This window comes from Oncorhynchus mykiss, chromosome 25, assembly GCF_057628025.1.
Source record: "Oncorhynchus mykiss isolate SJ-2025 chromosome 25, ASM5762802v1, whole genome shotgun sequence".
In the NCBI taxonomy this organism is placed as follows: domain Eukaryota; kingdom Metazoa; phylum Chordata; class Actinopteri; order Salmoniformes; family Salmonidae; genus Oncorhynchus; species Oncorhynchus mykiss.
The window spans coordinates 13,960,570-14,032,658 of NC_143046.1; the positions used below are offsets into that span (position 1 = coordinate 13,960,570).

The 72,089-nt window shown below is 43.8% G+C and overlaps 2 protein-coding genes across 20 annotated transcripts in view; one reads left to right on the top strand and one right to left on the bottom strand.

Annotated features, from left to right (window-relative positions):
- Positions 1–14,926: 14,926 nt before the first annotated feature.
- Positions 14,927–52,821, bottom strand: LOC110504374 (SH3 domain and tetratricopeptide repeat-containing protein 2). 13 transcript variants are annotated; one of them, XR_016491783.1, is made up of 26 exons: positions 52,475–52,821; positions 45,565–45,723; positions 43,221–43,319; positions 41,320–41,448; positions 40,177–40,304; positions 39,852–39,957; positions 39,398–39,541; positions 38,142–38,340; positions 37,839–37,912; positions 36,317–36,512; positions 32,316–32,452; positions 31,551–31,601; positions 30,657–30,967; positions 30,256–30,450; positions 29,774–30,075; positions 29,320–29,551; positions 28,844–29,170; positions 23,858–24,078; positions 23,243–23,409; positions 22,398–22,575; positions 21,501–21,651; positions 20,689–20,811; positions 20,245–20,395; positions 19,478–19,674; positions 16,289–18,386; positions 14,927–16,205 (listed from the first exon to the last, which is right to left on the bottom strand). XR_016491783.1 is itself a non-coding variant. In XM_036969770.2 (25 exons), exons 2-25 carry the CDS (start codon positions 45,587–45,589, stop codon positions 17,196–17,198), a joined length of 5,034 nt encoding a protein of 1,677 aa, XP_036825665.2. In that variant the 5' UTR covers positions 45,590–45,723; positions 52,475–52,821; the 3' UTR covers positions 14,927–17,195. The 13 variants fall into 13 exon arrangements, 4 of the variants coding, with proteins under 4 accessions (XP_036825665.2, XP_090076274.1, XP_036825663.2 ...); XR_016491784.1 differs by having other exon boundaries at positions 14,927–15,790; positions 15,874–18,386; XR_016491785.1 differs by having other exon boundaries at positions 14,927–15,543; positions 15,708–18,386.
- An 18,421-nt stretch (positions 52,822–71,242) lies between these two features.
- The window catches only part of LOC110504625 (actin-binding LIM protein 3), an 85,496-nt gene continuing 84,649 nt past the window's right edge, over positions 71,243–72,089 (top strand). For 4 of the 7 annotated variants that reach the window (XM_090220149.1, XM_090220151.1, XM_090220153.1 and 1 more), the window contains exon 1: positions 71,342–71,786. In XM_090220149.1, coding sequence (XP_090076275.1) covers positions 71,774–71,786 — 13 coding nt within the window. In that variant the 5' untranslated portion in view covers positions 71,342–71,773. Of the gene's footprint in view, positions 71,787–72,089 lie in introns of all 7 variants that reach the window. The other 3 variants (XM_090220152.1, XM_090220155.1, XM_090220154.1) reach the window with 2 other exon arrangements.

Consider the following 72,089-nt stretch of genomic DNA (forward strand, 5'->3'; position numbering starts at 1 on the left):
GGATGCCGTCTGTGTCAGCAGCCTTGCGAGGGTTAACATGTTTAAATGTTTTACTCATGTCGGCCACGGAGAAGGAGAGCCCACAGTCTTCGGTAGCGGATTGCGTTGGTGGCACTGTATTGTCCTTCAAATACGTTTTTTTTATGATTACACTTCAACTGTGAGAGACGGAATCTAAAATACTTATGTCATGTAATAAAATGCAAATTAATTACTTAAAAATCATACAATGTGATTTTCTGAATATTTGTTTTAGATTCCGTCTCTCACAGTTGAAGTGTACCTATGATAAAAATTACAGACCTCTACATGCTTTGTAAGTAGGAAAACCTGCAAAATTGGCAGTGTATCAAATACTTGTTCTCCCCACTGTAACTAAGTGGCTAAGGGAACAAAACATTTATATTTTGGGTCCATGGCCAGGAAACTCCCCAGACCTTAATCCCATTGAGAACTTGTGGTCAATCCTCAAGTGGCAGGTGGACAAACAAAACCCCACAAATTCTGACAAACTCCAAGCATTGATTATGCAAGAATGGGCTGCCATCAGTCAGAATATGGCCCAGAAGTTAATTGACAGCATGCCAGGGCAGATTGCAGAGGTCTTGAAAAAGAAGGGTCAACACTGCAAATATTGACTCTTTGCATCAACTTCATCTAATTGTCAATAAAAGCCTTTGACACTTATGAAATGCTTATAATTATACTTCAGTATTCCATAGTAACATCTGACAAAATTACCTAAATACACTGAAGTAGCAAACTTTGTTTAATATTTGTGTCATTCTCAAAACTTTTGGCCACAACTGTACACCAGATAGGACAGACTGACCCTAGCCCCCGATAAATAGGCTATTTCAGCGTAGTTACTGGGGACTGAGACAGGGGGATTGGGAAACTGTGGCCCCATTCAAAATGACTCCCAGACAGGGCCAATCAGGCAGGATAAACACCACCCACTTTGCCAAAGCACACCCCCAAACCACTCAAGGGAAATCAACAGACCCCAAACTTACTACCATGAGACAAGCCCAAGCATAGCCTCCGGAATAGGGTCAGAGGCACAGAATCCCAGGGGTGAGTAGAAAGCCGGCCAGGCAGAGACAGCAAGTGCCTTGCCGTTCACATTCACACTATAGAGCCACAATCATAGTACCTATTGAAGAGACTTATAGGTTGAGACCGAGACTACATCTCTCAAATGGATCGGCAGACCATTCCATAAATGAGGTCTATAGGAGAAAGCCCTGCCTCCAGCTGTTTCTTTGAAATTCAAGGGACAATAAGGAGGCCTGTGTCTTGTGACTGTAGCGTACATGTAGGTTACATCATGTATGGCAGTGGGAGCAAGTCCATGCAATGTCTTGTAGGTTAATATTAAAACCTTGAAATCATTAATAGACATATAGGTGTTGTCTGAGTGATGATGTTCCAGGAGTTTCAGGAGTTTCAGAGAAGTGCAGCTGAGCTGAAGGCACTGAAGAAAATGTCCCCAGAGGCCAGGAGTCTAGTGTTGGGGGTGATATGGAAGCCGCAGTCAGATGAGTAGAGTGAGTGACAGGGGATTGAGATGTGCAGCATGTCAGATAGGTAAGAAAGAGCCAGGACATGGAGAGATTTGTAGGTGAGCAGTGAAGTTGGTGGAGAGTGGATGTGATGTATCAAGATGGCGCAGACAGAGATGGTCGGACTCGCTTTGAGTCCTTAGGAATCTGCATTTTTTTTACCCCAGGAAATCTTAAGTCTTATTACATACAGCCAGGAAGAACTATTGGATAAAAGAGCGATGTCCTCTGTTTGGACTACCACCCAGGACAATGGATCTAATCCCAAAAGCCGACCCAAGACAACAGCGCCGCAGAAGGGGCTGATGAAACGGCCTCCTGGTCAGGCTCCGTAGATGTTCACATCGCCCACCGCTCCCCAGTATACTACCCGCCAATGCCCAGTCTCTTGACAACAAGGTAGACGAAATTCGAGCAAGGGTGGCCTTCCAGAGAGACACCAGAGATTGAAACATTTTCTATTTCACAGAAACATGGCTCTCTCGGGATATGTTGTCGGAATCGGTTTAGCCACCGGGCTTCTCCATGCATCACGCCTAAAAAGATAAACACAACTCTTTGGGAAGAGGAATGGCGGGGGTGTATGCTTCGTGATTACCGACTCATGGTGTAATCATAACAACATACAGGAACTCAAGTCCTTCTGCTCACCCGACCTAGAATTCCTCACAATGAAATGCCGGCCGTATTACTTTCCAAGAGAATTCTCGTCAGTTATCGTCACAGCTGTGTACATTCCCCCTCAAGCAGACACCAAGATGGTGTCTTCTTCAACCCCAGGAGGCTGAAGAAATGTGTCTTGTCAACCAAAACCCTGACTAACTTTTACAGATCCACAATCGAGAGCATCTTGTTGGGCTGTATCACAGCCTGGTGTGGCAACTGCTCCGCACTCAACCGCAAGGCTCTCCAGAGGTTGGTGGGATCTGCACAATGCATCACCGGGGGCAAACTACCTGCCCTCCATGACACCTATAGCACCTGATGTAACAGGAAGGCAAAAATATCATCAAAGACAACAACCACCCGAGCCACTGCCTGTTCACACCGCTACCATCTAGAAGGCGAGGTCCGGACAGGTGCATCAAAGCTGGGACCGAGAGAACGAAGAACAGCTTCTACCACAAGGCGATCAGACTGCTAAACAGCAATCAATAACTCAGAGAGGTTGCTGCCTACATGGAGATCTCAGAGAGGTTGCTGCCTACACTGGCCACTTTAACAAATGGATCACTAGTTACTTTAAAACTTCTTAGGGATAGCTTAGGGATAGCTTTTTTAAATGTTCACCTAAAATTACATACCCAAATCTAACTGCCTGTTGCTCAGGCCCTGAAGCAAGGATAAGCATATTCTTGGTACCATTTGAAAGGAAACACTTTGAAATTTGTGGAAATGTGAATTGAATGTAGGAGAATATAACACCAAAGATCTGGTAGAAGAAAAAACAAAGCAAAACAACTTTTTTTTTCTACTACCATATTTAAAATGCAAAAGAACGGTCCCATGACTATGATTGTAATTCCGATGGCGTCCACAAGAGGGCAGCAGTGTGTGTGCAAAGTTTCAGAATGGTAACTTGAAGAATGAGCAAGCTACATGATATTTAGTCTGAAGTCACCGAGGTGTCCTTCACGATTTGCCGAAATGTACCCAAGTGGCCTCCGAGTTGCCGAATTGGTAAATTGAAAGATTTTCAAGACCATAACTATAGAAAACATACAGAAATGCTATGCTAATAAAAAATACAGGTTTACACACTCCAGGGAATATCAAACATTAAACACCTCCTTTAGTCTCTATCCCCCTGTGGTCATTAGCTGTGGGCCGTCCCCTTAGACGGTTCCCCGACTCAACCCGGCTCCCCTTCAGCAGGGCCTCAGTGTTCTGATGAGCCTCCATTGCTTCCAGGGGGTCCTCCGAGGTCTGGGGCTTGCATAGACTCACAGCCCTCTTCATGTTGTGGGGTAGCGCACTTAAGAAGCGATCCATGACCACTTTGTCTACGATGGAGAGGGTAGATCCGTCGGTTAGGAGCCATATCCTGGTGATGTGCAGTAGGTCATCTGGGCTCGGGGAGACCAGTTGGGTCCACCGGGCCTGGCTGTACCCATAGCGGCGGAGTATCTTCCGTTTGAGACAGTCGTGGTTAGCTGCCTGTTGGACGTTGCGTTCATAATACTCCTTCCGGACAGGAACGGGGCCCGAAGACTCGGCCACTTCTCCGTTGGCCACCCTTCCCAGAGCGCTGTCCGTTCAAACGTGCAGAAGGTAGGTTTCCATGTCGACATCCTCCATTAGCTTTATTAAAAACTGGTTTCCATGTCAACATCCTCCGTTAGCTTTATTAAAAACTGGTTTCCTTGTCCTCATCCTCCGTTAGCTTTATTAAAATCTGGTTTCCATGTTGACATCCTCCGTTAGCTTTATTAATGACTGGTTCCCATGTCGACATCCTCCGTTAGCTTTATTAATGACTGGTTTCCATGTCGACATCCTCCGTTAGCTTTTTTAAAAACTGTTTTGGATGCGATTCAGTAGGCGTTCCTCCCCGTTGATTCCTGATTTCCTCAACCAGGCAGACATTTTGCAGGCACTGTTCCTCCAGCATTCATCCTGAACTGCCAGTTGCGGTTGTTGGGCCAGGACAAACTGATGCTGATGCTGCGTAAATGTCAACCCTGATCTGACCACGTTGTCAAATTCCCGCATTCTCCGCCACTTGTTTCAGACCAGATTCCTCCTACTCCTCTGTGAAAAAATTGCCTTTCATCGAACCATCTTTGGCACACATTAAGTCATGAACATTCTATTGTTGTCCGACAACAAACTTGTCCATATTGTTATGAAAATGGTCAAACACAAAAACGACAGTCTGGAGACATCGCAGCAGAGGGAAGGGTGGAACATAGCAAGAGATAATGAAAGTGTCATAATGAAGCGCTGATGTTTAGCCAATTAAGAGGTTGTACGTGTATTTGCCTTGGCTACAGTAAGTTCACAGAGAGAGGTCAGAGCTTTCTTTCCCTCATAGGGGATCCATATTTCGTTGTCAATCTACCCCAAATGAAATTCAGAGCTTGTGTGTGTATGTGTGTGTGTGTGTGTGTGTGTGTGTGTGTGTGTGTGTGCGTGCGTCAGGGGTTGAGGCCTCATTGGCTAGAACTCGAATTGCTAGGGGAAATGGCACTGCACAGCTTCCAGAAAACAGTTGCTTTCAAACTAGGGATTTTGTGGCTAATTGAGGTAAGACAGTAATTTCTGCTCATAGGTTTTGCATGTATGAACTACACATTGACACATCCAGCCCAAAGCGGGAGGTTTGTTTAAAACATAATTACTAGTTGACAAAGTGCTAGAGCATGTCTTTAAGTTGTCACACAATAGCATTCCAAAGTACAGCACATTGTGCACCTTTATAAAATGAAAACTTTACAGCTAAGTAGTGGAAGGTAGGCCTATACCCTTACAGCAGGGGTTTTAAGTGTGTGTGTGTGTGTGTGTGTGTGTGTGTGTGTGTGTGAATGTGTGCGTGTGCGTGTGCGTGTGTGTTGTATGTAGAGAGAAAGAGTGTGGGGGTCAATTCCACCTCTCTCAGCACCAGTCATCACTATTCTGCTAACCACTACAGTGTTTCCAAAACTCCTCCACTCTGCTGTCACTCACACAACCCACTGCCTTCCTGGTATCAGCACAATGAAAAATGAGAGAGCAGGAGAGAGGGGGGAGAATGAGAGAGGGGGGGAGAGAGTGGGGAGCGAGAGAGAGAGAGAGATGAAACAGCACACTCAGTCTGCACCTCATGTGATGTGCTCATGTCCAGCACACATTTCCCACATACTGTTTAGATGCTGTTGTATGGAGTTGTCTGGAGTTGGCAGTTTTGTAAAAAGGGGAGTGTGTAAAATATTTTATTTTCAATGGAACAAAACAGCCCACTGCTAATACCACGCGTCTCCTCACATCTCCTAAGACAGGGAATATGGCAGGCCCAAAGGAACTGTTCTCTGAACATTTTCCTCTGGTGAATGATGACACAAGGTAGCAGTACAACAGTTCTAGGATAGAAAAGAGGGATGTCACTGCAGCCCTGCATGCAAACACTGTTTGACCTGGCTTATAGAGACGCCAGTCAAGTCTGTGCATATAGTAACACAACAATGAGAGTGAGAGTGAGAGAGAGAGAGAGTGAGAGAGAGAGAGAGAGAGAGAGAGAGAGAGAAAGAGAGAGAGAGAGAGAGAGAGAGAGACCACAGTGTGCAGCAATATTTGTGACCCTCTCCAAATATGGTGCTGACTCAATAGTATTGATTTCTTCCTTACAAACATGCACAGTCCTGATCACTAAAGCTCAGACAGTACCTTTAGGTCTCTGCATGCAAAACAGTCTTCAAGTGATTCAAGTCACTATTTTCTATTTAATGAGAACCCCCCCCCCCCCCATCCCTCTGTCTTTTTCCCCTGAAGCTCTTGCCAATAGAGAGGTGCTGGAACCAGAACTCGACATACAGTACATTATAGTATACTGCCATCAGGTGGTGAAACAATAGGTTACATACCGGCCTAGTGAAATCAAGCAGCACAACAACGATCTCTACTGGTTGAAGTACTACACAGTACTACACAACAATGTGTACATTTGATCGTGACAGTGTAGACTCTTCTAGGAGGCTTTTAACACAACATTTTTCCTCGAATGAAGAAATAGATGGAGAAACCAATAACGATAATCACTGGAGAGCACACACTCCTTTCCTGCCTACTCATTTGAAGCCAGACCTCAAATGTTTGTTGATGTTTTTTCATGTTGTAGCGTTTCAAGCGTTGTCAAGCATTGTCCCATAAGCCTGACATGTCGCATATTTGTATATAAAAGATCACACTCGATTAGAAATGGTAACATTGCTCAGTTGCAACCAATATTGAGAACCATATGAAGAGGTGATCTCTCGGTAAACCATCAATACGCGCTAAGATCACACGCACAGCTGATCTCATTGGCAACCACTATTGGCCACTATGGCCTCATATGGGCAAAAATCTGTCCTCCGCCCTCTCTCCTCCGTTTTCTCTCCTCCTTGACCAGAAACCAGTAAGTGGTCGAGGAGCATGTCAATTTGTCAGTAGGAAAATGGAAGACAGTCCTCCCATCCTCGATAGCCTCCTTTTGGTGAGGAAGCACGTTCAAAACAACTGGGAACTCGGAAATCTCCGACTTCCGACTTTAGTGCGTTCAACACAACTGGAACTCTGAAATCTCAGACTTCCGACTTTAGTGCGTTCAACACAACTGGAACTTTGAAATCTCCGACTTCCAACTTTAGTGCGTTCAACACAACTGGGTACTCTGAAAAAAATTCCAAGTCGGACACTGGCATCGTTCTAGAGCTCCGACTTACCGACGTGAAGATCACTGACATCAATTTTGACCCTGTTTTTTTTTCCAGAATTCCCAGTTGTCTTGAAAGCACCATTAGTCCATCATGGAAGAGAAAAGGAGAAAAGCTTGCAAACATTTAAAAAAAATATGCTACTTTTATCTATAAAATGTCTTGCACAACTACCTACATTTGTTGTTATCACTTTATTCATTTGTTCTGGGATTCCATCCTGTAAACGTAACTTGCCTGATGAAGAGCGAATAGAGAAGGAGAGTTTCATTTCATCAAGCACCTTTTTTATCCACTTTCCTTCTCCTCGCCGCCTCTCCTCGATAGCCTTTTAGACCAGAAAGGCCAGAAGATGCAGGAGTTGAGCAAAGCTCATGTTAATCCTCCTTAAAGGCCCTCACCCATCTGAGCAGTTAGCTTGTATGCCCTCACCATCTGAGTGGTTAACTTGTATGCCCTCACCATCTGAGTGGTTAACTTGTATGCCCTCACCCATCTGAGCAGTTAGCTTGTATGCCCTCACCATCTGAGTGGTTAACTTGTATGCCCTCACCAATCTGAGCGGTTAGCTTGTATGCCCTCACCCATCTGAGCAGTTAGCTTGTATGCCCTCACCATCTGAGTGGTTAGCTTGTAAGCCTTCACCCATCTGAGTGGTTAGCTTGTATGTCCTCAACCGTCTGAGCGGTTAGCTTGTATGCCCTCACCCATCTGAGCAGTTAGCTTGTATGCCCTCACTATCTGAGTGGTTAGCTTGTATGCCCTCACCATCTGAGTGGTTAGCTTGTATGCCCTCACCCATCTGAGTGGTTAGCTGCTATGCCCTCACCCATCTGAGCGGTTAGCTTGTATGCCCTCACCCATCTGAGCAGTTAGCTTGTATGCCCTCACCCATCTGAGCGGTTAGCTTGTATGCCCTCACCCATCTGAGCAGTTAGCTTGTATGCCCTCAACCGTCTGAGCGGTTAGCTTGTATGCCCTCACCCATCTGAGCAGTTAGCTTGTATGCCCTCACCCATCTGAGTGGTTAGCTTGTATGCCCTCACCTGTCTGAGCGGTTGTCTGGTATGACCTCACCCGTCTGATCGGTTGGCTGGTATGCCCTCACCCGTCTGAGCGGTTGGCTGGTATGCCCTCACCCGACTGAGTGGTCCTGTCAGAACTTAATGTTGTCTATTACCACAACACACATTAGAAAGTGATTAATGTGTGATACACAGGACTGGAGTTCTACAGGGAAGAAAAATACACATATGACAGTATTAAAATACTTGTAGCACAATGGGATGGAAAGGGGGATACCTAGTCAGTTGTACAACTGAATGCCTTCAACCAAAATGTGTCTTCCACATTTAACCCAACCCCTCTGAATCAGAGAGGTGCGGGGGCTGCCTTAATCAACATCCTCGGCACCTGGGGAACAGTGGGTTAACAGTGGCCTTAATCAGGGACAGAAATACAGATTTGTACCTTGTCAGTTTGGGGATTCAATCCAGCAACCTTTTGGTTACTGTCCCAACACTCTAACCACTAGGCTACCTGCCACCCCATGTGTGAAACTTACTCCTGAACCTGAAGTGTCTGGCTTGCGTTGCCTCTTCAGCTAGCGAAGAAGCTTGAGGGTGGACGGTCTCGTGTGTTTGCGAGGCAGAGGTTTCGAGTTCGCGCCAGGTATGGGCCAAACCGGATCGAAGTGGTAATCTCTAAGCAAGCAGTGTGACGTCGTTTACATCTGCAATAGGAATATATAACAGGAATGAAAAGCATATTCATATACCAGCACATACACATCAACAAAACATATAAACATCTCTCTGGTGAGAAAGAAATGAATAACTCTGACATGCTAGATTCTCTCTCTTGACTGGTGGAGATCTTATCCGATCTGCCCTGGTGCCACAGGGTTGTAAATTACTCTGTGCATGTGCCAGCCTCAAGAACTGTCTCTGAAACATCTATTAGGTTCTAGAACTGTCCATAGTACTAGTGAATGCTGGCACAGACAATTTAAAAACATGCAGATGTTGTATCTGAAATATATTTACAAATGAGCTTTATGTTACACAGTACAGTATGCACAGTACCAACGTAGGGAAGCAACTATTTGGGACTGAGAATTGCTGACAGCATAAAAGCCACCACTGGAAACCTACACCTCACTTTTTGGATGCACACAGAATGTTCCTAGTAAACACACAGATAACATGGTCGTTAGCCAACAACCACAGCCACTCTTACCTGGAGTCGAGGGGTCAGAGACCAAATGTGCATTCGGGCCTTCTGATTGGTGGAAACCAGGAGGCTGTGATATACAGCTGAAAAGGGGATACATCACAATAACAGGATTTTGGGGAAAGTCAAGTGCACAATTCAAGTTGCTTTAGCAATGGCAAATATACAGTACTTCACATAAGTAGGTAACACTCACCAATAAGCCATCCATCCTCAACAGCTCCCACCTGTTGGCTTATTGGCCAACATGGCTGTTCTGCAGACTGAAGGAGTCATGCGTTCCATCTGGCCAACATGGCTCTTCTGCAGACTGAAGGAGTTGTGCGTTCCACCTCGCCAACATGGCTGTTCTGCAGACTGAAGAAGTTGTGCGTTCCATCTGGCCAACATGGCTGTTCTGCAGAATGAAGAAGTTGTGAGTTCCATCTGGCCAACATGGCTGCTCTGCAGAATGAAGAAGTTGTGCGTTCCATCTGGCCAACATGGCTGTTCTGCAGAATGAAGAAGTTGTGAGTTCCATCTGGCCAACATGGCTGCTCTGCAGAATGAAGAAGTTGTGCATTCCATCTGGATAACATGGCTGCTCTGCAGACTGAAGGAGTTGTGCGTTCCACCTCGCCAACATAGCTGTTCTGCAGTGTCATGACGTTGCCCTCTTTGGGTACAGCGAGCACCTCTTTGGGCATAGCGAGCACCATCCCCCCTCTCTCTATACTCCCTACGCCAGGCTCTGTTAGGCAGGTCATAAATTCTCCTCATGGCCAGAGTATAAGAGAAGTGAGTTTACATAGAGAGAACAAAGGAATTTCTTCCCCCTCACATAACTCGAGAACTGAACAGTATTCATGTTCTGGAGAATGTATAAAAGGTTGGTGAAGTAGCTAGCTACGAACTGGTCCGTTTGGTACAATTTTGTGAAACCCATGAGAGACAGTACAGGGACATTACCATAACCCTGTTTATACAAGAGTCTCAGTTGTGAGGCTTGCATTTAATTGTGATATAAAATGAATGAGTAGAGATGAAACTATTGGTGAAATGATGTGATGCTATGTAATGATGTTAATGTGAGAGAACTGTATTTCTGTTTAAAGTTTCACTAAGTCAATGGCACGCCCCCAGGAGCACAGACATGACCTGGCGTCATGGGACAGCCCTTTTCTATGTTACGAATAAAACTTACAACTTGGGAATTTGAGTAGAGACCATGCATTTCTCTAGCTGAATTCTTAACCTCGTGGATAAACTCTTAGACTATCGATACCGACAGAATAAGAACAAGTCTTTGATATTAATTACTAGTCTGGAGCTAGGAATTCGGTATCATTGAACGCGAAGACCGACAACCGCCGAAACATCTACTCTATAACGACATGAATGAATGTTACTCTGAACTGTCCATCCTAACCACAGCAGAGAGAGAGAGAGGACGGACAAACTCTCCAACAGAAACAAACTTTCCAACAGAGATCAGGACGACACACTGAGCGTAAATATATATATTGATTGCAATTATTCCGGAATGAGTGAGCATTCATGTGCAAAGGATTAGCATTTGAATTGGTATAATTATCAACTTTGTGGTGTCTCATCTCAATCCACCCCCACGTCCCTTTTGTCTGTTTATGCATTTCTGTGATTTATTTAGTTAGTAAATAAGTGATTTAAGACAATTGATGTATGGATGACTCATAGTGAAGACTGGGTTCGTGCAGATAACCAGCAATTTACGACGCTTGGAATGAGACTAACGTGAGGTAAAGAATAATAAATTAATTGGAAGACTAATTGATCAGATATTAAAATATCTGAAAGTTATATTAGGAAAATTATAACCTTGTAATCTGAATATTTTCCTTGGTGCCCCGACTTCCTAGTTAATTACAGTTACATGATTAAGTTAGATTAATCACGTAATAATAATTACCGAGAACTTTTGATAAAGATGAATCTTCAGTATAATGATGTGAAAGACACGACAGCAGAATGAAGGAGTGCTGCGTTCCACCTGGCCAACTTGCCACCATCCAGCAGCGTCTTTTACGCATCACAACCTAGCATCTCCACAATAAGAGTGGAAGCCTTTTCTGTTTACATAGTTGAACTTGTTTGGGGACCGTGCTTTTATGGTGATGTGGGTGCCATCTATCCATTCATATTTGGGAACCCATTGATGTCTAATACAGTATGTCATCCATTATTAACTTGTCTTAATACAGTATGTCATCCATTAATAACTAGTGTTATACAATATGTCATCCATTATTAACTAGTCTTAGTACAGTATGTAATCCATCAATAACTAGTTGTAATACAGTATGTCATCCATTAATAACTAGTCGTAATACAGTATTTCATCCATTAATAACTAGTGTTATACAGTATGTCATCCATGAATAACTATTATTAACTAGTCTAATACAGTATGTCATCCATTATTAACTAGTCTAATACAGTATGTCATCCATGAATAACTAGTGTTAATACAGTATGCCATCCATTAATAACTAGTGTTATACAGTATGTCATCCATTAATAACTAGTCTAATACAGTATGTCATCCATTAATAACTAGTCTAATACAGTATGTCACCCATTAATAACTAGTCTAATACAGTATGTCATCCATTAATAACTAGTCTAATACAGTATGTCATCCATTAATAACTAGTGTTATACAGTATGTCATCCATTAATAACTAGTCTAATACAGTATGTCATCCATTAATAACTAGTCTAATACAGTATGTCATCCATTAATAACTAGTCTAATACAGTATGTCATCCATTAATAACTAGTCTAATACAGAATGTCACCCATTAATAACTAGTCTAATACAGTATGTCATCCATTAATAACTAGTCTAATACAGTTTGTCACCCATTAATAACTAGTCTAATACATAATGTCATCCAATTAATAACTAATCTAATACAGAATGTCATCCATTAATAACTAGTAGAAAACAGCATGTCATCCATTAATAACTAGTCTAATACGGCATGTCATCCATTAATAACTAGTCTAATACAGTACGTCATCCATTAATAACTAGTCTAATACAGTATGTCATCCATTAATAACTAGTCTAATACAGTATGTCATCCATTAATAACTAGTCTAATACAGAATGTCATCCATTAATAACTAGTCTAATACAGAATGTCATCCATTAATAACTAGTCTAATACAGTATGTCATCCATTAATAACTAGTCTAATACAGTATGTCATCCATTAATAACTAGTCTAATACAGAATTTCATCCATTAATAACTAGTCTAATACAGTATGCCATCCATGAATAACTAGTGTTAATACAGTATGTCATCCATTAATAACTAGTGTTATACAGTATGTCATCCATTAATAGCTAGTCTAATACAGTATGTCATCCATTAATAACTAGTCTAATACAGTATGTCATCCATTAATAACTAGTCTAATAGAGTTTGTCATCCATTAACAACTATTATTAACTAGTCCAGTACAGTATGTCATCCATTAATAACTAGTCTAATACAGAATGTCATCCATTAATAACTAGTCTTATACAGTATGTCATCCATTAATAACTAATCTAATACATAATGTCATCCATTAATAACTAGTCTAATACAGTATGTCATCCATTAATAACTAGTCTTATACAGTATGTCATCCATTAATAACTAGTCTTATACAGAATGTCATCCATTAATAACTAATCTAATACAGAATGTCATCCATTAATAACTAGTCTAATACAGTATGTCACCCATTAATAACTAGTCACCCATTAATAACTAGTCTAATACAGAATGTCACCCATTAATAACTAGTCTAATACAGTATGTCACCCATTAATAACTAGTCTAATACAGTATGTCACCCATTAATAACTAGTCTAATACAGAATGACCAAGTGGAAAATAAAGTGTTCCTGAACTGTCCACATCTAAAATTAGTAACAAAATCAAGCCAATTATGATTGTTAATCTAAAATGTTTACATTAAATTATAGTGTAATTTGTGTACTGTACTGAACTGAACTATACTCTACCCAAGTTTACTGTTCTCGAGTTCCTTACGATTCACTGGGTCTACATTCTTACAATACATCTTTTTTATTACTTTCCAACCTTGCTAATTTCCATTTTCCTGATAGGTCAAGATTTCAATGTGGGCGGGTGTAGAGAACCTAGACCCAGCTGTGTGGTACAGTATCTAACTCATTGACACGGTAACAACTGGAGATCAACTGATCTGCTGGTTTATTCTTGTGTGTTTTTGAAGCAAGCAAGTTTGTTTTAACACACTGGTGCATGTGATCTCCCGGTAGTATTGTTTTAACACACTGGTGCATGTAATCTCCCGGTAGTATTGTTTTAACACACTGGTGCATGTAATCTCCCGGTAGTATTGTTTTAACACACTGGTGCATGTAATCTCCCGGTAGTATTGTTTTAACACACTGGTGCATGTAATCTCCCGGTAGTATTGTTTTAACACACTGGTGCATGTAATCTCCCGGTAGTATTGTTTTAACACACTGGTGCATGTAATCTCCCGGTAGTATTGTTTTAACACACTGGTGCATGTAATCTCCCGGTAGTATTGTTTTAACACACTGGTGCATGTAATCTCCCAGTAGTATTGTTTTAACACACTGGTGCATGTAATCTCCCAGTAGTATTGTTTTAACACACTGGTGCATGTAATCTCCCGGTAGTATTGTTTTAACACACTGGTGCATGTAATCTCCCGGTAGTATTGTTTTAACACACTGGTGCATGTAATCTCCCGGTAGTATTGTTTTAACACACTGGTGCATGTAATCTCCCAGTAGTATTGTTTTAACACACTGGTGCATGTGATCTCCCGGTAGTATTGTTTTAACACACTGGTGCAAGTAATCTCCCAGTAGTATTGTTTTAACACACTGGTGCATGTAATCTCCCGGTAGTATTGTTTTAACACACTGGTGCATGTCATCTCCCGTTACTATTGTTTTAACACACTGGTGCAAGTAATCTCCCAGTAGTATTGTTTTAACACACTGGTGCATGTAATCTCCCGGTAGTATTGTTTTAACACACTGGTGCATGTGATCTCCCGGTAGTGTTGTTTTAACACACTGGTGCATGTCATCTCCCGTTACTATTGTTTTAACACACTGGTGCATGTAATCTCCCGGTAGTATTGTTTTAACACACTGGTGCATGTCATCTCCCGTTACTATTGTTTTAAGGAATCCCGGTGCTGTCCGTTAAGTCCGCCTGTTGGTTGTAAATGATCCATTGGTTTTTAGATTTCAAATGTCCAAATGATCCATTGGTTTTAGATTTCAAATGTCCAAATGATCCATTGGTTTTAGATTTCAAATGTCCAAATGATCCATTGGTTTTAGATTTAAAATGTCTAAATGATCGCTGCCGGCCTACTCTCCACCACCGTGGATAGTTTGTGGACTTATAAGAGGAGCACTATCCAGCAGGTGTGACCAAACAGTATTTGGAATGTTCCATAAAAAAAATGGAGGATATTTTCCTAATATCTTTATTCATTTAATATTTCTGTGACAATATGGGCTGATATGCTGAAGTGTACTCTGTATTGGCCAGTGAAACACAAACTATTTGGAAATATTGAATAGATGAAATGATCTGTTTGTTATTTTGAGTTTATACAGTATGTTAGTGTTCGTTGCCAAATCCTTACAACTGAATAATATAAAACAAACACTAAGCTCAAGTCATACATAACTTTAATTCAGTTATAAAAACTACATATTTACACAGCTTGATAAACCTCTGTAATATACAGAGCATGTAAACTACAGAAAAGTTACGCATTCATAATTACATACAGACATAATATTAATGTTAAAAAAACACACTGTCATTGCTACAGTAGACCATAGTAAAGATGGCCGACATCTTTGTCTGTGTGATGTCTGTAGGACTGATACTATCTTTATGGAGAGTGTCTGTGAGGGTGTGAACAGATCTATCATCATCCTGCTCAGTCTGTGGCTGAACAGCGTCTGTCTGTCTTTCTAACGTTACTGTTTGCACAATCAACATCAACAACATGTCCGTGTCTGTAGGGCTGTCTTTGTGGGTTACCTTTGTGTCTGTCTTTGAAAGGAGTCTATGTCTGTATCTGTGTCTGTGTGACTGCTGTCTGTAGGGCTGTCTTTGTGGGTTACCTTTGTGTCTGTCTTTGAAAGGAGTCTATGTCTGTATCTGTGTCTGTGTGACTGCTGTCTGTAGGGCTGTCTTTGTGGGTTACCTCTGTGTCTGTCTTTGAGAGGAGTCTATGTCTGTATCTGTGTCTGTGTGACTGCTGTCTGTAGGGCTGTCTTTGTGGGTTACCTATGTGTCTGTCTTTGAGAGGAGTCTATGTATGTATCTGTGTCTGTGTGACTGCTGTCTGTAGGGCTGTCTTTGTGAGTTACCTCTGTGTCTGTCTGAGAGGAGTCTATGTCTGTATCTGTGTCTGTGTAACTGCTGTCTGTAGGGCTGTCTTTGTGGGTTACCTCTGTGTCTGTCTTTGAGAGGAGTCTATGTCTGTATCTGTGTCTGTGTGACTGCTGTCTGTAGGGCTGTCTTTGTGGGTTACCTATGTGTCTGTCTTTGAGAGAAGTCTATGTCTGTATCTGTGTATGTGTGACTGCTGTCTGTAGGGCTGTCTTTGTGGGTTACCTCTGTGTCTGTCTTTGAGAGGAGTCTATGTCTGTATCTGTGTCTGTGTGACTGCTGTCTGTAGGGCTGTCTTTGTGGGTTACCTCTGTGTCTGTCTTTGAAAAGAGTCTATGTCTGTATCTGTGTCTGTGTGACAGCTGTCTGTAGGGCTGTCTTTGTGGGTTACCTCTGTGTCTGTCTTTGAGAGGAGTCTATGTCTGTATCTGTGTCTGTGTGACTGCTGTCTGTAGGGCTGTCTTTGTGGGTTACCTCTGTGTCTGTCTTTGAGAGGAGTCTATGTCTGTATCTGTGTCTGTGTGACTGCTGTCTGTAGGGCTGTCTTTGTGGGTTACCTATGTGTCTGTCTTTGAGAGAAGTCTATGTCTGTATCTGTGTATGTGTGACTGCTGTCTGTAGGGCTGTCTTTGTGGGTTACCTCTGTGTCTGTCTTTGAGAGGAGTCTATGTCTGTATCTGTGTATGTGTGACTGCTGTCTGTAGGGCTGTCTTTGTGGGTTATCTCTGTGTCTGTCTTTGAGAGGAGTCTATGTATGTATCTGTGTCTGTGTGACTGCTGTCTGTAGGGCTGTCTTTGTGAGTTACCTCTGTGTCTGTCTGAGAGGAGTCTATGTCTGTATCTGTGTCTGTGTAACTGCTGTCTGTAGGGCTGTCTTTGTGGGTTACCTCTGTGTCTGTCTTTGAGAGGAGTCTATGTCTGTATCTGTGTCTGTGTGACTGCTGTCTGTAGGGCTGTCTTTGTGGGTTACCTATGTGTCTGTCTTTGAGAGAAGTCTATGTCTGTATCTGTGTATGTGTGACTGCTGTCTGTAGGGCTGTCTTTGTGGGTTACCTCTGTGTCTGTCTTTGAGAGGAGTCTATGTCTGTATCTGTGTCTGTGTGACTGCTGTCTGTAGGGCTGTCTTTGTGGGTTACCTCTGTGTCTGTCTTTGAAAGGAGTCTATGTCTGTATCTGTGTCTGTGTGACAGCTGTCTGTAGGGCTGTCTTTGTGGGTTACCTCTGTGTCTGTCTTTGAGAGGAGTCTATGTCTGTATCTGTGTCTGTGTGACTGCTGTCTGTAGGGCTGTCTTTGTGAGTTACCTCTGTGTCTGTCTTTGAGAGGAGTCTATGTCTGTATCTGTGTATGTGTGACTGCTGTCTGTAGGGCTGTCTTTGTGGGTTATCTCTGTGTCTGTCTTTGAGAGGAGTCTATGTCTGTATCTGTGTATGCGTGACTGCTGTCTGTAGGGCTGTCTTTGTGGGTTACCTCTGTGTCTGTCTTTGAGAGCAGTCTATGTCTGTATCTGTGTTAGTGTGACTGCTGTCTGTAGGGCTGTCTTTGTGGGTTACCTCTGTGTCTGTCTTTGAAAGGAGTCTATGTCTGTATCTGTGTCTGTGTGACTGCTGTCTGTAGGGCTGTCTTTGTAGGGTGTGTCTGTATCTGTGTCTGTGGCCGTTGAGTCGCTATGTTTGATGCATGTTTCTGTTGGCATAGTCTCAGTGTTGTTAGGGTCACAAGGTATTCGGTCTACACTGCCAGTGTCCTCTGTTATTGTAGTGTCTACAAATGCACTGCTTGTTGTTGTATAGTCATTCTGTGTGTGTTCAACGTCTGCTTGACAAGGGCTTGTGTCTGTAGTGTCAGTGTCTTGGTCTATGTGAGTAGCCCATGGGAGGATCTTGTCTGGATTTGAGTTACTGGTGTCTCTGTCTATTTTAAACACATCAGAATCGGCTTCATGGTTATCTGCACTGGTGTGACTGCTGTCCTTACAGTTAGCATCTTTGGAATTTGCTTCTGCAACGATAGAGTCACCACATCCAGTCTCAGTCTCTGCTTCTCTCTTTTTGGTAACTGGATGCTGTTTCTCTGTAGTGTCTGGGTGTCCTATCTCTGTCTCTCCCCTCTCCGTGTCTCCAAGTCCTGTGTGTTGTCCCTCTGTGTCTCCCCTCTCCATGTCTCCAAGTCCTGTGTGTTGTCCCTCTGTGTCTCTCCCCTCCATGTCCTGTAGTCCAGCAGGCTCCAAACTCAGGCTCTGTGCACTGTCCATGTCAATAGCCTCTTTGGGGATAGCATCTGCATGCTCACTGCATCCAGTCTCTGGCTCGGTCTCCTCCATGACTGTGTTTCTCGTCTCCAGGTCTGTATCACATGTTACTACTCCTCTCCCCTCCGTCTCTTCTCTTCCCTCCGTCTCTGTCTCTCCTCTCCCCTCCATCTCTCCTCTGCCCTCCGTCTCTTCTCTTCCCTCTGTCTCTTCTCTTCCCTCTGTCTCTGTCTCTCCTTTGCCCTCCATCTCTCCTCTCCACTCCTCTGTCTCTCCTTCCCTCCCATCTATCTCTTCCAGCCCAGAGAGTTCCCTCCTCAGGCTCTGTGCTCTTTCCCTGTAAGCCTGGCAGAGCAGTGGGTCTGGCATATGGTTGGCATGGATCTCTGCCAGCTTCATGTAGACCACATACAGCGCCTGCGGGTTGGCACGGTCCTCCAGGGCTGCAGCTAGAGCCAGCTGGAAGTAGCCCACCGAGTCATAGGCATCCTGGGGAGAAGGAGGGTGGGGGAGATGGAGGAGAGGAGGGAGGGGGGGTGGAGATATGGGGGGAGAGGAGGAGGACAGAGGTGTTGGGAATAATTGGCCTTTTAGGTAATGTATTCATTAATAGCTTTAAAGGGTTTGTTACTATCTATCAGTGGTGTAAAGTACTCAAGTAAAAATACTTTAAAGTACTACTTTAGTCGTTTTCTGGAATCTGTACTTTTTACTCCATACATTTTCCCTGACACCCAAAAGTACTCGTTATATTTTGAATGCTTAGCTGGACAGGAATATGGTATAATTCAAGTACTTATCAAGAGAACATCCCTGCTTTGTCACGCCCTGATCTGTTTCACCTGTCTTCGTGATTGTCTCCACCCCCTCCAGGTGTCCCTTATATTCCCCAGTGTATTTATCCATGTGTTTCCTGTCTCTCTGTGCCAGTTAGTCTTGTATGTTTCCAAGTCAGCTAGCGGTTTTCCCATTCTCCTGCTTTTTGCATTCTCCTTATTCTAGTCCTCCTGGTTTTGACCCTTGCCTGTTTCTGGACTTTCAGACCATTCTGCCTGCCTTGACCAAGAACGAGCCTGTCTGCCACTCTGTACCTCCTGGACTCTGATCTGGTTTTGACCTTTTTGCCTGTCCACGACCCTTCTCTTGCCTACCCCTTTGGATTAATAAACATTGTAAGACTCCAACCATCTGCCTCCTGTGTCTGCATGTGGTCTCGCCTTGTGCCTTGATATGCTTATCCCTACTGACTCTGATTTGGAGGACTCACTAAACATAAATGCCCCTCCTGACTATCTGTAAATAAAAAAAACAAGAAAATCATTAGAATTTTACTCAAGTAGTATTTTACTGGGTGATTCACTTTTACTTGAGTAATCTTCTGTTAAGGTATCTTTACTTTTACTCCAGAATGACAATTGGGTACTTTTTCCACCACTGCTATCGCTCTCTCCTCGCTCTCTGTCCCCCTCTCTCTCACATGCTGTAGTGATATTCAACTGGAAAGCCTGTACAGGTTAACGAACTACCCGATAGTAAAGACAATCAGTAGTACTTCTGCCCTTCAGAGCCGGGGCCTTCACCTTTAGTTTGTGCAGGGTCAGGTCCCCCAGCCTGCAGTAGAGCTTGGTGTAGTATCTAGCCTCCAGGGGGTGCTGCAGTACAGCAGGGCTGAGAGACAGAGACTTGAGATAGTAGTTCTCTGTCATCTCATACTGCTCCAGACTGTAGTACACTGTAGCCAGACGGTGGTACGCTGCGCGCTCGTTCACACACACACCTGGAGTACAATAACATCGCAGGATGGTTATCTACATGAATGGAATGAACAGATTCAAACCAAGATTAGTAGTCCTGGTTATAGGAAGCAGACCAGTAGCTGGAAGCTAAAGGGTTGTTGCTTCAAATCCCGGTCCAGGTAATATAAGTGCCCCTCCCTCCCTCCCTCCCTCCCTCCCTCCCTCCCTCCCTCCCTCCCTCCCTCCCTCCCTCCCTCCCTCCCTCCCTCCTTCCCCACCTCCCTCCCTACATCCCTCCCTCCTTCCCCACCTCCCTCCCTACATCCCTCCCTTCTTCCCCACCTCCCTCCCTCCTTCCCCACCTCCCTACATCACTCCCTCCTTCCCCACCTCCCTCCCTACATCCCTCCCTCCTTCCCCACCTCCCTCCCTCCCTCCCTCCCTCCCTCCCTCCCTCCCTCCCTCCCTCCCTCCCTCCCTCCCTCCCTCCCTCCCTCCCTCCCTCCCTCCCTCCCTCCTTCCCCACCTCCCTCCCTCCCTCCCTCCATCCCTCCCTCCTTCCCCACCTCCCTCCCTACATCCCTCCCTCCCTCCCTCCCTCCCTACATGACCTGTTTTGGTACTGATCTGTACAGCCAGAATGGCGTACTGTAGAGCCTCTTCATACTCTTCCTGGGTCATCAGTAGTTCAGTCAGTTTACTCAGCAGTCTGAACTCTGAGTGGACGTCATGGATGCTCCGAGCAAACGGGAGACTGCCGTCCTAAAACAAGAGCAGAGAGCCACCGGTGTTATAATGTGTTGCTTTTAACAGGCTCAGGCCATGGTATAAAGCCTGTTATAAATGTGTGTAAAATGGCACACTAGTCCAATTCAAATCTTATGTGTCACTCATTTTCCAATTGAATTGAAACTATTATACAGTAACTTTGAAATACATGTTACCAATAAGTCATAACAATCTATAATCTCATGGAGGAGATGGACCCTCCCAAACCTAATTTCCTCCTCTGGTGATCAATAAAGTTCAATTCAATAACATCCCCTCATCCACACCCTGTAGAAGGGCAGTGACGCCAGTCTGTTCCTGTGGCCTTTGAAGAAGATATCTCCTGCCTCCTCGTAGATACTCATGGTGAAGCGAGGGTCATTCATCCTCAGGGCTGTCTTCACCGCTGCCTGCAAGTCAATCAGAATCAATCCATAATCAATACACCACCATATTAATCCAATGCTCTGAGGGAACATCTCGTATGGTATTTACATTTTGGAAAATGCCAAAGTACCAGTACTCTAACATGTGGCATATACTTCATTAAACTCGTTGTTTGGCATTTGGATCATGCAAGGCAGGATGTTGTAAACAAGGTTTATAGAGAGACAGATATTGTGACATCATATGATAAAACGTGCTATGAAGATGATAAAATCCAGTGTGATTATAGGTCAGGTATGGGGAGAAGATGGTGATCACTGTGGTTGTTGACTGATAAGAGTCCATAATGTTCATGTTCATGCAGACACACATAGAGAGACTAATTTACTTCCCTCTTTATCTCCTCTTCTATCTTTCACTCTCCTCTTTGCCTTCTCTACTTCTTCTCCTCCGTCTCTCCCCCTCTCTCATGGTGGTACAGGTGAACCAGTTAATCTTTGTGGATGAGGTAATAGATCTCTCTCTGTCCCTTTCTCTCTTCTCACTTTCTCTCTTCCCCCTTTCTCTATTCTCCCTTTCTCTCTTCCCCCTTTCTCTATTCTCCCTTTCTCTATTCTCCCTTTCTCTATTCCCCCTTTCTCTATTCCCCCTTTCTCTATTCTCCCTTTCTCTATTCCCCCTTTCTCTATTCCCCCTTTCTCTCTGGACTCACCTGTAGGTACATGTCCGCCAGTTCGTCTTCATGGATGAGGTAGTAGATGCGTCCCACCTGAAGCCACGTCTCTGACTCTTCCTCTCTCTTCCCCAAGTCAATGGAGATACGCAGACTCTGCTTACTGTAGTCCAGAGACTTCCTTGATGATCTGTTTGAAATGAATAACTTTATTAATCCTCAGACTCTGCTTACTGTAGTCCAGAGACTTCCTCGATGATCTGTTTGAAATGAATAACTTTATTAATCCTCAGACTCTGCTTAGTGTAGTCCAGTGACTTCCTCGAAGACCTGAGAATAGCAAAACAGTAATTCACTCCAAATCAGTTATTGATAGGGAGAGAGAGGGAGATAGAGACACAGCGTGAAAGACAGAGAGAGAGATCAGAATTTAGACAGATATATAAACCTACTTCTCAGTATTGAGGGAGAGGTAGAGACAGACAGACAGATATATAAACCTACTTCTCAGTATTAAGGGAGAGGTAGAGACAGACAGGTATATAAACCTACTTCTCAGTTTTGAGGGAGAGGTAGAGACAGACAGATATATAAACCTACTTCTCAGTATTGAGGGAGAGGTAGAGACAGACAGATATATAAACCTACTTCTCAGTATTGAGGGACAGGTAGAGACAGACAGATATATTAACCTACTTCTCAGTATTGAGGGACAGGTAGAGACAGACAGATATATAAACCTACTTCTCAGTATTGAGGGAGAGGTAGAGACAGACAGATATATAAACCTACTTCTCATTATTGAGGGCGAGGTAGAGACAGACAGATATATAAACCTACTTCTCAGTATCGAGGGAGAGGTAGAGACAGACAGAGATATAAACCTACTTCTCAGTATTGAGGGACAGGTAGAGACAGACAGATATATTAACCTACTTCTCAGTATTGAGGGACAGATAGAGGCTACTGAGGATCTCTAGATATTCTCCCTCTAGTCTCTTGTCCTTCAGGTCCCTGGACACAGACACACAGTGCTCATAGTAGAGGATACTCTGTCCATACAGCAGCACGTCGGCATAGTGACGACTCAGGACTTTAGCCACCACCATCTGACCTAGAGAGAGAGAGAGAGGACAGAGGACTGATAGTGGCTACTTTTGATTTACATGCAATAATCGTCATTGGTTGTTGTCTTTCATAGTTTGTTGTTGTGTTGTGGTTGAACTAGCGTTAATGTTAGGTTTTGGATTAGGGTTAGGGTTAGGGTTAGGGTTAGGGTTAGGGTTAGGTTTTGGATTAGGGTTAGGGTTAGGGTTAGGGTTAGGGTTAGGGTTAGGGTTAGGGTTAGGGTTAGGGTTAGGGATAGGGTTAGGGTTAGGGTTAGGGTTAGGGTTAGGGTTAGGGTTAGGGTTAGGGTTAGGGTTAGGGTTAGGGTTAGGTTTTGGATTAGGGTTAGGGTTAGGGTTAGGTTTTGGGTTAGGGTTAGGGTTAGGGTTAGTTTTGACAGTATTATTAAACGTGTCGGTTCCTGGCCTGGAGGGTTAGGGTTAAGGTAACTCACTATGGAGGTTCCTGGCCTGGAGGGTTAGGGTTAAGGTAACTCACTATGGAGGTTCCTGGCCTGGAGGGTTAGGGTTAAGCTAACTCACTATGGAGGTTCCTGGCGTGGAGGGTTAGGGTTAAGGTAACTCACTATGGAGGTTCCTGGCCTGGAGGGTTAGGGTTAAGGTAACTCACTATGGAGGTTCCTGGCGTGGAGGGTTAGGGTTAAGGTAACTCACTATGGAGATTCCTGGCCTGGAGGGATATGAGGAGGCCCATCTCAAAACACAGCCTGACATCCTGGCTCCTCCCCCTGTCCTTGTAGCTCCGCCCCAGCCATAGGTATGTCTGGACGTGCTCCTCGTCAACGGGACTCTCCCAGATCTCCAGGAACAACCACAGAGACCTGAGGGAAATACAGTAGGAAACAGTTCCACTCATTCAACGGTTTACAACCATGTAGATACAGACCAGTCTAACTCAGCAGGTTACAACCATGTAGAGATACAGACCAGTCTAACTCAGCAGGTTACAACCATGTAGATACAGACCAGTCTCACTCAGCAGGTTACAACCATGTAGATACAGACCAGTCTCACTCAGCAGGTTACAACCATGTAGATACAGACCAGTCTCACTCAGCAGGTTACAACCATGTAGATACAGACCAGTCTCACTCATTCAATGGTTTACAACCATGTAGATACAGACACTAACATTCTAACATGAACTGTAAAGAATTAATCATATTTCAAAAGTAACACTCACGGATGTAAGCATCCACCTACTGTTCACACACACACACAACTGACCCACTGCCCCATCCGCCCCAAACACCCTCCCTCCTTGCTGACCTGAATAGGAATCGTTCTGCCAGTGTGGGTGCCCCCACGCCCAGTGCCAGGCAGCCCAGGTTGGCGAGGGCCAGGGCCTGGTTCCTCTGGTTGCCACTCTCCCTGGAGATGGTGAGGGCGTGGTGGAGGTGGCTTCCGGCCTCTGCGATGCGACCCTGTCGCCGCAGACACAGAGCCAGCAGGTTGTGGACCACTCCCCTCTGGGTCGGGCTGTCGGTTCCCTGAAAGAAAGGAGAGGAGATAGAGGTATGATTGATTAATTGATTACAAGAGCTTTACAAGTCCTGTTAAAAACTACTGTAACATGAGCAGGTGGCAAGGCAGAGCTGCTACCTTGTTCCTTACATCTGACCAGTTATTTCAGAGCTAAACAAGTGTGCAGTGGATGAGGACTAGGGGTCAATGTTGACTATGGTAATGATACTCACAATAGTTTAGAGATATCTGTAATGTAGTTAGTTACCTTTAATAGTTACCTGTAGAGAGTAGTTACCTGTAGACACTGTAGTTACCTGTAGAGACTGTAGTTACCAGTAGACACTGTAGTTACCTGTAGAGACTGTAGTTACCTGTAGAGACTGTAGTTACCTGTAGAGACTGTAGTTACCTGTAGACACTGTAGTTATCTGTAGAGACTGTAGTTAACTGAAGAGACCGTAGTTACCTGTAGAGACTGTAGTTACCTGTAGACACTGTAGTTATCTGTAGAGACTGTAGTTACCTGTAGAGACTGTAGTTACCTGTAGACACTGTAGTTATCTGTAGAGACTGTAGTTACCTGTAGACACTGTAGTTACCTGTAGAGACTGTAGTTACCTGTAGAGACTGTAGTTACCAGTAGACACCGTAGTTACCTGTAGAGACTGTAGTTACCTGTAGGGACTGTAGTTTCCTGTAGAGACAGTAGTTACCACTAGACACTGTAGTTACCTGTAGAGACTGTAGTTACCTGTAGACACTGTAGAGACTGTAGTTACCTGTAGAGACTGTAGTTACCAGTAGACACTGTAGTTACCTGTAGAGACTGTAGTTACCTGTAGACACTGTAGACACTGTAGTTATCTGTAGAGACTGTAGTTACCAGTAGACACTGTAGTTACCTGTAGAGACTGTAGTTACCTGTAGACACTGTAGTTATCTGTAGAGACTGTAGTTACCTGTAGACACTGTAGTTACCTGTAGAGACTGTAGTTACCAGTAGACACTGTAGTTACCTGTAGAGACTGTAGTTACCTGTAGGGACTGTAGTTTCCTGTAGAGACAGTAGTTACCACTAGACACTGTAGTTACCTGTAGAGACTGTAGTTACCTGTAGACACTGTAGAGACTGTAGTTACCTGTAGACACTGTAGTTACCTGTAGAGACTGTAGTTCCCAGTAGACACTGTAGTTAAATGTAGAGACTGCAGTTACCCGTAGAGAGTGCATTTACCTGTAGAGACTGTAGTTACCTGTAGAGACTGTAGTTACCTGTAGAGACTGCAGTTAGCTGTAGAGACTGTATTGACCTGTATTGACTGTATTTACCTGTATTGACTGTATTTACCTGTATTGGCTGTATTTACCTGTAGAGACTGCAGTTACCTGTAGAGACTGTAGTTTCCTGTAGAGACTGTAGTTACCTGTAGAGACTGTATTTACCTGTAGAGACTTCAGTTACCTGTAGAGACTGTAGTTACATGTAGAGACCGTAGTTGCATGTAGATACTGTATTTACATGTAGAGGCTGTAGTTACCTGTAGACACTGTAGTTATCTGTAGAGACTGTAGTTACTTGTAGAGACTGTAGTTACCTGTAGAGACTGTAGTTATCTGTAGAGACTGTAGTTACCTGTAGAGACTGTAGTTACAAGTAGAGACTGTAGTTACCTGTAGAGACTGTAGTTACCTGTAGAGGCTGTAGTTACCTGTAGAGACTGTAGTTACCTGTAGAGACTGTAGTTATCTGTAGCGACTGTAGTTATCTGTAGAGAATGTAGTTACCTGTAGAGACTGTAGTTATCTGTAGCGACTGTAGTTATCTGTAGAGACTGTAGTTACCTGTAGAGACTGTAGTTACAAGTAGAGACTGTAGTTACCTGTAGAGACTGTAGTTATCTGTAGAGACTGTAGTTACCTGTAGAGACTGTAGTTACAAGTAGAGACTGTAGTTACCTGTAGAGACTGTAGTTATCTGTAGAGACTGTAGTTACCTGTAGAGACTGTAGTTACAAGTAGAGACTGTAGTTATCTGTAGAGACTGTAGTTACCTGTAGAGACTGTAGTTATCTGTAGAGACTGTAGTTACCTGTAGAGACTGTAGTTACAAGTAGAGACTGTAGTTATCTGTAGAGACTGTAGTTACCTGTAGAGACTGTAGTTACAAGTAGAGACTGTAGTTACCTGTAGAGACTGTAGTTATCTGTAGAGACTGTAGTTACCTGTAGAGACTGTAGTTACAAGTAGAGACTGTAGTTATCTGTAGATACTGTAGTTACCTGTAGAGACTGTAGTTACAAGTAGAGACTGTAGTTACCTGTAGAGACTGTAGTTAGCTGTAGAGACTGTATTGACCTGTATTTACCTGTATTGACTGTATTTACCTGTATTGGCTGTATTTACCTGTAGAGACTGCAGTTACCTGTAGAGACTGTAGTTACCTGTAGAGATTGTAGTTACCGGTAGAGACTGTAGTTACCTGTAGAGACTGCAGTTACCTGTAGAGGCTGCCGTTAGCTGTAGAGACTGTAGTTACCTGAAGAGACCGTAGTTACCTGTAGAGACTGTAGTTACCTGTAGAGACTGTAGTTACCTGTAGAGACTGCAGTTAGCTGTAGAGACTGTAGTTACCTGTAGAGACTGTAGTTACCTGTAGAGACTGCAATTAGCTGTAGAGTGTCGTGGAAGATTCAGAATTTGTTGGTAACATATGTAAGATGTTTTATATTCATCAAATGTGTGTAAGTTACTTCTCATCAGAATGGTATTTTTGTGTAATACTGTGGCGAGGTTGCAGTTATCTGTTCTATGTCAAAACTAAGTTGCATGGGCCGCAGAGAGGGGAGAGGTCAAAGTGTCATCATGTGTAAACATATCTTTTGCTCCACAATGTCTGTGTGCCAGTCAGTGTGTCTGTGTGATCTTGTCCAGGATTGGTTGTATTTAGAATTGGTTGTATCTAAATGACAATTTCATATATGCCTGTTGATATGGAGGATTGGTTTATGGTTCTGAGGTTGAGAGAGGAGAGAGGAGACAAAGCTGAACAATGAATTATGCCGATGCTGTCTTATCCTGTGTATCTTTGCTATAAAGGATCCCATTTTGCCGTTGTGTGGGGACTCTCAACTTTTCATTAGAGATACTAAACTGTTGAAAGTCAAAAGGCTATTGCAATGTGGAAGGGGCTCTCAGAGAATTCATTGAGAGACACTGAGTTACCTGAGAGTCACCGGATTGTGATAGAGCTGATATAATTAAAGATGGACTTTGATAACGAACTCTGACTTGTGTGTGTGGTTTGCTCCCATGATTTGGTAAATAGAGGAAATTTCCACGACAAGAGACTGTAGTTAACTGAAGAGACCGTAGTTACCTGTAGAGACTGTAGTTACCTGTAGAGACTGTAGTTACCCGAAGAGACCGTAGTTACCTGTAGAGACTGTAGTTACCTGTAGAGACTGTAGTTACCTGTAGAGACTGTAGTTACCTGTAGAGACTGCAGTTAGCTGTAGAGACTGTAGTTACCTGTAGAGACCGTAGTTACCTGTAGAGACTGTAGTTACCTGTAGAGACTGTAGTTACCTGTAGACACTGTAGTTAGCTGTGGAGACTGTAGTTACCTGTAGAGACTGTAGTTACCTGTAGAGACTGCAGTTAGCTGTAGAGACTGTAGTTACCTGTAGAGACCGTAGTTACCTGTAGAGACTGTAGTTACCTGTAGAGACTGTAGTTACCTGTAGAGACCGTAGTTACCTGTAGACACTGTAGTTAGCTGTAGAGACTGTAGTTACCTGTAGAGACTGTAGAGACTGTAGTTACCTGTAGAGACCGTAGTTATCTGTAGAGACTGTAGTTACCTGTAGAGACTGTAGTTACCTGTAGAGACTGTAGTTACCTGTAGAGACTGTAGTTACCTGTAGACACTGTAGTTAGCTGTAGAGACTGTAGTTACCTGTAGAGACTGTAGTTACCTGTAGAGACTGTAGTTACCTGTAGACACTGTAGTTAGCTGTAGAGACTGTAGTTACCTGTAGAGACTGCAGTTAGCTGTAGAGACTGTAGTTACCTGTAGAGACTGTAGTTACCTGTAGAGACTGTAGTTACCTGTAGAGACCGTAGTTACCTGTAGACACTGTAGTTAGCTGTAGAGACTGTAGTTACCTGTAGAGACTGTAGAGACTGTAGTTACCTGTAGAGACTGTAGTTACCTGTAGAGACTGTAGTTACCTGTAGAGACCGTAGTTACCTGTAGACACTGTAGTTAGCTGTAGAGACTGTAGTTACCTGTAGAGACTGTAGAGACTGTAGTTACCTGTAGAGACTGTAGTTACCTGTAGAGACTGTAGTTACCTGTAGAGACTGTAGAGACTGTAGTTACCTGTAGAGACTGTAGTTACCTGTAGAGACTGTAGTTACCTGTAGAGACTGTATAGACTGTAGTTACCTGTAGAGACTGTAGTTACCTGTAGAGACTGTAGTTACCTGTAGAGACTGCAGTTACCTGTAGAGACTGTAGTTACCTGTAGAGACTGTAGTTACCTGTAGAGACTGTAGTTACCTGTAGAGACCGTAGTTACCTGTAGACACTGTAGTTAGCTGTAGAGACTGTAGTTACCTGTAGAGACTGTAGAGACTGTAGTTACCTGTAGAGACTGTAGTTACCTGTAGAGACTGTAGTTACCTGTAGAGACTGTAGTTACCTGTAGAGACTGTAGTTACCTGTAGAGACTGTAGAGACTGTAGTTACCTGTAGAGACTGTAGTTACCTGTAGAGACTGTAGTTACCTGTAGAGACTGCAGTAGTGGCTGCAGGGTGTGCTGTCCCCTCTCAGGCTCTCCCGTCAGGACTAACAACCATCCCAGCAGTACTGAAGCCTCGAACCCCTCCTCCTCGTTGATACCTCCCCCCGTCTGTACAGCCTGCTGGGCACAGGGCAGGGCCTTCACCAGGGCGCCGTGTTGCTGGTACACACAGGCCAAGCCCAGACACAGGTCCCTCTGGGTCTTAAGGTCCTCACCCCGCTCCGCAATGGCCAGAGCCTGCTGAAGATACACCACGATCTGGGCGGGGAGAAGAGACGTCCCTTCTTTCCATCGCGGATTCAGACGCACCTATGGAAAATGTACATGTTAAACATTTAAAGAACGATATGTTATTTTGAATTTTTTGGTTTGTGTGTCAGATATTTCCAATGTGTCTGTTGTATACTTTGTATCAATATGTCAATATGTGATGGCCTAACAAACAAACCGTAGCCTACCGAGTTCCTGCTGAACAATTCTATCCTGTGGAAGGCGTCCTGTAGTGAGTGCTCCTGTCCAGAGTCAAGGCTGAGTGATGCCAGGGCCAGGTAGGGCATGTATTTACGGTGGTAGAGCCGGGACAGGAGCCAGTTGAGGTCCAGGGGGGCGATGGGGCGCCCCTCCTCAGCAGACAGGGTAACGGTGAGGAACTGGAGGCGCTCCACGAAGGGCAGGGCGTCATCTATCTTTCTATATTAATAATCGTACAAATAATAACTATATATTTGATTTATAACAAACTTTTCACAGATATATTGAAACAAAGGACACCGAGTGTGTCCAACATGGCACCCTATTCACTATATAGTGCACCATATTTGACCAGAGCACTATGGGACCTGCTCAAAAGAATTGCACTATATAGGGAATTGGATGCCATTTGGGAGCATTGACAACACAGACAACACCAACCTAAGGAGGAGGAAGAGGCTGGCGGTGAGGTAACAGACCCGTGCCTCCAGGTGTTTGTCCCCTTCCACCACAGACCTCCGCAGCACCAGCATCAGCAGCTCAAACTCATCCAGGGAGGTGAAGGTGTGTCTGGGGAGACAGAGGAGCAGAGCACTGGCCTTCTCCAGGGTCGGGGGCAGCTTGTTGGCCATCTTCTGTTTGAGGTAGATGGCTGTGAGGTTGGTGTAGAGGGCGATGAGGAGAGGGAGGTCAGAGAAACCGTCAACAGAGACGCCAAGGGCTTCCTCGTAATACACACGGGCCTGGGAGAGAGGGATGGGAGATTAACATTTAAGTTAATTTACATATGTGTGCTCTTAAATGAACTTTTAGTGCTCTTATGTGCTCTTAAATTAACATATTATGCATGTGTGTTTGTGTGTATATGCGTAAATGTGTGTGTGCATGTGTACATACTCCAGTGTTCCTCCCTTCTGCCCTACCTGGGAGTACTTGAGCTTCTTGGCGCAGAGCCTCCCCAGTAGGAAGCATGCCCGTCGGTGTGCCCAGGCCATGCCCGTTCTCTTAGCCCCCTCCCTGACAATCTCCAGATGGCCCAGTAACTCATCCTCACTCTGTCCTGAGAATGTCAGCCACAGGAAGGAGTGGTTTAGGTCATAGAGGGGCAGGAAGTCCTCCTGGAGGAGAGGAGAGGATAAGAAGAGAGGAGAGGAGAAGAGAGGAGAGGAGAGGAGAGGAGAGGAGAGGAGAGGATGGAAAATTAATATAATAGATTACTTTATTGACAATCAACAGTGAATTAAAAAACAAACACAACTATACAAACCAGACGCAAACCCCTAAATCTCTTCAATTTCAAAACAGTGGTTCTTTGACCTCTCACCTGGAAGTGAGGCATGTTGAGCAGAGTCAGGGTTGGGTCACAGACCTCTGACTCCACCCCTTCCCAGCTCCCCTCCTCCAGGAAAAGTGGTGGGTCTTCCTGGAACTCATTCATCTCTCTGAAGGTGTCGTCCAGACTGAAGGACAGCAACTCCCCGTCACCGCCACGCCCCAAAGCATTCTGGGAGGCGTAGAAGGAGGGGCGGGGCGAGGAGTGAGAGAGAGAGGGGCGGGGGGAGGAGTGGTAGGGGGGTGTAGCGTCACTCTTCTCTGAGATGATGGACTGCCGGGCGCTGACGGGGGGCTTATGCTCTGAGAGAGAAAGATATGAACCCTGAATGTAAAGGTTTCGGTACACTGGATATGAAAATCCATGTACTGTACATTAGAAATGTAGCTATGAAACTTCCTTGACTCTCCTAGCAGTTCAGCTTGGTGCTGCAATATGTGCCTGTTCAACAAATTAATAAAATATTATCTCCCTTGTCATGGGCGCAACTTTGGTTTGATAGATCACATTCCAATGGTAAAGCTGCCATTTCTGAATGGGCGTCCCCAGTGAAAGTTACGTCCCTGTCCCATGTAAAATGAAATGTGAGCAAAAACTGAAACAGTATTAGTTTCCTTCTCTCCTCCTAAACAGGGAAGAAAAGTAAAGAGTTTGACTATGTACAGAGTTACCCTTTTAGTGTTCTGGCCTGCTTATTCTGTTGTTTCCAAAACATCTACAGCTGTCAGGGAGAAAAGGTTCTTGGCTTTGACTGAGACAGAAGGATATATCGACCTCTACACAATCTTCTACCATTCAGCTGAGGTTGTATTAACAATCTGATAAACAACGTATTAACTTTCATAAATATCTTATTTCCTTGTTAATAGATGACGTATTACTAACCTTGTTTTGGTTGGTTTCTGATGTACGTAAAGTCAGACTGATCCAGTCTATCTGCAGGAAGAAATATATATTTAACAGCTGTTTCACATACAGTGGTCCTTCGTTTAAATGTTGCTTGGTAATGCAGCACAGACTGTGGGCTCACGCAGAATTCTATGGCACATTATTTAACTGTCAGCCATTGTTGCCATTTATGCTAGTTAATGCTAGTTTGACCACCAGAGGGCGTCTTTGAGAAGCTAAGTTATTGAAATGAAATGGGGCTGTAGGCCTAAGGGTCCTCTGTACTGCAGCTGTTTTAGCGTAACTTACCTATTGATAAAGCATACAGTACAGGTCTTTAAATACAGTCAAGCAGCACTCAGTATAACACAGTTGTTCCCTACCGACAATAGTCTGACAGTACTCAGTATAACACAGTTGTTCCCTACCGACAATAGTCTGACAGTACTCAGTATAACACAGTTGTTCCCTACCTACAGTAGTCTGACAGTACTCAGTATAACACAGTGGTTCCCTACCTACAGTAGTCTGACAGTACTCAGTATAACACAGTGGTTCCCTACCTACAGTAGTCTGACAGTACTCAGTATAACACAGTGGTTCCCTACCTACAGTAGTCTGACAGTACTCAGTATAACACAGTGGTTCCCTACCTACAGTAGTCTGACAGTACTCAGTATAACACAGTGGTTCCCTACCTACAATAGTCTGACAGTACTCAGTAATTCCCTTTACTGTATAGACTGAGGGATCCTCTCCTACCTAGTCTGTAGACAGTACTGATGTCAGAGGAGAAGAGTCTCTCTAGGAGGCCGCTGTCTCTGGGTTCACTACTGCAGGGGTTAATCTGGGCCATTGACGCACGTTCCTCCTCACTCAGAAACACCAGTTGTCTGTCTCTGACAAGGAGGGAGAGAGAGCGAGAGTGAGAGGGCAGAGAGAGGGAGTGGAGAGAGACAAAGAAAGCATTATCACCCACATGACTGCTCTCAACCACCCCTCCATCCCTCCACCCTTCCATCTCTCTATCCCTCCATCCAACCCTCCATACCTCCACCCTTCCATCTCTCTATCCTCCATCCAACCCTCCATACCTCCATCCTTCCATCCCCCCACCCCTCCATCTCTCTACACCTCACTCCCTTTACCCCTACACCCCTCTGCAACCATTTATCCTTCCATCCCTGCCCTCTTCATCTCTCTTCTCCTCCATCCCCCCACCTCTCCATCTCTCTACTCATCCATCCCCCCATCCCCCCACCCCTCCATCTCTCTTCTCCTTCATCCCCCCACCTCTCCATCTCTCTACTCATCCATCCCCCCATCCCCCCACCCCTCCATCTCTCTACTCCTCCATCCCCCCACCCCTCCATCTCTCTACTCCTCCATCCCCCCATCCCCCCACCCCTCCATCTCTCTACTCCTCCATCCCCCCACCCCTCCATCTCTCTACTCCTCTACTCCTCCATCCCCCCATCACCCCACCCCTCCATCTCTCTACTCCTCCTTCCCCCCACCCCTCCATCTCTCTACTCCTCTACTCCTCTATCCCCCATCCCTCCATCTCTCTACTCCTCCATCCCCCCACCCCTCCAACTCTCTACTCCTCCATCCCCCCACCCCTCCATCTCTCTACTCCTCCATCCCCCACCCCTCCATCTCTCTACTCCTCCATCCCCCCACACCTCCATCTCTCTACTCCTCCACCCCCCCATCCCCCCACTCCTCCATTTCTCTACTCCTCCATCCCCCCACCTCTCCATCTCTCTACTCATCCATCCCCCCATCCCCCCACCCCTCCAACTCTCTACTCCTCCATCCCCCCACCCCTCCATCTCTCTACTCCTCCATCCCCCACCCCTCCATCTCTCTACTCCTCCATCCCCCCACCCCTCCATCTCTCTACTCCTCCACCCCCCCATCCCCCCACCCCTCCATTTCTCTACTCCTCCATCCCCCCACCCCTCCATCTCTCTACTCCTCCATCCCCCACCCCTCCATCTCTCTACTCCTCCATCCCCCACCCCTCCATCTCTCTACTCCTCCACCCCCCATCCCCCCACCCCTCCATCTCTCTACTCCTCCATCCCCCCATCTCTCTACTCCTCCACCCCCCCATCCCCCCACCCCTCCATTTCTCTACTCCTCCATCCACCCACCCCTCCATCTCTCTACTCCTCCATCCACCCACCCCTCCATCTCTCTACTCCTCCATCCCCCACACCTCCATCTCTCTACTCCTCCATCCCCCACCCCTCCATCTCTCTACTCCTCCATCCCCCACCCCTCCATCTCTCTACTCCTCCATCCCCCGCCCCTCCATCTCTCTACTCCTCCATCCCCCACACCTCCATCTCTCTACTCCTCCATCCCCCCACCCCTCCATCTCTCTACTCCTCCACCCCCCCATCCCCCCACTCCTCCATTTCTCTACTCCTCCATCCCCCCACCTCTCCATCTCTCTACTCATCCATCCCCCCATCCCCCCACCCCTCCAACTCTCTACTCCTCCATCCCCCCACCCCTCCATCTCTCTACTCCTCCATCCCCCACCCCTCCATCTCTCTACTCCTCCATCCCCCCACCCCTCCATCTCTCTACTCCTCCACCCCCCCATCCCCCCACCCCTCCATTTCTCTACTCCTCCATCCCCCCACCCCTCCATCTCTCTACTCCTCCATCCCCCACCCCTCCATCTCTCTACTCCTCCATCCCCCACCCCTCCATCTCTCTACTCCTCCACCCCCCCATCCCCCCACCCCTCCATCTCTCTACTCCTCCATCCCCCCATCTCTCTACTCCTCCACCCCCCCATCCCCCCACCCCTCCATTTCTCTACTCCTCCATCCACCCACCCCTCCATCTCTCTACTCCTCCATCCACCCACCCCTCCATCTCTCTACTCCTCCATCCCCCACACCTCCATCTCTCTACTCCTCCATCCCCCACCCCTCCATCTCTCTACTCCTCCATCCCCCACCCCTCCATCTCTCTACTCCTCCATCCCCCGCCCCTCCATCTCTCTACTCCTCCATCCCCCACACCTCCATCTCTCTACTCCTCCATCCCCCCACCCTTCCACCTGAAGCCTCTACTATTAACAACAGATAAACAGATAGACCAGGTAAATGTGAACATGACACATTGTCCACTGTCCTAACTGTTCCTAGAAGACTGAGTTGAGGGGTGAATAAATACATGTTTTGAAAGAAAATAGATATTTTGAAAATTAGATTGTGCACAAATAATTTGGGAACACATAATTGTGGAATTTTTTTATTTATTTGTGTTAAAAATAACTGTTTTCAGCAAAACTATTATAAATTCATAATATTATTCACAGTGGTTTGGTATTGTAATACTGTTGTCAAATCAAATCAAATCAAATCTTATTTGTCACATACACATGGTTAGCAGATGTTAATGCGAGTGTAGCGAAATGCATGTGCTTCTAGTTCCGACATTGCAGTAATAACCAACGAGTAATCTAACCTATAGCCCTCACAGTGGTTTGGTATTGTGATACTGTTGTCTATAGCCCTCACAGTGGTTTGGTATTGTAATGCTGTCATCTATAGCCCTCACAGTGGTTTGGTATTGTAATGCTGTCATCTATAGCCCTCACAGTGGTTTGGTATTGTAATGCTGTCATCTATAGCCCTCACAGTGGTTTGGTATTGTAATGCTGTTATCTATAGCCCTCACAGTGGTTTGGTATTGTAATGCTGTTATCTATAGCCCTCACAGTGGTTTGGTATTGTAATGCTGTCATCTATAGCCCTCACAGTGGTTTGGTATTGTAATGCTGTTATGTATAGCCTTCACAGTGGTTTTGGTATTGTAATACTGTTATGTATAGCCCTCACAGTGGTTTGGTATTGTAATGCTGTTATGTATTGCCCTCACAGTGGTATGGTATTGTAATGATGTTATGTATAGCCTTCACAGTGGTTTTGGTATTGTAATACTGTCATGTATAGCTCTCACAGTGGTTTGGTGTTGTAATACTGTCATGTATAGCTCTCACAGTGGTTTGGTATTGTAATGCTTTTATGTATAGCCCTCACAGTGGTATGGTATTGTAATACTGTCATGTATAGCCCTCACAGTGGTTTGGTATTGTAATGCTGTTATCTATAGCCCTCACAGTGGTTTGGTATTGTAATGCTGTTGTGCCATCAAACCCCTGCAACTTATCCAGAACGCTGAAGCCCACCTGGTTCTCTCATGTCACCCCGCTCCTCCACACACTGCAATGGCTTCCAGTTGAAGCTCACATCCACTACAAGATCATGGTGCTTTCCTACAGACCAGCAAGAGGAACTGCCCCTCCCTATGCTCAAACCCTACACCCCATCCCGAGCTCTCAGTTCTGCCGCATCTGGTCTCTTGGCCTTCCTACCCTATGGGAGGGCAGGTCCCGCTCAGCCCAGTACAAGCTCTTCTCCGTCCTGGCACCGTAGTGGTGGAACCAGCTTCCCCTGAAGCTAGGACAACATTCCCTGCCCAACTTCCAAAACCCCCTGAAACTCTGCCTCCTCAATGAGTATCTTAAATAATCCCCCTCCTCACCTCGACCCCCCCACTTCTAGCTCTGACTTTGCTGACAGCTACTTTATTGAGGAAAAGTGTATTTAATATGCATGTGATGTGTGGTTGTCCCACCTAGCTATCTTAAGATGAATGCACTAACTGCAAGTTGCTCTGGATAAGAGTGTCTGCTAAATGACTAAACATTTCACATTTAAATGTATTGCTCTTACGGGGGTTTGGCGTTGAGTGGCTTGACGTGAGCCTTGTGTACGAAGCCGGTGTTTCCTGTAGAGCAGTGTGTTCCTATGAACAGGTCCAGACCTCGGAGTAGCATCCCCTGTATCTCAATCAGGTCACCTCGACTCAGCTGGAGCTCATCAGATCCTACTGGGTTGTGGTCCACTACAACCTCACAGGATCCGGTTACTGCAGGGGGAGGGGAGAGGAGAGGGGGTTGGAGGAAATACCTAGTATGTGTAATGAACACTGGCCATGGCATGAGTGTAGTGTGCTGTAGAACCCTGTAGGTTCCTGCCCTCACCTATAGGGTGATGGAGCTGTCATCTATCTGAAGGGTTAGGTTTAGGGTTAGGGTTAGATTTAGGGTTAGGTTTAGGGTAAGGGCCTCACCTATAGGGTGATGAAACTGTCATCTATCTGAAGGGTTAGGCTTAGGGTAAGGGCCTCACCTATAGGGTGGTCAAATTGTCCTCTCTCTGAAGGGTTAGGTTTAGGGTAAGGGCCTCACCTACAGGGTGGTCAAACTGTCCTCTCTCTGAAGGGTTAGGTTTAGAGTTAGGTTTAGGGTTAGATTTAGGGTTAGGTTTAGGGTAAGGGCCTCACCTACAGGGTGGTCAAACTGTCCTCTCTCTGAAGGGTTAGGTTTAGAGTTAGGTTTAGGGTTAGATTTAAGGTTAGGTTTAGGGTAAGGGCCTCACCTACAGGGTGGTCAAACTGTCCTCTCTCTGAAGGGTTAGGTTTAGAGTTAGGTTTAGGGTTAGATTTAGGGTTAGGTTTAGGGTAAGGGCCTCACCTACAGGGTGGTCAAACTGTCCTCTCTCTGAAGGGTTAGGTTTAGAGTTAGGTTTAGGGTTAGATTTAGGGTTAGGTTTAGGGTAAGGGCCTCACCTACAGGGTGGTCAAACTGTCCTCTCTCTGAAGGGTTAGGTTTAGAGTTAGGTTTAGGGTTAGATTTAAGGTTAGGTTTAGGGTAAGGGCCTCACCTACAGGGTGGTCAAACTGTCCTCTCTCTGAAGGGTTAGGTTTAGAGTTAGGTTTAGGGTTAGATTTAAGGTTAGGTTTAGGGTAAGGGCCTCACCTACAGGGTGGTCAAACTGTCCTCTCTCTGAAGGGTTAGGTTTAGAGTTAGGTTTAGGGTTAGATTTAGGGTTAGGTTTAGGGTAAGGGCCTCACCTATAGGGTGGTCAAACTGTCCTCTCTCTGAAGGGTTAGGTTTAGGGTTAGTTTTAGGGTTAGGTTTAGGACTATGTTTAGGGTTAGATTTAGGTTTAGAGTTAGGTTTAGGGTTAGATTTAGGGTTAGGTTTAGGGTAAGGGCCTCACCTATAGGGTGGTCAAACTGTCCTCTCTCTGAAGGGTTAGATTTAGGGTTAGGTTTAGGGTAAGGGCCTCACCTATAGGGTGATCAAACTGTCCTCTCTCTGAAGGGTTAGGTTTAGGGTTAGATTTAGGGTTAGGTTTAGGACTATGTTTAGGGTTAGATTTAGGGTTAGGTTTAGGGTAAGGGCCTCACCTATAGGGTGGTCAAATTGTCCTCTTTCTGAAGGGGAGCATCCGGCACAGTCAGAGTACTTCCTCAGAAACCACCTACACAAACAGGAAACACATTAGCTTGGGACAAAATGGCTGCCATATTTCCCTACTAAATATAAGGCGAGAGGAAATACCAGTGTGAAAATGAAGGATAGAGGTTGATAGCTTAGAGGATGACTGAGTATGTCACTGTGTCATGTTATAAGGTCTACATACATCATAGGATGTAATGTGACTTACTGGTAGAAGGGGTATGGGTTAGGGTAGAGACTAGGTAACTCACTGGTAGAAGGGATATGGCAGCGGCTGCATGGTGTTGACAGGCACTAGTCCGTGTTGTCCGGTGGAGAGAAGGGTGCCCTCCCAGTGACTGTCCTGCCCCGTGTCTCTAACCATCAGCAAATCGTTACGTCTGAAACACAACTCCTCTTCCTCATCACTATGCTCACCACTGCTCACCAGCGCCTTGGCGAAGAACGAACCTGGGGGAGAGAGATACATACAGGTAAATAACACGCAACGAACACCACACCAGATGCAGGTTTCTGTAAAGAATGAACATTCTACTGAACTAATGGGATATTTTCATGGAACTGAGGCTCTGTCCTACGTCACAGAATACTGTTTTAAAAATCCATTCTCAACATACACACGCCTTCACTGGCTATTGATTCCTCTCAGCCATTAGGGAGAACAGTACTTCCTCTTAAAAGAGCATGTCTACAATGGAAATGCAGTGTAGGAAAATACCTCTCTAAAGTATGTTGAGTTAATGGCTGACAAATTGTAAAGTGAAAAGGGGCACTGTGGTTTTTGCTGTTTTACTTGATCTCTGAACATACAGAACACGTCATCAGTTAAAGTGTAGCTCTATGTCATTTCTAGGTATCTGGAACAACTTCTGAAATACCATGAAAATGTCCCTTCAGTTCAGTGGTTGAGTAATAAGTTGACATTTTATGCTTCTGTTCTTCTCTGAGGGGAGTGTAATGTAAACTGATGTTGATGATGAAGGTCAGGAAAGTAGAGCACATAAGCTGTCCATAAGGAGTTCGTAGAGTGTGTAAGGTCTTCATAACGTGTCCATTAGGAGTTTATAAACTGTTCATAAGATGTTTTTAATTTTTTAATTTAACCAGGTAGGCTAGTTGAGAACAAGTTCTCATTTACAACTGCGACCTGGCCAAGATAAAGCAAACCAGTTCCACACAAACAACACACATGGAATAAACAATAAATAAGTCAAGAACACAATAGAAAAAAAAGAACGTCTATATACAGTGTGTGCAAACGAAGCAGCGAAGTAATTACAATTTAGCAAATTAACACTTGAAGTGATGTCTATAAAGACTTCATAAGATGCTGATATGGTGTTCATAACCTGTCATAAGGAGTTCAAGTGTCCATCCCAAACCTTCTAAACTAGCAGTCCCAGGTAGTGTGGCCAGGTGTTGTTCATAATATGGTTATAACATGTCATAAGGTGTTCATAAGTTGTTCATAGGGTGTTTATAAAGAGTTTATAAGGTGTTCGTTCACCCTCCTGCAGCAGCAGTCCCAGGTAGAGTGTTGCCAGGTGTTCCTCGTCTACAGTCACAGTGATCTCCAAGTCCCTCAGCAGCTCAGTGTCCAGCCAGAACGACTGGTCACAGAGGAAATTCTCCAGGCACCGCGCCACATAGCCTGGACATACAAAATGTACATAGTATGTTCATAACATGTCATAAGGTGTTTATAACATGGCATATGCTGTTCATAAGGTTCACCACACCACACAGCCTAGACACACAACGAAGTAAGAGGAAGTTGTCCCTACATCCTGATGTAAGGCCTGTTTTTTCCGGGTCGATTCGTTAGGATTGGGTGCGGGGACGCTGGTCCTAGATCTGTGCTTATTGGCAACTTCTAACCAGGCTGGACATAATAATCAGCTATCAGACTGTGTAAATGAGAGTTTCATCCATGTCAGGTAGACTAGGATAGTACAGCATACCCAGAGCCAGGTAGGTAGAGAACTTCCAGATCTCCTCTACAGTCTTGAAGGTGATGACAAAGCTGTCCTTCTCAGCGTGGACAGACAGCAGACGGGCAGACAGGTCCTGTATGGAGGCAGAATAACCAAATACATTGATGAAGGAGCAGAGAGGATGCAGAGAAGGTCACCTTTATGCTTTACCGACTCCTGGCCCCTACGACAGGGAGAAAATACTTTCAGCAGGACAACGGTTGGTACTGCACCTTTGGTCTAGGCGGGGTCATCGGTTTTGGCATGCCTTGACCTCTAACTTCTAACAACCGACCTAAGACCTGTGACTAACCTTGAAGAGCTGAATGACGTCCTGACTGTTGCTCTCGACGACCCTGAGTCTTGTACGGAGCGCCTCCTGTAGTTCAGAGTCAGGTATTACACCTGAGCACCGCCGACCGCTGAACACTAGAACCACGTCTACACACACACAAACACACACACAACACACAAACACACACACAACACACACACAAACGCACGTACACACGCACATATACACACGGGCACACACACACACTGTCAGTCTCATCATCAGACGGTAGGCGTATTGACTGATACTGTGATATTGTCATGTAGAGGTCAATATGCAGAGGTTAAGCAGTTTATGTGACTTTTCGCAGAAGGTAAGTGAGTGAATTTTAGAGCCATTCTCAGTGAGTGTATTACAGAGCTCATTGAGTGTATTACAGAGCTCAGTGAGTGTATTACAGAGCTCATTGAGTGTATTACAGAGCTCATTGAGTGTATTACAGAGCTCATTGAGTGTATTACAGAGCTCAGTGAGTGTATTACAGAGCTCAGTGAGTGTATTACAGAGCTCAGTGAGTGTATTACAGAGCTCAGTGAGTGTATTACAGAGCTCAGTGGGTGTATTATCAGTGAGCTCATTGAGTGTCTCAGTGTTAGACTAGGAATAACATATCTATTACAGCCTTGAGTGACTCTTAGTGGACGTTTAAAAGGGACCTTTAAACATTAGGTCCATTTAGGAGAGAGCTACACAGGAACCTGCTGGAGGAAAGTAACAGCTTATCATAGAGTAGCTAAGTAGCTGTGTCTACTGCAACATTAATGTTAAGGGAAGATGAAGAGTCATCAGTTTTCTTGCAGGATGTTGACATACATACAGACAACATGAATGATAAAGTGATCATCTAGATGACTGTATAGAAAGAGACAGGATACAATAGAGATGCTGTGATAGCATCAACACCAACAGATCCACAATAAGCATCACACCACACAACCATGACCAGCAGCTGGTCAGCATAACCAGCAACACCACAACATTAGCAGTTAGCACATCCATAGCAGGAATAGAGAGAGAAACAACCTGGCTGTCCCAAATGGCACCGTATGGGTCAAAAGTAGCACCTATGGGTAATCGGGTGCCATTTGGAACACATCCGAGTATCTGTGAGTAGAACAGTACCTGAGGAGAACCTCTCTCCCACAGCCAGTGACACGGTGCTTCCTCTGGTGAACGCCTCCTTCCTCGTCCAGTAACTGTCCAGCTCCGCCTCCCCTTCCCCAGACTCCACCCCCGGACCCTCCTCCTCCCCTGGAGAAACCAGGAAACAGAGGTCAGGTCAGAGGAACCCTCAGGAAGGAAAGGGGTGATACAGTTGTTTGGGGGTTGATTTTAAAAATAAACTTTTGTTTCAGCAACATGTGCTCTGTAAGCAAGTTCAAGATCATCCATCAACTTTGTTGTGTGACAACTATGAAGGGGGATGGAGACCAAATAGTGGACATGGCAACAAAACAACACCAGCATTTACCATCATTTAGTGTCCACATTGCTGCATTGTCTATCCTTCTGGAATGCAAACCAGTCAAGGTAACGAGACAAAGTGACAGAATTTGTGGTTTTTCTATGTTACTGTATGAGAGAACATTCACACTAAAGTTGCATATCTGCTGGTGTACAGTGTATTCTGTGATCCAGCTGATGAGGGTTTCAATAGTGATGAGTTTTTTCCTCCAGAACATCAACAGGACATGAAGAGTCTATCATAGCCCACACATCTATTACCGTACTGCAGCTCCTGTTACAATATAATGACCTGCTCTGGTTCTCCTGACAGGGCTTTGTGACTGGTGACGGCTTCACACACACGTGCTCACACACACACACACACAGACACACACACACACACACACACACACACACACACACGCACACACACAGAAACACACACACACAAAGGCTTTATGAGCGGCTGGGCTGGCTTCCCCATGTTGTTGTCCCATTGTCCCAAACACATCCTCAGTCTGGGACTGACCGGTGACCAGTGGCATGACACAACAGCCTGAAAGAATCCTCCCAAACAGCCTGAAAGAATACTCCCAAACAGCCTGAAAGAATCCTCCCAAACAGCCTGAAAGAATACTCCCAAACAGCCTGAAAGAATACTCCCAAACAGCCTGAAAGAATACTCCCAAACAGCCTGAAAGAATACTCCCAAACAGCCTGAAAGAATACTCCCAAACAGCCTGAAAGAATCCTCCCAAACAGCCTGAAAGAATCCTCCCAAACAGCCTGAAAGAATACTCCCAAACAGCCTGAAAGAATACTCCCAAACAGCCTGAAAGAATCCTCCCAAACAGCCTGAAAGAATCCTCCCAAACAGCCTGAAAGAATCCTCCCAAACAGCCTGAAAGAATCCTCCCAAACAGCCTGAAAGAATCCTCCCAAACAGCCTGAAAGAATACTCCCAAACAGCCTGAAAGAATCCTCCCAAACAGCCTGAAAGAATCCTCCCAAACAGCCTGAAAGAATACTCCCAAACAGCCTGAAAGAATCCTCCCAAACAGCCTGAAAGAATCCTCCCAAACAGCCTGAAAGAATCCTCCCAAACAGCCTGAAAGAATACTACCAAACAGCCTGAAAGAATCCTCCCAAACAGCCTGAAAGAATCCTCCCAAACAGCCTGAAAGAATACTCCCAAACAGCCTGAAAGAATCCTCCCAAACAGCCTGAAAGAATCCTCCCAAACAGCCTGAAAGAATCCTCCCAAACAGCCTGAAAGAATCCTCCCAAACAGCCTGAAAGAATCCTCCCAAACAGCCTGAAAGAATCCTCCCAAACAGCCTGAAAGAATCCTCCCAAACAGCCTGAAAGAATCCTCCCGCTTAAACGACCACTGTTATGTTGTTTAGGCTACAGCGTAATACAATGTTTCATTGTTTGCTACAGTACAAATCCAGAAACACTCCAAATTAGTCTGGGAAATATAACTCATGCAGGACATGGGAAGGAGGAACATCATTGCGACAGAATCAGCTGGATGTTTTGTGAAGGTCATCGAAGGCTTTTTTACTGTACTCTACCTCGATTCCTAACATCATTTCCTGTGAAGTGCCCATTGGTTCCCGCTAGCGTGTACGGTGGTTCCCTCCATAGTGCATCCAGCTCAGCAGGGGAGATGTCTGGGAGGGGGGAAGGAGATAAGTGTGACACACATCAGTAAATGGTCGCTTTCCCCTGATCAGACGTTGCATGCATCAACCAATGGTTGCACGCCATGTCATCGACTGTACCTTCGGGCACCAGATTGCTATAGAATATGATGTGGTTAGCTGATAAAATACCTATCCAGGAGATTAGTCTAACACACATCTGTAAATGTCTGGGAGAGTGAAGGAGAATAGTGTAACACAAAGTAGTAAACACCATCAAGGGGTGCATGTCAATAGTCTAAAGTGGATTCCTCTCCTTATATCTCCATCAATACTCTGATGAGGAGAAGGATACCAGGAAGGACACATTTACTAGTCCTGAAGGAAAATTGTGTTGGTTGAAAATGTTGTATCACAAACAGGTCAAACAGCAAATAGTGAACAGTCTTTACAAGAAAAGCAGCTAGCCATCAGACATCGTAAGACAGCGCTTCCCAATCCTGGTCCTGGGGAGCCCAAGGGTTGCAAATGTTTGTTTTTGCCATAGCAGTATGGCCTTACCAGCCACACTGATCTAGAGACAGATACTAGCAATATGGCCTTATCAGCCACCCTGATCTAGAGACAGATACTAGCAGTATGGCCTTACCAGCCACACTGATCTAGAGACAGATACTAATATGGCCTTACCAGCCACACTGATCTAGAGACAGATACTAGCAACATGGCCTTACCAGCCACCCTGATCTAGAGACAGATACTAGCAATATGGCCTTACCAGCCACCCTGATCTAGAGACAGATACTAGCAGTATGGCCTTACCAGCCACACTGATCTAGAGACAGATACTAGCACTATGGCCTTACCAGCCACCCTGATCTAGAGACAGATACTAGCACTATGGCCTTACCAGCCACACTGATCTAGAGACAGATACTAGCAATATGGCCTTACCAGCCACCCTGATCTAGAGACAGATACTAGCAGTATGGCCTTACCAGCCACCCTGATCTAGAGACAGATACTAGCAATATGGCCTTACCAGCCACCCTGATCTAGAGAGAGATACTAGCAGTATGGCCTTACCAGCCACCCTGGTCTAGAGACAGATACTAGCAGTATGGCCTTACCAGCCACCCTAATCTAGAGAGAGATACTAGCAGTATGGCCTTACCAGCCACCCTGGTCTAGAGACAGATACTAGCACTATGGCCTTACCAGCCACCCTGATCTAGAGACAGATTCTAGCAGTATGGCCTTACCAGCCACCCTGATCACCCTGATCTAGAGACAGATACTAGCACTATGGCCTTACCAGCCACCCTGATCACACTGATCTAGAGACAGATACTAGCACTATGGCCTTACCAGCCACCCTGATCACACTGATCTAGAGACAGATACTAGCACTATGGCCTTACCAGCCACCCTGATCACACTGATCTAGAGACAGATACTAGCAGTATGGCCTTACCAGCCACCCTGGTCTAGAGACAGATACTAGCACTATGGCCTTACCAGCCACCCTGATCTAGAGACAGATACTATCAGTATGGCCTTACCAGCCACCCTGATCACCCTGATCTAGAGACAGATACTAGCACTACACACCTGGTTCAAATAATCAAAGCTTGATGATGAGTTGATTATTAGATGTAGATGTGTGGTGCTAGGGCAAAATCCAAAACGTGGGGTCCAGGGACCAGGATTGGGAAAAGCTGTGGTAAGGGTTGACAGGGGACCGGAAACACAATGGCAAGAAGCAGAGAGGTCACACAATGACCCAGAGACAAACATCTGCACTGACATCATCAGCCAAAAACCCCACACATCACTGAGCGTTACCCATGAGACATCAGCTCAGCAAGACGAGAGAACAGTCAGACTAGAACACACTCAGACAAGGACAAGCATGCCCTGTAAATGGAACACAACAACGGTAAGCCTTTGTGTATTGTATACAAAACTGTATTGGTAAGCCACGGCTGACAGTCAATGTCAAAATTGTCTTCATGCTTTTGACCTTGTCGTAATACTGGTAATATTACCCAACATAGCAGAGAGACTCTCTACACAGGACCAAGCATAAAGACAATACAATACACAATGATTGACTGGTCCGTTATGCTGCACTGAGACACAGAACACAACAAACTGCACAGTTTAGTAACAATATGACAGACAGGACTGCAACTACAGTACACACAACAAGCACAATCAAACACCACCTAACACAGCGTCACACTGACACACCATGCCCTGTACTATACTATACCTTCATGGGATAGCCTGTTACCCATATCATATAGATATACCTACAGCAGCAGTATCTGTCTGAACGAGTGAGATGCTGCTCTCTGTCTTCTCATGTCAGTGACCTACTAGCCTCAGCTACAGGCTGTGGGTACAGACGGCAGAGTGAAGTGGAACCAACCTGGGAAGAGAGGGCAGCGTTTGAGGAGCGGAGAGCAGCAGGAGGACGAGGAGGCCCGGAGAGGAGTGCAACAGCACCACGCCATGTGTACCAGCAGCTTACAGCTCCCAGAAATCAATGCTGCCAACAGCCGCAGCTCTCAGCACAGCTCTCAGCTACTAAGCATTCAGACTGACTGTCTGGTGGTCCGGCTCTGTCTGTCCTCAGAGACAGCTCTCTCTTTTTCTCTCCTGCTCTGATCTATCTCTCTCGTTCTGATCTCTCTCTCTCTCTCTCTCTCTCTCCTGCTCTGATCTATCTCTCTCGTTCTGATCTCTCTCTCTCTCTCTCTCCTGCTCTGATCTATCTCTCTCGTTCTGATCTCTCTCTCTCTCTCTCTCTCTCTCCTGCTCTGATCTATCTCTCTCGTTCTGATCTCTCTCTCTCTGTCTCTCCTGCTCTGATCTATCTCTCTCGTTCTGATCTCTCTCTCTCTCTTTCCTGCTCGGATCTATCTTTCTCACTTTCTCTTTTTCTGATTTCTCTCTCTCTCCTGTGTTGGATGTCTGATCTGTCACTTTCGTTCTCTCTCCAGTTAACTCTCTTTAGAGCTTCTTCCTGTACCCACACATCTCTCTCTCTCTCCCTCTCTCTCTCTCTCTCTCTCTCTCTCTCTCTCTCTCTCTCTCTCTCTCTCTCTCTCTCTCTCTCTCTCTCTCTCTCTCTCTCTCTCTAGCTGCTGCCCAGTCTGTGAATACACAAAGCACTCTTTTCTGATGGCATGTGTGAGTGGGGTGGTTAGTGAGAGAGAATGTGTGTGTGAGAGACCCCACTGTTTGTGCTGCTGAGACAGAGTAGTGCTGACCAACTGTAAGAGAATGCCAGCAGAGTGCAGCAGGCTACAAGGTCACTCTACAAGAGGTTACTGGGCACAGGTCTAAGATCAGCTTACCCTCCTCCACTCATAACCAGTAGAGGGGACAACACAAAACAAACCTTTCCCATGATCAGGGGAAACACCATCCTACTCTCTGCAAGGTCACCATAGTGACCAGGGCTCGTATTCACAAAGCGGTGCTGATCTAGGAGTGCTGACTGGGGATCAGTTTATTCTTTCAAATCATAACGAATACGATTTTATAGACAGGGGGAACCTGATCCTAGATCAGCTCTACTACTGAGACGCATCGTGAATACCCGCCCATAGGGTCAGGGATTGGGATCAGATGGGGAGTTCTGATTGGCTGAAAGCTTGAGTGCTGCACATTGTGGGAGGATGCTACACTGTTCAAAGGAAAAGCTTTGAAACACAAAGCTAGTGGCAACTAAGCTGCCACAAACGTAGGGTATTGAAACATCATCCTGAGATGTTTTGAAACATGACATGGTGTGTTGTAACTCTACTTAATCAAGAGTTGGTCAACACCATGCCAGGGACAGGGAGCACTAACAGAAAGATTTAAAAAAACAATTTGATGTTTCGTATTTCCAATTCCTGTAAATGAGATTCACTTCTCTTATTGTTTATTCCCTTCTCTTGTTGTTTATTCCCTTTTCATATTGTTTATTCCCTTCTCTTGTTGTTTATTCCCTTCTCTTGTTGTTTATTCCCTTCTCTTGTTGTTTATTCCCTTCTCTTGTTGTTTATTCCCTTCTCTTGTTGTTTATTCCCTTATCTTGTTGGTTATTCCCTTCTCTTGTTGTTTATTCCCTTCTCTTGTTGTTTATTCCCTTATCTTGTTGGTTATTCCCTTCTCTTGTTGTTTATTCCCTTATCTTGTTGGTTATTCCCTTCTCTTATTGTTTATTCCCTTCTCTTGTTGTTTATTCCCTTCTCTTGTTGTTTATTCCCTTCTCTTGTTGTTTATTCCCTTCTCTTGTTGTTTATTCCCTTATCTTGTTGGTTATTCCCTTCTCTTGTTGTTTATTCCCTTATCTTGTTGTTTATTCCCTTCTCTTATTGTTTATTCCCTTCTCTTGTTGTTTATTCCCTTCTCTTGTTGTTTATTCCCTTCTCTTGTTGTTTATTCCCTTCTCTTGTTGTTTATTCCCTTTTATTATTGTTTATTCCCTTTTCTTATTGTTTATTCCCTTCTCTTGTTGTTTATTCCCTTCTCTTGTTGTTTATTCCCTTCTCTTGTTGTTTTTCCCTTATCTTGTTGTTTATTCCCTTTTCTTATTGTTTATTCCCTTCTCTTGATGTTTATTCCCTTTTCTTATTGTTTATTCCCTTCTCTTGTTGTTTATTCCCTTCTCTTGTTGTTTATTCCCTTTTATTATTGTTTATTCCCTTCTCTTGTTGTTTATTCCCTTTTATTATTGTTTATTCCCTTCTCTTGTTGTTTATTCCCTTTTCTTATTGTTTATTCCCTTCTCTTGTTGTTTATTCCCTTCTCTTGTTGTTTATTCCCTTTTATTATTGTTTATTCCCTTCTCTTGTTGTTTATTCCCTTTTATTATTGTTTATTCCCTTCTCTTGTTGTTTATTCCCTTCTCTTGTTGTTTATTCCCTTCTCTTGTTGTTTATTCCCTTGTATTATTGTTTATTCCCTTCTCTTGATGTTTATTCCCTTCTCTTGTTGTTTATTCCCTTCTCTTGTTGTTTATTCCCTTCTCTTGTTGTTTATTCCCTTCTCTTGTTGTTTATTCCCTTCTCTTGATGTCTATTCCCTTTTCTTATTGTTTATTCCCTTCTCTTGATGTTTATTCCCTTCTCTTGTTGTTTATTCCCTTTTCTTATTGTTTATTCCCTTTTATTATTGTTTATTCCCTTCTCTTGTTGTTTATTCCCTTCTCTTATTGTTTATTCCCTTCTCTTGATGTCTATTCCCTTTTCTTATTGTTTATTCCCTTCTCTTGATGTTTATTCCCTTCTCTTGTTGTTTATTCCCTTTTCTTATTGTTTATTCCCTTTTATTATTGTTTATTCCCTTCTATTGTTGTTTATTCCCTTTTCTTATTGTTTATTCCCTTCTCTTGTTGTTTATTCCCTTTTCTTATTGTTTATTCCCTTCTCTTGATGTTTATTCCCTTCTCTTGTTGTTTATTCCCTTCTCTTATTGTTTATTCCCTTATCTTGTTGTTTATTCCCTTTTCTTATTGTTTATTCCCTTCTCTTGTTGTTTATTCCCTTCTCTTGTTGTTTATTCCCTTCTCTTGTTGTTTATTCCCTTCTCTTGTTGTTTATTCCCTTCTCTTGTTGTTTATTCCCTTCTCTTGTTGTTTATTCCCTTTTCTTATTGTTTATTCCCTTCTCTTGATGTTTATTCCCTTCTCTTGTTGTTTATTCCCTTCTCTTGTTGTTTATTCCCTTCTCTTATTGTTTATTCCCTTATCTTGTTGTTTATTCCCTTTTCTTATTGTTTATTCCCTTCTCTTGTTGTTTATTCCCTTCTCTTGTTGTTTATTCCCTTCTCTTGTTGTTTATTCCCTTCTCTTATTGTTTATTCCCTTTTCTTATTGTTTATTCCCTTTTATTATTGTTTATTCCCTTATCTTATTGTTTATTCCCTTCTCTTGTTGTTTATTCCCTTCTCTTGTTGTTTATTCCCTTCTCTTGTTGTTTATTCCCTTTTCTTATTGTTTATTCCCTTTTCTTGTTGTTTATTCCCTTCTCTTATTGTTTATTCCCTTTTCTTATTGTTTATTCCCTTATCTTGTTGTTTATTCCCTTCTCTTGTTGTTTATTCCCTTCTCTTGTTGTTTATTCCCTTCTCTTATTGTTTATTCCCTTTTCTTATTGTTTATTCCCTTTTATTATTGTTTATTCCCTTTTCTTATTGTTTATTCCCTTCTCTTGTTGTTTATTCCCTTCTCTTGTTGTTTATTCCCTTCTCTTGTTGTTTATTCCCTTCTCTTGTTGTTTATTCCCTTCTCTTGTTGTTTATTCCCTTCTCTTGTTGTTTATTCCCTTCTCTTGTTGTTTATTCCCTTCTCTTATTGTTTATTCCCTTCTCTTGTTGTTTATTCCCTTCTCTTGTTGTTTATTCCCTTCTCTTGTTGTTTATTCCCTTCTCTTGTTGTCACGTTCTGACCTAGTTTTATTGACTCAAGTCCATGTTAAGTCTGTATATCACAAGTCTGAATAGGGCCCCCATGTGCTCAGTGTAACAAGTGTGGTTCATCACAACAGTTAAGTCTGAAGACTGGCTGAGTCAGTGTTTTGGGCAGTGTTTTGACAAGCAGGAGACCCGGGTTCAAATTCATATTGTCACGCACATACCAGCTTTATGCTGTAAATGTTATCTCGGCTATAAGTTGGACATGTTATCTCGGCTATAAGTTGGACATGTTATCTCGGCTATAAGTTGGACATTTTATCTCTGCCATAAGTTGAACATGTTATCTCTGCTATATGTTACCTTACTTAACCCTAAACATTTTGAAAGTAACATAATTTATAACCTCACAATGAGCCTGGCAGATGTGGTATGAATTACTGCCATTGCCTACCCTAGGAAAAGTATTCAATTTCCTGTGTCCATTTGAACATATTTCAGCAAATTGTGGACGAATATGACAGCTCTGTCTATTAATCTCAATACATTTATAAAAATGTGTCACTGGAAATGAATGTATGAGAGAGACAGTCTGAAACATAATTTGTGTGATTTGATGTTGCCTTTTACATGATCTGAAACCCTCAAAAGGTGTTTTCACAAGTTCACAACTCTCTCTTAAATACCAATGTTACCAGAGTGTTCCTTGTGATTCATTCAAATGTCTGCCACAGTACTGTTTCAGAGTACTTCTACTCTGTTTTAAACCACATTCTACTGTATGTATCAACACACATTGGGGTTTACATTCAAAGACAGCTTAGGTGCACTACTTTTCATGGTTTCAGTACACAATGATGGTATTTTGAGTCTCTCTATTTTAACAGTGCAGGGAAAGGAATGGGGTAGGTAGGGCATAACTAATCAAACCCTCATTGCCTACTTTCCACTTCTCTCTCCCTCTCTCTGTCATCCAGTATTTCCATGCTAAAGTGAAGAAAACGAGGACGAAGATGCTCCTTCTCTAGAAACAACACCGGTCACTCCATTGAGGCATCCTCGGTTGAGTCCCAAACGGCTCCCTATTCCCTATGTAGTACACTACTTTTGTCCAGAGCCTTATGGGTCTTGGTCAAAAGTAGTGCACTATATAGGGAATAAGGTGCAATTTAGGACGAAGGCCATGTCCTGATTGAATCAGTGTGTCTTGTGAGTCAGACAGCTGTAAACAGCCTGAGGCTCTTTACAGGAGAAACAACACTCTGTTTCTAGACACCGACAGACACATTACAGAGAAATCTAATAGAGCAGGTTTACTCCCAAATGGTACCCTATTCCCTATGTAGTGCACTACTTTAGACCAGAGCTCTATCTGGTCAAAAGCCCTACTGGCCCTGACCAAAAGTAGTGCACTACACTATAGGGAATAGAGAGGCCCCTGGAAGGCAGGCTCCTGAGCTCCTCATTACACAGGCTGGAGCACAGCATGTTGAAATGACAAACTGTTGTCCAACAGAGGATTTATACCCATATCTTCATCATCATGTCACAGACTGGATCATGCTCTGCTGGGGATTTTAATAGAACAAATCAATCATCTGATTATAATGCAGACTAAGTCACAATGCTCTCCAGACACCTTGGCTGCTGTTGATCTAGCTAGACGTTGTTACATTCAAAGATACGTTTGCAGAAATGCTTCGGAATTTATGTAAGGTGTTTCCGTACGTTGCTAAATGTTCTAATACATTCAATTTGATGACATCACAATGACACACTAACTCATTCTCATTCCGTGGCATTCTGTAATGGAACGTTGCTGCCAGCAGAACAGTAAACGTTCTAAACTACTCAAGAGGTTAACAGTTCATGGATGTCAATGAGGAGCAATGGAGAAGAGCAGAGTCAGAAAAACTGACACAGAGTTATTTTAAACTGCCCTCCACGTTAGCACCATTATTCTAATTGGGATTCGAGATCAATAGAATATCATTGTTACAGAACTTTTGATGCCAATATGAAGCCTAAGAACCTTCATAAACCTCAAACCTATATAGCTGGGCTATGGGTTCAACTGTAAGGCTGTGGGGTAAGCGTGTGTGAAATGAGTGTAAGTGAGGGACAGGGGTAACATGAGACAGACAGGGGGCTCTATGTTTAGCCTAACCCCCTGGAACAACACACGCCTGTGTGCCTGTGACTGAACTACAGCTGAGAGATCCCCTCACTACAGTATAGTGGCTAACACAGAGAAACACACACACACGTATCTACTGCAAATCATAGTCTAACGATCACACATTATCCATTGATCTCTTTAATTTGCTATGTCCTCAGATGGGAAGGAGAGAGAGAGAGAGAGAGAGAGAGAGAGAGAGAGAGAGGGAGAGACAGAGAGAGAGAGAGAGAGAGAGACAGAGATAGAGACAGAGGGAGAGAGAGAGAGAGAGAGAGAGAGAGAGAGAGAGAGAGAGACCACTGTAATTGTATGAAGCCATAATATAACATTTGAAATGTCTCTATTCCTTAGAAACTTTTGTGAGTGTAATGTTTACTGTTCATTTTTTATGTTTTATTTCACTGTCTATTACCTATTTCACTTGCTTGGCAATGTAAACATGTTTCCCATGCCAATAAAGCCCTTTGAACTGAATTAAGTTGAATTGAGAGAGAGTAGGACTAACACACACACACAGCATAAGTTCAAGACAAAGTGGAACTCAAACATACTCAATGAATACAGACAGATAGTTAGAGAGAAGAGTGTGTCTCACCTCTGTCCTGCTGTCTGTTCTCTCCTGTCACTTCATTCCTCATGAGGGTGGTAGTGGTGCAGTAGTCCAGTATAGTAGTCCCAGTGTGTCCTCAGTCTGTTCACTGCCCAGTGAGGGAAACTTCCCCATCGGCCAGGCTAAAGCCCAGTCACTCTGTTCCTGTCCCTGTTCCTGTGTTTGGATAGAGCAACGGACAGCTGTGATTTCAGCCGTGAGAGAGTGTGTGACAGTGTGTGAGAAAGAGTGTGTGACAGTGTGTGAGAAAGAGTGTTTGACAGTGTGTGAGAAAGAGTGTGTTTGTGAGAAGAGACTGTGTGTATGTCAGGGGCAGCATGACTCTGACCACTGAGGAAGTACTGAAACTCCTCCCCCTCCACTAACTTCTATGGGACAGGGTTTCCACTAGATAACAGCAATAAACTCAGATTCCACGGTCACAACATCAAAACTGGCAGTAACAGAAACATTTGGGAAAAAAATCTACTTAATTTAAGATTAGGGTTAGGCATAAGGTTAGGGTTAGGCATAAGGTTAGCCGTGTGGTTAAGGTTAGGCATAAGCTTAGCCGTGTGGTTAAGGTTAGGGTTAAGGTTAGGCATAAGGTTAGCCGTGTGGTTAAGGTTAGGGTTAAGGTTAGGCATAAGGTTAGCCGTGTGGTTAAGGTTAGGGTTAAGGTTAGGCATAAGGTTAGCCGTGTGGTTAAGGTTAGGGTTAAGGTTGGCAGTGTGGTTAAGGTTAGGGTTAGGGTTAGGCATAAGGTTAGCCGTGTGGTTAAGGTTAGGGTTAGGGTTAGGCATAAGGTTAGCCGTGTGGTTAAGGTTAGGCATAAGGTTAGCCGTGTGGTTAAGGTTAGGCATAAGGTTAGCCGTGTGGTTAAGGTTAGGTAGGGTTAAGGTTGGCAGTGTGGTTAAGGTTAGGGTTAAGGTTAGCAGTGTGGTTAAGGTTAGGGTTAAGGTTAGCAGTTTGGTTAAGGTTAGGGTTAAGGTTAGCAGTGTGGTTAAGGTTAGGGTTAAGGTTGGCAGTGTGGTTAAGGCTAGGCATAAGGTTAGCCGTGTGGTTAAGGTTAGGGTTAAGGTTGGCAGTATGGTTAAGGTTAGGGTTAAGGTTAGCAGTGTGGTTAAGGTTAGGGTTAAGGTTAGCAGTATGGTTAAGGTTAGGGTTAAGGTTAGCAGTGTGGTTAAGGTTAGGGTTAAGGTTAAGGTTATTTTAACAGGAGGAATTGTAGAATTGGGCAGGGTTTAGCCATGATTATGACTGTTGGTGTGTTAACTAGTGATGAGTCTTACGACACATGCTGCGGTTACTGTCTCTGATGGCGTGGAGTGTAATCCACCGAGACTCTGTGACACAAACAGTGACAAAACCTGGTCAGATCATTTCAAGTCATCGGTCTCAAGTCAAAGTCGAGTCCCGAGTCTTGAGACACCAAGTCCAAGTCAAGTCTCAAGTTATTTTATTTTCTATCAAGTTGAGTCTAAAGTCAGCAAATTTGTGACTCGAGTCCACAACTCTGGTGATGATCATGGGACAGGGCCAGCTCTCTCTCTCTCTCTCTCTCTCTCTCTCTCTCTCTCTCTCTCTCTCTCTCTCTCTCTCTCTCTCTCTCTCTCTCGCTCTCTCTCTCTCTCTCTCTCTAGTTCAAGTACAAAAGGGAAAATAAATAAACATTAATATGGGTTGTATTTACAATGGTGTTCGTTCTCCAGTGGTTGCCCTTTTCTTGTGACAACAGGTCACAAATCTTGCTGTTGTGATGGCACACTGTGCCTCTAATATGGTCATACATTTGGCAAGAGGTTAGGAAGTGCAGCTTAGTTTCCACCTCATTTTGCGGGCAGTGAGCACATAGCCTGTCTTCTCTTGAGAGCCAGGTCTGCATACGGTGGCCTTTGTCAATGCCAAGGCTATGCTCACTGAGTCTGTACATAGTCAAAGCTTTCCTTCAGTTTGTGTCAGTCATAGTGGTCAGGTATTCTGCTGTGTACTCTCTGTGTAGGGCCAAATAGCATTCTAGTTTACTTAGTTTTTTTGTTAATTCTTTCCAACGTGTCAAGTAATTATCTTTTTGTTTTCTCATGATTTGGTTGGGTCTAATTGTGTTGCTGTCCTGGGGCTCTGTGGGGTGTGTTTGTGTTTGTGAACAGAGCCCCAGGACCAGCTTGCTGGTCCTCTTCTCCAGGTTCATCTCTCTGTAGGTGATGGCTTTGTTATGGAAGGTTTGGGAATCGCTTCCTTTTAGGTGGTTGTAGAATTGAATGTCTCTTTTCTGGATTTTGATAATTAGTGGGTATCGGCCTAATTCTGCTCTACATGCATTATTTGGTGTTTTATGCGGAGTCTCAATTTGGTGTTTGTCCCATTTTGTGAATTCTTGGTTGATGAGCGGACCCCTAGACCTCACAACCATGAAGGGCAATGTAACTGATTCTCTCTCTCTGTTCTCTCATGCTCTCTCTTCTCTCTCTCTATCTCATCTTCCTCTTCACTCTCTCTTCTCTCTCCTCTCTGTTTTCTTTCTCTGTAGCTCTCTCTCTCTTTCTCAACCATTTACTCAATCACTTTCTGATATTTCTCTGTAGACAAATTATAAACCCACTTCTGTGTATTCTTTGTTGTGTGGGTGCGTGTGTGTGTCTGTGTGGGTGAGTGTGAGTGAGTGTGTGACTGTGTTTCTCTATGTGTTCCCCCTGATAGCTTGGTTAAATATAAACTCTGCACCTGATTGTGTATCCCTGGTCCCAGTGAGCCTTGACAAAGTCACCCTGAGAAAGAATAACACACCGAACATGTGACCACAGAATTCAGGATTGGCTGTGCAGGCCACGGTGTGTGTGGCTGTGCAGGCCGCGGTGTGTGTGGCTGTGCAGGCCGCGGTGTGTGTGGCTGTGCAGGCCGCGGTGTGTGTGGGTGTGCAGGCCGCGGTGTGTGTGGGTGTGTGTACGTGTTTTCCTACCTTATCAGGACCCCAATAACCTAACAATTCACCCGAATGTCCTGACAAGTTTTAAGGTTTGGGTTAGGGTCAGGGTTAAGTTTAGGGTTAGGTTAGGATAAGGCTTACGGGTAGGGTTTTTTACTCCCCAAAAAGGCCTGAAATTTCACAAAAACAAAAATCTGTGTGTGTGTGTGTTGTGTTAACCTATAGTAACAGTAACATGACAGCGTCTGGGTGTGTTGTGTTAACCTATAGTAACAGTAACATGACAGAGTCTGGGTGTGTTGTGTTAACCTATAGTAACAGTAACATGTGTTGTGTTAACCTATAGTAACAGTAACATGACAGAGTCTGGGTGTGTTGTGTTAACCTATAGTAACAGTAACATGACAGCGTCTGGGTGTGTTGTGTTAACCTATAGTAACAGTAACATGTGTTGTGTTAACCTATAGTAACAGTAACATGACAGAGTCTGGGTGTGTTGTGTTAACCTATAGTAACAGTAACATGACAGAGTCTGGGTGTGTTGTGTTAACCTATAGTAACAGTAACATGTGTTGTGTTAACCTATAGTAACAGTAACATGACAGAGTCTGGACTGTGTTGTGTTAACCTATAGTAACAGTAACATGACAGAGTCTGGGTGTGTTGTGTTAACCTATAGTAACAGTAACATGACAGAGTCTGGGTGTGTTGTGTTAACCTATAGTAACAGTAACATGACAGAGTCTGGGTGTGTTGTGTTAACCTATAGTAACAGTAACATGACAGAGTCTGGGTGTGTTGTGTTAACCTATAGTAACAGTAACATGACAGAGTCTGGGTGTGTTGTGTTAACCTATAGTAACAGTAACATGACAGAGTCTGGACTGTGTTGTGTTAACCTATAGTAACAGTAACATGTGTTGTGTTAACCTATAGTAACAGTAACATGTGTTGTGTTAACCTATAGTAACAGTAACATGACAGCGTCTGGGTGTGTTGTGTTAACCTATAGTAACAGTAACATGACAGAGTCTGGACTGTGTTGTGTTAACCTATAGTAACAGTAACATGACAGCGTCTGGGTGTGTTGTGTTAACCTATAGTAACAGTAACATGACAGAGTCTGGACTGTGTTGTGTTAACCTATAGTAACAGTAACATGACAGAGTCTGGGTGTGTTGTGTTAACCTATAGTAACAGTAACATGTGTTGTGTTAACCTATAGTAACAGTAACATGACAGAGTCTGGGTGTGTTGTGTTAACCTATAGTAACAGTAACATGACAGAGTCTGGGTGTGTTGAGTTAACCTATAGTAACAGTAACATGTGTTGTGTTAACCTATAGTAACAGTAACATGACAGCGTCTGGGTGTGTTGTGTTAACCTATAGTAACAGTAACATGACAGAGTCTGGGTGTGTTGTGTTAACCTATAGTAACAGTAACATGACAGAGTCTGGGTGTGTTGTGTTAACCTATAGTAACAGTAACATGTGTTGTGTTAACCTATAGTAACAGTAACATGACAGAGTCTGGGTGTGTTGTGTTAACCTATAGTAACAGTAACATGACAGAGTCTGGGTGTGTTGTGTTAACCTATAGTAACATTAACATGTGTTGTGTTAACCTATAGTAACAGTAACATGACAGCGTCTGGGTGTGTTGTGTTAACCTATAGTAACAGTAACATGACAGAGTCTGGGTGTGTTGTGTTAACCTATAGTAACATTAACATAACAGAGTCTGGGTGTGTTGTGTTAACCTATAGTAACAGTAACATGTGTTGTGTTAACCTATAGTAACAGTAACATGTGTTGTGTTAACCTATAGTAACAGTAACATGACAGAGTCTGGGTGTGTTGTGTTAACCTATAGTAACAGTACCATGTGTTGTGTTAACCTATAGTAACAGTAACATGACAGAGTCTGGGTGTGTTGTGTTAACCTATAGTAACATTAACATGACAGAGTCTGGGTGTGTTGTGTTAACCTATAGTAACAGTAACATGACAGAGTCTGGGTGTGTTGTGTTAACCTATAGTAACAGTAACATGACAGAGTCTGGACTGTGTTGTGTTAACCTATAGTAACAGTAACATGACAGAGTCTGGGTGTGTTGTGTTAACCTATAGTAACAGTAACATGACAGAGTCTGGGTGTGTTGTGTTAACCTATAGTAACAGTAACATGTGTTGTGTTAACCTATAGTAACAGTAACATGACAGAGTCTGGGTGTGTTGTGTTAACCTATAGTAACATTAACATGACAGAGTCTGGGTGTGTTGTGTTAACCTATAGTAACATTAACATGACAGAGTCTGGGTGTGTTGTGTTAACCTATAGTAACAGTAACATGACAGCGTCTGGGTGTGTTGTGTTAACCTATAGTAACAGTAACATGACAGAGTCTGGACTGTGTTGTGTTAACCTATAGTAACATTAACATGACAGAGTCTGGGTGTGTTGTGTTAACCTATAGTAACAGTAACATGACAGCGTCTGGGTGTGTTGTGTTAACCTATAGTAACAGTAACATGACAGAGTCTGGGTGTGTTGTGTTAACCTATAGTAACAGTAACATGTGTTGTGTTAACCTATAGTAACAGTAACATGACAGAGTCTGGGTGTGTTGTGTTAACCTATAGTAACAGTAACATGACAGAGTCTGGGTGTGTTGTGTTAACCTATAGTAACAGTAACATGACAGCGTCTGGGTGTGTTGTGTTAACCTATAGTAACAGTAACATGACAGAGTCTGGGTGTGTTGTGTTAACCTATAGTAACAGTAACATGACAGAGTCTGGGTGTGTTGTGTTAACCTATAGTAACAGTAACATGACAGAGTCTGGACTGTGTTGTGTTAACCTATAGTAACAGTAACATGACAGAGTCTGGGTGTGTTGTGTTAACCTATAGTAACAGTAACATGACAGAGTCTGGGTGTGTTGTGTTAACCTATAGTAACAGTAACATGACAGAGTCTGGGTGTGTTGTGTTAACCTATAGTAACAGTAACATGACAGCGTCTGGGTGTGTTGTGTTAACCTATAGTAACAGTAACATGACAGAGTCTGGGTGTGTTGTGTTAACCTATAGTAACAGTAACATGACAGAGTCTGGGTGTGTTGTGTTAACCTATAGTAACAGTAACATGACAGAGTCTGGGTGTGTTGTGTTAACCTATAGTAACAGTAACATGACAGAGTCTGGGTGTGTTGTGTTAACCTATAGTAACAGTAACATGACAGAGTCTGGACTGTGTTGTGTTAACCTATAGTAACAGTAACATGTGTTGTGTTAACCTATAGTAACAGTAACATGACAGAGTCTGGGTGTGTTGTGTTAACCTATAGTAACATTAACATGACAGAGTCTGGACTGTGTTGTGTTAACCTATAGTAACATTAACATGACAGAGTCTGGACTGTGTTGTGTTAACCTATAGTAACAGTAACATGTGTTGTGTTAACCTATAGTAACAGTAACATGACAGAGTCTGGGTGTGTTGTGTTAACCTATAGTAACATCAACATGACAGAGTCTGGACTGTGTTGTGTTAACCTATAGTAACAGTAACATGTGTTGTGTTAACCTATAGTAACAGTAACATGACAGAGTCTGGACTGTGTTGTGTTAACCTATAGTAACAGTAACATGTGTTGTGTTAACCTATAGTAACAGTAACATGTGTTGTGTTAACCTATAGTAACAGTAACATGACAGAGTCTGGACTGTGTTGTGTTAACCTATAGTAACAGTAACATGTGTTGTGTTAACCTATAGTAACAGTAACATGTGTTGTGTTAACCTATAGTAACAGTAACATGTGTTGTGTTAACCTATAGTAACAGTAACATGTGTTGTGTTAACCTATAGTAACAGTAACATGACAGAGTCTGGACTGTGTTGTGTTAACCTATAGTAACAGTAACATGTGTTGTGTTAACCTATAGTAACAGTAACATGTGTTGTGTTAACCTATAGTAACAGTAACATGTGTTGTGTTAACCTATAGTAACAGTAACATGTGTTGTGTTAACCTATAGTAACAGTAACATGTGTTGTGTTAACCTATAGTAACAGTAACATGTGTTGTGTTAACACATGTTACGATGTGTTGTGTTAACCTATAGTAACAGTAACATGACAGAGTCTGGGTGGGTTGTGTTTGTTCTGAGTGGAGCTGAGAGAGGAAGCTAAGTCCATAACAGAGCAGAGAGGAAACAAGACAATAGAGGGATGTAGAGAGGCGCCTCTCTCTCTCTCTCTCTCTCTCTCTCTCTCTCTCTCTCTCTCTCTCTCTCTCTCTCTCTCTCTCTCTCTCTCACTTTCTTCGTTTTTCCTTTTTCCTTTTTCCTTCCTTCCTTCTCTCTCTCTCTCTCTCTCTCTCAATCTCTCAGAGCCACAAAACTTCAACCCCCCTAATGATTGCTATGGGCACAAGACATCCCTGCACTACAACTTGCCAATATTTTAGTTTATTATGTTCACCCACTAACCCTCCAATCAGCAATCCCAATTCATATTAGGTCATTTAATTATATAATGATTCACCTCATTGGATTCACTGATTCCAACCCTTATTATCTCAACTTTGGAGTTACTCATTAGGACTGTGTAATTGTATGAGTGTACGTGTGTGTGTGTGTGTGTGTGTGTGTGTGTGTGTGTGTGTGTGTGTGTGTGTGTGTGTGTGTGTGTGTGTGTGTGTGTGTGTGTGTGTGTGTGTGTGTGTGTGTGCAGGACTTGCAGTAAAGTGTGCTCTTGTGCCAGGCATGCGTTGTGCCCATTGTCTTCTGAACTGAAAACAGGAAACTTATGAGGGCAGGAGGGTTCTGCACCGGCATATTCTCCTCACCAGTGTGTATAAGGAATAATTAACAAGGGGCTATTCATTCTCTGGAAAATAATGCATAACATGGAAGCAGAGAATGCATAGAGCCCTGAGTTGACTATTCTGCTTATACCACAGCTATAATTTAACACATTTGCCGCTAGAAATGTGTTTGTTTGCTTGTTGGAATGCACTGAAGTAACTACAGAAGCTAGCAACTTTACTAGAGCTACTACACAGTGTTTCCCCTATCATCAGCTGAATGAGAGACGATGAGAACCCTCCAGCAGGGTCTGCATATCAGGGCATGTCAAGTGACGACAGTGACAATGACAGGGAGGCTTTGATCCAACATTACGAAACGTACTGCCCTACCTGGATCTCATGGTAGGTTGTCACATTTGGTTAAGATAATGCTGAAATTAATTACTACATTACAAAAATTAACCTCATGAAGACACACTCTCTCTCTCTCCATCTCTCCTGCACACACCCACTCACTCTCACACACACAGTCAAACACACACGCACGCACGCACACACACAAACACACACACACACACACACACACACACACACTTTCCCTGCAGGTGGTCTAAAGCAAATAAGCACAACCTGTCTTGTACTTTACTAATCGTGATCATGTATAATTTACAGATGTTTCACATTTCAGAGCAGCAGGTCCAGTACATCCTCAGTTTAAGGTATTTCCAAGAACTATGCAAGGTAACAGGAGGAAGGCATTCAATGTCTCTTGGTACAAGTATCATCCGTGGCTCGAGTACTCACAAAGCCAGGAATCGGCCTACTGCTTTGCATGTAGACACTTCTCCCTGCCAAATGCCCCAGAATCTGCCTTCAAAATGTCGCAGTGTACAAAGATGCTGGGTTTAAAGTACAGGAGAAGTCAGAGAGTCATGTCAACACCACATTTGCATGGCCTGAGCATAAGAAGGCAATATTTCCAAAAATCCTGTTAGATTCCATAGAGGAGGAGTACCAGAGAAAAGGCAAAGAGAGTCACAAGTACATAACAATAGAGGCTGAAGTACTTCTCTTGACGGCAATGCAAAATATTGCACAAAGGGGTCACAGTGAGACAGAAGAGTCCGTTAACAAGGGGAAATTTTTGTTGCTGAGACCACAAAGCATGACCCAGTGGTAATGAAAACAGGCAATGCAGGTAATGTAAAATGCACCGCCTATACAAGACAAGAGTGTTCTCAGTCACTGCTGAAGAAGGAAGGAGCAGCTATTATTGGTACTGAGGTACTACTACAATGCGGCATGCATGAAAGCTTCCTAGACTTCCAACAAGCCACCCGTTTAAATGCAGAAGGACTCACAGAAGAAATAATCCACTGCCTGGAAAGACATGGCCTAGAGTAAAGACCCCATCTTGTTTGGCAAGGTTATGATGGATCATCAGTGATGAGAGACAGCCAGAATACGGGAGAAGCTAAACATGCTTTCTATGTAGACTGTAATGTGCATTGCCTTAACCTGGCGCTAGTTGACACTGTTAAGTCGTTGAGGCTGAACGCTTCTTTAGTGAATCATTATAGAATTAAGCTCTATATGTTCAAGTCTGGATCCTACCTGCACCAGAAGGCTCTATGTGTTCATGTCTGGATCCTACCTGCACCAGAAGGCTCTATGTGTTCATGTCTGGATCCTACCTGCACCAGAAGGCTCTATATGTTCATGTCTGGATCCTACCTGCACCAGAAGGCTCTATATGTTCATGTCTGGATCCTACCTGCACCAGAAGGCTCTATATGTTCATGTCTGGATCCTACCTGCACCAGAAGGCTCTATATGTTCATGTCTGGATCCTACCTGCACCAGAAGGCTCTATGTGTTCATGTCTGGATCCTACCTGCACCAGAAGGCTCTATATGTTCATGTCTGGATCCTACCTGCACCAGAAGGCTCTATATGTTCATGTCTGGATCCTACCTGCACCAGAAGGCTCTATATGTTCATGTCTGGATCCTACCTGCACCAGAAGGCTCTATATGTTCATGTCTGGATCCTACCTGCACCAGAAGGCTCTATATGTTCATGTCTGGATCCTACCTGCACCAGAAGGCTCTATATGTTCATGTCTGGATCCTACCTGCACCAGAAGGCTCTATATGTTCATGCCTGGATCCTACCTGTACCAGAATGATCTATGTGTTCATGTCTGGATCCTACCTGCACCAGAAGTGGTTAGATGATCAGAAAGACATGTACAGAGGTGAGGCCAGGGAGCTGCAGAACTCAGAGACAACAGATGGGTATGTAAGCACAATGCTGGTGGGAATCTTATGGATAGGTTACCTGCTGTACTGTGGGTCTACAGGTAGGAATCTAATGGATAGGTTACCTGCTGTACTGTGGGTCTACAGGTAGGAATCTAATGGATAGGTTACCTGCTGTACTGTGAGTCTATAACTATAATAATATAGTTCACACATTTTGTGCCAGGGCAGGCACTTTGTTGATTAGTGATGTTCAGTTGTAAAACTGTTCATTTGTTTTTATTATGTTATGTAACTTATTTATTTTAACATACATTGGTTAAAAGACACAGGTCACAAAAATGAAATGAAAAAGCAATATACCACATTACTTCTTACTAGTAATTCATTTCTTGTTTTACAAACATTTCATACTGTAGCATGCTCGTCCATTTAAAAAACATATATTCCTAGGGGAAACACTGTCTAAAGCCTTGCTCACCAAGTAAACAGACTTGCTAGCAGGGAAGAATGACTGCCCCCTCTTATTGAAGCCATGGAAGTTGAAGGCCGACCGTGGTACTGCAGGCATTGTTTGAAGAAAACAGGATCCCCTATAATGAATGTAAAAATGTCAATCTTCGAGGAAATATAAATATAAAAAATTATCCGAAATATATTTTGAAGACAATCATGGTACCAATAATTGCTTCTAATAAACCAGATGTTTGTCATTGAAAAATGTATTTTAAAATCGCACACAGAAGATGGTGCCGGAGAAGAAGGCAGTGCCCCCAACCGATTGTGTTTTCTTGGTTGTTTTTTTAAAATTGTTTGTAACTTATTTTTTTTTACTTATTTTGTAGATAATGTTGCTGCTACCGTCTCTTATGACCGAGGACTGCGAATACCCACCACGGACTGGCAGAATACTTTTTTTTCCTTTAACGAGTCTGACGAGGCCGATGCCAACGATATACTGCTTTCTCGGGACCAGTCCCAGATCCCCATGATTTGCGTGAAGAGGAGGCAGAGAAAAGGAGCCGGAGGGCGGGCTGCCTTCTGAGAATTTGTAGGCGATCGAATAAACCCCCACTTCCTTTCATTCTGCTAGCAAAGCATAGCATATTTTATGCTTCACGGAGACATGGCTGAACGACGATACTATCAACATACAGCTGGCTGGTGATACACTGCACCGGCAGGATAGAACTGCCGTGTCTGGTAAGATAAGGGGCGGCGGACTATGTATTGTTGTAAATAACAGCTGGTGCACGTTATCTAAGGAAGTCTCGAGCTATTGCTCGCCTGAGGTTGAGTATCTCATGATAAACTGTAGACCACGCTACCTACCTAGAGAGTCTTCTTCTGTATTTTTTGATAGCTATTTACATACCATCACAGTCAGAGGCTGGCACTAAGACAGCATTGAATTAACTGTATTCTGCCAAAAGCAAACAAGAAAACGCTCACCCAGAGGCGGCGCTCCTAGTAGCCGGGGACTTTAATGCAGGGAAACTTAAATCAGTTTTACCAAACTTCTATCAGCATGTTAAATGTGCAACCAGAGGGAAAAACAACTCTGGACCACCTTTACTACAAACACAGAGACGCATACAAAGCTCTCCATCGCCCTCCATTTGGCAAATCTGACCATAATTATATTCTCCTGATTCCTGCTTACAAGCTATAATTAAAGCAGGAAGGGTCAGTGACTAGGTCAATAAAAAAGTGGTCAGATAAAGTAGATGCTAAGCTACAGGACAGTTTTGCTAGCGCAGACTGGAATATGTTCTGGGATTCCTCCGATGGCATTGAGGAGTACTGTGACAGCCTATAGGGAGGAGGTCAGAAACCTGGCCGTGTGGTGCCAGGACAACAACCTCTCCCTCAACGTGATCAAGACAAAGGAGATGATTGTGGACTACAGGAAAAAGAGGACAGAGCACGCCCCCATTCTCATCGACGGGGCTGCAGTGGAGCAAGTTGAGAGCTTCAAGTTCCTTGGTGTCCACATAAACAACAAACTAACATGGTCCAAGCACACCAAGACAGTCGTGAAGAGCACACAACAATACCTATTCCCCCTCAGGAGACTGAAAAGATTGGGCATGGGTCCTCAGATCCTCAAAAGGTTCTACAGCTGCACCATCGAGAGCATGGTTGCATCACTGCCTGGTATGGCAACTGCTCGGCCTCCGACCGCAAGGTACTACAGAGGGTAATGCGAATGGCCCAGTACATCACTGGGGCCAAGCCTCCTGCCATCCAGAACCTCTATTCCAGGCGGTGACATAGGAAGGGCCTAAAAATGGTCAAAGACTCCAGCCACCCCATAGACTGATCTCTCTGCTACCGCACGGCAAGCGGTACCGGCGCACCAAGTCTAGGTCCAAGAGGCTTCTAAACAGCTTCTACCCCCAAGCCATAAGACTCCTGCCCCCCCTTTTGCACTGCTGCTACTCTCTGTTATTATCATCAATGCATAGGCACTTTATTAACTCTACCTACATGTACATATAACCTCAACTATCTGGTGACCCAGCACATTGACTCTGTACTGGTACCCCCCTGTATATAGTCTCGCTATTGTTATTTTACTCCTGTTCTTTAATTACTTGTTACTTTTATTTCTTATTCTTATCCGTATTTGTTGGTTAGGGGCTCGTAAGTAAGCATTTCACTGTAAGATCTACACCTGTTGTATTCGGCGCATGTGACTAATAACATTTGATTTGATTTGATTTATACAAATAATTGAGTTGGTAATAGCAGCCTGGAGTACCCTGGTCGGCCTTCAACTTGAGTTACTTAATGAGAGGGGGCAGCACTGAGCTAGCCTGCAACTTCACTTATTGGAGTAGCTCAAACTGCGAATGTCTCCGTGAGAGGACATCTTAACCGACTTAATTTGGCTTCAATGCACTTTTGGGTGTCAAGTCGATGGTCACCGCCTTTCAAAGTGTGTTGTATTATGGGTATAAAAATGTGGGTTAGGCGAGGGTTTGGCGTTCCAGGATGTCCTTGTCGCATCGTGCTCTAGCAACTCTTTGTAGTGGGTTCCAGCGCAGGTATGCTGACTTCAGTTGCAAGCTGTACAATTTTTCCTCCAACACATTGGTGGGGCTGCCTTCCAGGTTAAGCGGGCAGTGTGGGTTTGTGTTTTGGAGGATGCATGGCTCTCAACCTTTGCCTCTTAGAGTACGTACGGGAGTTGCAGTGATGGGACAAGACTATAACTACCAATTGGGGTGGAAAAAAATTTGAGGATTCATGTTGACTGCATGAACTTTACAGAAATCATGTGTTTTTGATGAAGTCGCCTTCAAGTCGCTGCAGTTGCTTCTCACCAACTGCACCATGCAGCCATCACCTGCATTGTGGGTGGATTTATTTGTCAACCAATCTATAGGGGGATTTTGTTTAACCCACAGGAACATGGCCAAAGACGTGACTGAAACAGGAACTAACTTTGCAATTGTAAAGCTAAAGGGGATACAAATGAAAGTGATATTTGAGACCTCTCTCTAGGGTTTTAGGTTTTATTTATTTGTAAAGGAAAGAAGTGAATGAGAAAACAGTGCAGATGAAAACCTGATAAAATCGGTATGCAGGTGTGGTTGGAAGACCAAATGTGCTGATATGTAAACTACACCACAAATGTATAAGTACAAAACAAAAGTGTGTTCAATCAGTTAAATACAACCTATTAATTATAACTGAACAAGACAAACTCAGTAAACAAGAAAAAGCATGTTTGATTATGTGAGAGAGAGAGTTAGGCTACACGGAGGGATTATTGGGTAGTTTGGTTCATCAGACTGACCCCCAGTCTTCACTTGAAGTTATTGAGGGATGATGAGGTTTTGGCAATGCGAAGATAAGAATTCCAGAGCATGGTACCTCTGTATCGAATAGACAATTGACTATATGAGGTGGGGCAGTGGGGAGGGTGAAGGTTATAGCAGTGTCTTGTATTATATGGATGGATTTCAGAATTAACCTGGAAGAATCCACTGAAGGATTTAGGTAAATTGTCTGGTGGGTATGTGTATTTGTAGATGAAAGTACATAATTGCCGTAGATTAATGTCGTAATTAGACGAGATATTGACTTTCTTAAACAAAGGTGCAGATGGAGCCAGGTAATTAGTCTTGCGAGTCTTGCAAATGTCTTCTGGTAAAATTATAATTTGTGTAGGCAAATCGGTCTTCCAAATGGACAATGACCCAAGCATACTTCAAAAGTTGTGGCAAAATGGCTTTAGGACAACAAAGTCAAGGTATTGACACCAGCTCTGTCAGGAGGAATGGGCCAAAATGCACCCAACCTAATGTGGGAAGCTTGTGGAAGGCTACCCAAAACGTTTGACAAAAGTTAAACAATTTAAAGGCATTGCTACCAAAGACTAATTGAATGTATGTAAACTTTTGACCCTCTGGGATGTGGTGAAAGAAATAAAAGCTGAACTAAATCATTCTCTCTACAATTATTCTGACATTTCACATTCTTAAAATAAAGTGGTGATCCTAACTGACCTGAGACAGGGAATTGTTACAAGGATTAAATGTCAGGAATTGTGAAAAACTGAGCTTAAATGTATTTGACTAAGGTGTATGTAAACTTCCGACTTCAACTGTATGTACTGCTGTTCACACTCAACGTCAACAAAACTAAGGAGATGATTGTGGACTTCAGGAAACAGCAGAGGGAGCACCCCCCCCTATCCACATCGATGGGACAGTAGTGGAGAGGGTAGTAAGTTTTAAGTTCCTCGGCGTACACATCACAGACAAACTGAATTGGTCCACCCGCACAGACACAGCAGCGCCTCTTCAACCTCAGGAGGCTGAAGAAATTTGGCTTGTCACCAATAGCACTCACAAACTTCTACAGATGCGCAATCGAGAGCATCCTGTCGGGCTGTATCACTGCCTGGTACGGCAACTGCTCCGCCCACAGCCGTAAGGCTCTCCAGAGGGTAGTGAGGTCTGCACAACACATCACCGGGGGCAAACTACCTGCCCTCCAGGACACCTACACCACCCGATGTCACATGAAGGCCATAAAGATCATCAAGGACAACAACCACCTGAGCCACTGCCTGTTCACCCCGCTATCATCCAGAAGGCGAGGTCAGTACAGGTGCATCAAAGCAGGGACCGAGAGACTGAAAAATAGCTTCTATCTCAAGGCCATCAGACTGTTAAACAGCCACCACTAACATTGAGTGGCTGCTGCCAACACACTGACTCAACTCCAGCCACTTTAATAATGGGAATTGATGGAAATTGATGTAAAATATATCACTAGCCACTTTAAACAATGCTACTTAATATAATGTTTACATACCCTACATTACTCATCTCATATGTATATGTATATACTGTACTCCATATCATCTACTGCATCTTTATGTAATATATCCACTTTAAACTATGCCACTTTGTTTACATACCCTACATTACTCATCTCATATGTATATACTGTACTCGATACCATCTACTGCATCTCTCCTATGCCGTTCTGTACCATCACTCATTCATATATCTTTATTTACATATTCTTTATCCCTTTACACTTGTGTGTATAAGGTAGTAGTTTTGGAATTGTTAGGTTAGATTACTCTTTGGTTATTACTGCATTGTCGGAACTAGAAGCACAAGCATTTCGCAACACTCGCATTAACATCTTCTAACCATGTGTATGTGACAAATACATTTGATTTGATTTGATTTGATTTCATCACTTTGCTGCAGACAAATTGAGTCTTTCCAGGATAACTTTTCATCAACTAGAACTCCGAGGAATCTACTGGATGTGAGTTGTTCCATTTCTCTAACCACTGTACACACGGTATGTTTTCAGTTTGTGACTGTGTGATATGGAGGTTATACAAACGTTTATTTTGGCATTTATACAGAAGAACTTTCAGAAACAATAGCAGGTATGTTGACACTGCCATGTTGATCTGAGCCTTGCTGTTGGAAAACAACAACAGTGTCAGACTTTCGGCTGTTGCAGATGCACCTCCCTGGACGTCGTCTACAGTCAGCTTCGTTAGGCTTACCGCTCGAACACACCCGTTGAGTCTTCACATAGGAATGAATGGTGTCACGTGAGTGATGGCTTCGTCCATTTATATATACAGTCATTGCTTGCTAGCTTAGCTAACCAAACCATCAGTTCTCTTAGCTTGCTATTATGGAAATCGAATTCAACAATGTCAATAATGTTTTGAATTCAACTTCTGCTTTTAGAAGCAGCTCTAACATAGAACACGTAAGAATGAACGTAATAGCCGTTGGTTATTGCTGTGCATTACAGAAGAATAATGCACACTCGAGAATGCCTTTCAAGCCAATCAGAATCGAGTATTCAACTATTCCACGGTATCAGATTGTATTATAATGCGTTAGAACAGTCTGCTGGAAAGTAAAGTGTCACCCATTGCCATTACAACAGCAGTGTGTTGTTATGTTGTGATGTGCTACGTTGATGGTGTGTGTGTGTGTGTGTGTGTGTGTGTGTGTGTGTGTGTGTGTGTGTGTGTGTGTGTGTGTGTGTGTGTGTGTGTGTGTGTGTGTGTGTGTGTGTTGTTATGTTGTGATGTGCTACGTTGATGGTGTGTGTGTGTGTGTGTGTGTGTGTGTTGTTATGTTGTGATGTGCTACATTGATGGTGTGTGTGTGTGTGTGTGTGTGTGTGTGTTGTTATGTTGTGATGTGCTACGTTGATGGAGTATTGGGTCCAGTCTGTCAAAGTCACACTCAGGTGGGCGCACTGTTTCCCTTGTCTGCTGCATTCCTCTCCTAAAGCCTACAATCCCAACCTTTTGTCCAGGCACACAGTCTGACAACCTCCTGACACACACACGCACATGCGCACGCGCACGTGCACACGCACACACACACATACACATACACACACACACACACACACACACACACACATACACATACACACACACACACATACACATACACACACACACACACACACATACACATACACACACACACACACACACACACACACACACACACACACACAGCATTTGGATGAATTGTTAGGACATTGGGGTCCTGATAAGGTAGGAAAACACGTACACACATACACAAGCGTTCACCCTGATCATAATATTCTGAGATATTCAGTGGGCTTCACTATATCTCTAACTGTCCTTACTGGCAAACTGTCCCACGGGGCTTGGATGGACATGGAAGACTTTGGCTAGAGAACGGTTTTGTTAAGTCTTCTGATGGACGGCTAGCTTACCTGCTGCCATTAGTCTACGATATGTTTTGATCCAGGACCGTCTCTCCCTTTACCCAGGAGTTACTACGAGGTACAGTGGGCTCCCAAATCAAATCCTGCTCAGGGCCCCCACATAGCTTAACTTGTTTTGATCGCTCGGCATCAGTAGTCTCGTATCATCTCTTCCCACGTGGCTCCAAGCAGCAGGTTCAAATGAGCACTAATGTCTGACAGGTGGCGACAACATCATGAGGAGCACAGCCCTGGCAGCTCCATTCAGTCTCTGTACAAGCATGAATAGCTACTGATTGATATCAATGGTTCCATACCTGTATATATGAAACTCATCCTTTGTGTGTATTATAGACATCCAATTGATGGGAAACTCATTCACAACTCTCACTTTATCTTATGATTATAAGGTGAAAGTTATATAGTTATAAAGTTATAAGGTGAAACCTGTTTTTTAATAGCAATATTTTATTAAAAACAAGGGAATTAACTTTTGTAATGATGGCTGTTTGGTTTAGTTTTACGAGCCCTATTGTTTGACAGTGTTGGGGAGTAGTAAACTACATGTAATTTGACTAGTAATTAAGCTACATTTTGCAGTAGCTTGGTGGTAGTTGAACTAAATTCTGATCTTGGTAGTGTTTTCAGTAGTTAGTTACTTTTTTACCATGTAGCGGTGTAGCTAACTACTTGAACTACACTACTGTATTACCATGTAGCGGAGTAGCTAGCTACTGGAACTACACACTACTGTTTTACCATGTAGCGGTGTAGCTAACTACTGGAACTACACACTACTGTTTTACCATGTAGCGGTGTAGCTAACTACTGGAACTACACACTACTGTTTTACCATGTAGAGGTGTAGCTAACTACTGGAACTACACACTACTGTTTTACCATGTAGCGGTGTAGCTAACTACTGGAACTACACACTACTGTTTTACCATGTAGAGGTGTAGCTAACTACTGGAACTACACACTACTGTTTTACCATGTAGCGGTGTAGCTAACTACTGGAACTACACACTACTGTTTTACCATGTAGAGGTGTAGCTAACTACTGGAACTACACACAACTTTTTTTAAATAAAATAAAATATGGGTGAAGTATAGGCAAGAATCTCCTTTCTTTTCCAGGATCAGACATGTTTGTGTTTAATAGGCTAGATTTAACATCTGACCCCAGATTGATCTGCTCTTACAATTTGTAGTCTATGACATTTCAGTTTCATCCAGTAGCTTAGATGTAATGAAACAACTTTTTCAAAGTAACTTTAGTTCAGTAACCTATATTTCTCTTCGGGCTAGCTTTAGTGTAGCTTAACTTTCTTCCAGTGTAAAGTAATTGGTAGGTTGGTAAACTATGATTTCAGAGTAGCTTCCTCAAACAGTTCGCTGTATAAAGCTGCAATTAATATATTAGTGTGCACTAGAATATACTTCCAGAAGAGGGCGGTGTCATCCCTGTTAATTATCCGCGGATTTTAAATCCCATTTCGCCGGTGCGCCTGTTCTCCGCTCCTCTCCCTTGAGAAAACGCGCTCATTGGTGGCTCCCTGGTTCGCTCGCGTGCCACACTGAACCCGCGCGCTCTGCTCCGGTGACGTCGCTCCAGTGGGATGGGAGCTTGACGTTGGAGCGCGAGCGCTTTTCACATACCAACCGGGAGAGAGAGGAGAGCGAGCGCACAGCAGTGCCAACCATGGTCAGCGATTTGAGAGAACACTGTGGAATCAACCGGGAGGGACAACATCAAAACATGGAATGCGACCCAGCAACATTGTATCTTTCCTGTCTGCCTGAAGTTATTTTTCTCCTCGACCACTGAAGAAGAGGAGGAGGGTTGTCGTTTACGAATTGGATTCCAGAGCACCCTCTCTCATCCTCTCTTCCTCTCTCTCTCTCTATCTCTCTGTCTTTCTTCGGGTCTCCCTATATTCGCATTGAAAAGTCACAGAGTGGAAAGGATATTTTGGGTTATTGGAATTATAGTTGTTCTGAAAATAATTTTCTGGGAACATCGTATTGGATGAGAACCTGTGAGCATCATGAGTACCAGTGGTGAGTCAGTCCATTCCTGTGCGCCTCTCTTCTCTAGGTTATTGTGAAGCTCTCTACTCTAGGTTACTGTGAAGCTCTCTTCTCTAGGTTACTGTGAAGCTCTCTTCTCTAGGTTACTGTGAAGCTTTCTTCTCTAGGTTATTGTGAAGCTCTCTTCTCTAGGTTACTGTGAAGCTCTCTTCTCTAGGTTACTGTGAAGCTTTCTTCTCTAGGTTATTGTGAAGCTCTCTTCTCTGGGTAGCTGTGAAGCTATCTTCTCTAGGTTACTGTGAAGCTCTCTTCTCTAGGTTACTGTGAAGCTTT

Coding starts and splice junctions, on each gene's coding strand:
- LOC110504374 (XM_036969767.2), bottom strand. CDS start 45,808: ATGGCGTGGTGCTGTTGCACTCCTCTCCGGGCCTCCTCGTCCTCCTGC. Junction 29,552..29,773: donor AGCCTCTTCCTCCTCCTTAG/GTTGGTGTTGTC, acceptor TTATTAATATAG/AAAGATAGATGACGCCCTGC. Junction 19,675..20,244: donor ACAGATCAGTACCAAAACAG/GTCATGTAGGGA, acceptor ATTGTACTCCAG/GTGTGTGTGTGAACGAGCGC.